A 71,054-nucleotide genomic window follows, 5' to 3' on the forward strand; every position below is an offset into this window, starting at 1 on the left:
TTTTTTTTTTTTTTTTTTTAAGTGGGGAATAATATTAAGAAGTACAAAAGGCCCAGACAGTATTTATTGTTGTTCCAAGCCGTAGCCGGTCACAACCGTACCAAAGCCAGCACAACAAAGCACGCAGCGCACAAATAAAATGAGACACAAACAAAGGTAATAAAAGAGACAAGTATCTGTTTCAAAAGCCCAGGAAGAGCAGCAGGAGTGTAACTACTTCATGTTCCAGCTAATATAGCTGTCTGGAGTGATGCTCCGAAAGCTATACCAGGGAACACTTTATGGGTTTCCCTTGGAGAGCTCTTGTAAATATTTGCCTGCAATGGCTGAGGAGCACTGCTGACGTTGGGGAGCTGGTGATCTGTTTCGTTTGCCAGCTGGGCTACAAAGCCAACAGTCTGGGTTGCCTGAATAGCGTACCCCACACTGCAGTCTGTAGCCATGGACACGTCAGCACCCAGACCCCCCAAAGCAGCACCCAACCTCCCCATATAGCACCCAACCCCCTGCGTGCAGCACCCAGATCCCAGCAGGTAGCACCCAAATCCCCCAGTGCAGCACCCAACCACCCCCCACGCAGCACCCAGACCCCACCAGGTAGCACCCAGACCCCCCACCCTGCCGGTGACGGAGGGAGGTGCTGCTGCTCATGTGCCCGTCTCAGTAGCTGCCCCAGCTCATCCGTGTTATGAGCCTGGAGCACTCAGCCACACCGGCTGGGGAGGGAACGTAGGTGCCGAGGGGGCAGCAGGGGGCCAAGGCAGCAGTGGGTCACCAAAAACACAGCCGGGTGCTGCAGCTTCAGCAAGCTGGTGGGAGGCAGGATCAGTCCTGCTGGCCCCAGAGGGCCCATAAATCATATAGATAAATCACAGCCAGTATATCTCAGGGGAGGACAAATGGGGCTCACTCGAACGTCAGCCCTTTCACCCCCTAGGTGGTGGTGCACCAGCACAGTCCCTCCATCATGGTGGTGAGCATCCCTCCCCTCCATCCGTGGGGCTCCCCGAGCTCCTGCCAGGGCCTCGAATCCCATTCAGCCTCCTCCTCTTACCAGCTCTTATTAATTCATGCTCCGACCCGAGGCCTCCCAGATGTCCTCACATCCCTTGCCAGCTCTCTAATCAAGTTGGCCACGTCTCCACTGCCGCTGGGGAAGAGGTATCAGATACAAGGGGGACGGAGCTGGCTCCCGGTGCCAGGGCCAAGCAGCGGGTATTGGATTTGTTGCCTCCTGACTCAGCCAAAGCAGGAGGAAGACTTCGTCTGCTTTGTGCTCACAGGTCTGTTTGCTTTCTGGGGGCAGGCATTCGATATTCTGCAATGGGTCAAGTAATTTTGTCAGGTTAACTGAGTGCAGGATAAATATACTCCCACATTTTTTTTTTTCTTCTCTATATGACATTCCCTGTGGATCCACTTGTCCAAAAAAAAAAAAAAATCCTGTCCCCACATTTTCAGTGCCTATGTTTGAATACTTCAGGGCACCTTTGCCAGCCCCCAGTGCTGAGGGCACTGCCCAGCTCTCCTGCACATCTCCAGCACCACCCCTACCTGCCCAGCCACCACTGCGATGCTCAGGGGGCTGCAGCTCCGGTCCCTGTGCCCACTGCAACCTCCCCTGGGGATGTCCCCACCACATGGCTCAGCCGCTGCCCTTTATTATGCCCTAAGGAGCCCACAGGTGAAGGACCACAAATCCTTCCTTTAAGGCTAGGGGAGCATCTGGCTGGCATCCCACTGTGCCAGGCTCTGCTCACACGTATTCTGCCCCAAAAGGCTTGATGGGACCAGAACCTGCCCAGGAACCAGAAAGCACCCTGATGAGGACCAACATCCTTCCTGCCACCGCTGCCACCTGGGCTGGGGACTGCCCAGGGCTTCCTTGGGACAGCAGCAGCTCATCCTTGGCACCGGGGCTGCTGGTCCCACCGGTTATCGGGGACAATATGTGTCCCTGCAATCTGAAGGCAAGAAGTCCTTGAACTTCCCATGTGATTCAAGGAAAGCCCAGGAGATTACCGAGATCAACAGAGGATTTGGATATGACAGGACCCTCCATCGCCTCCTCCCTCTCCTTTGGGATCGCGGACCCGCAGGCTTCTGTGGGCCTGTCCCCGTTAGCTATTGTTCCCATTCATTGTAGATGAAGGGGCTTTTGTTGTGGGAGCCCATGCGGGGTCATGTTGCCCCTTGGTTATCAATCTGCTTTGCTCTGCCCTGTCCCAAAGTCCGCTCGCTGCTACAATGGGATGTTTTCTTCGGGAGCAGCTCCCTGACAGGCAGCGGCTCCCTTTGCCTCCAGACCTTATAATCACTCCTTAAGCTGCGCTCGCCTCGGGCTCCCCAGTCCCTTTTCCACCACACTCCCAGTTTAACCCCTGATCCCATCTACGCTATGGGTCAGTGGGAAAGGGGAAAAAATACAGCCATGCCGGGGGGGCTGGCGTGGGCTGTGCATTCAGGAGGCATCCGGGCTTGAAGCCTTTTCCTGAGCCCTGCTGGTCGTACGGGAGCACCTGGAAATATCCAGGGCTGAGAGCCAGGTCTCCAGCTCCTGCTTGCCCAGGGGCAGAGGACCAGGCAGAGCTGAGGACTCGCAGGCAGAGGCTCTCCTGGCAGGCAGGTCTGCCTACTCGCTGTTCCGCAAGGGGACCCCAGGGGAATGGCATCCCAAACTGGGCAAGCTGCAGGAAGGAAACCTCGTTAACGGGCTGCTGCTGCTGGTGGAGGGAGATTCTGGCAGCAGCTGGGAGAAGAGCCCTGTTCACGCTCAGGGGTGGCACCAGAAACAACTCGTGCAGCAGGGCGTCCCTCGAGGCGGGGAGCAATACAATAATAAAGAGATAAAAGAAGAAAAGTACAGCCAAGCAGCGGAAGGAACGAGTGCAAACAGGACTGGAGGGGAGAAGCTGCCAGGACCATCCCTGTGCCAGAGCAAGCAGCAGCCCTGCCACCCGCTGGGACCGGGGCTCGCCTCTGCCACACGGCCGCCGGCGAGGGGACCACAGGCACCAGAGAGACACGCATGCATGGGATGGGGTGAACAGTGTTAAAATGGGTGGAAAGGTCGAGGGGTGAGAAATTTAAAGGAGAAGGAAAAAGGCCGCTGTAAAAATGTGAAGTCAGTTGTGTAAGAGGCTGAGTAAAATGAAAAGCACCTTTTGCTCCAAGCTTCTAAAAAAACCCCACTTTATGCCCCAGGGGGTTATTGTGGCAGGAGGGCCAAACAGATCAGGGTGGAAATTCTCAGAAGCGGATATGAAGACATCATCCGCTCAGTTTTTCTACCTTTACCAAACATCATTCAGCAAAGGGCCTTGGTACCAAGAGAAACTCATCCCAAACTAAGAACAAAACTGGTCTGCAAATAAACCTCCAAGTAGCCTCTTGTTTGCAGCTGTGCTAGCAGAGTCTGCAATGACATGGGGTACAGGGCAGGAAACTTCTTGATTTCTTCAGCTTGCCCTTCCCAGCAGGTAAGGCATCCTCCTTGTCGGAGAGCAGCTGCTGGAGCCCCTGGTGCCTTCGGCCCCAGCACACAGGAGCGATGAGTCAGGCTCTGAAACAAATCGCAAGATTGCCTTAAATACTGTACAGCTCTTTTAAATACAGATATATTTGGCTTATTGCTTTCTAGACACTAAAACTTTTAAATAGACTCTGGTCCTCTTTTCCCTAGGCAACTGGTGATTTTTTAAAGGAAAGCTGAGATTCTCACCCATATTTCCAGGACAATGCAGGAGAAAAGCAGCAGGCACCATGAGTCCCGCACCACAGCCCCAGCCTCGTGGCAGACACGGCGCTCCCACACATCTCCCTTCTTGTTTCCTCTGCTGGAAATGACCATTTATTCAAACTGAAAATGGAGCATTGTTCTAAGTGTCCAGAAAGGAGCATCATAATAAGCAGCAGGAAGAAGTCAGAGCACTTTCCATTGATCGCATTCTTTCTGCAGGGCCCGCTCCAAAGCCCATTGATGTCAGCGAAGTCTTTTCATTGACTTCAATGAGCTTGGGATCACAGCCCCGACTTATAAAGGCATTTAGGTTCCTAATGAGGTAAGTAGTTGCCTAGAGGTATTAGGGGCCTAACCTGCTTATAGCCTTTTGTAAATCACACCAGGCATCTACTTACATGTTGAAGCACTGAAATACCTGAAACACTGCGGTATGGTGAGGGCTCCAGACACAGGGGTTGGAATTGGGCTCACGAACTTCAGATGAAGTGATCTGGCTGCCGTGCAGCTGGGGTGGGTATGGCTTTGGAAATCCATACATTCGAGATAAGTTTCTTTGCTTAGAGAGGAAAAATGTCATAAAATTGGGAGAAGATCTAATAGAATAATTCACTGCAAATAGCATTTGTTATTAATTTTGGCCTGTTTACTATTTGGAAACACATTTTTATTAGTCAGCCAGCTCTGCAGATGGCTGATTATTATTCATTGCAATTTTTTTCCTCTTTTCATTGAATAATTTGTAGATACACCAGCTTTGCTTCCAAGTGGTTGAAGTTTAATTCCTTAGCTAGGTCCACACCAAACAGAGGGGAAAAAAAAAGATCTAAGTCAAGTGTTTCATGTGCAAGTTTGTTTAAAAAGTCTATAATCTATGACAAACATTTCAAATTAAAAGGCCATTCCCACAGGCAATGAAATAACGAAGCCCTTAGAAGCAGGCAGCCGAGGCACGGAGCTGATAGCTCCTCGTACGTGTTACGTGCTCTCGGAGGACAGCAAGAAGAGGAGAAAACTCGGAGAGCAGCCTCCCGATGGGGCTGTGGAAATTTCCTCCAGGTCCTGCGGCCAGACTGCGGGCAGTTTGCTGATGTGAGCGGGGAAAAATCAGAGTTTGGGTCCGGTGCTGGGCTGCCGGCGGTCCCGAGGGAGTTTTACACCCCTGGCAGGCTGCCGGGGGCTTCTCCGGGCACAGCGAAGATCTGTGTGCGCCAGGGCGGGTGCAGGAGCCGGGAAAATCGGGAATTTGGGCTGGGTCGGGAGCAGCCCGAGCACCTGGACGGACAGACGGACGGAGGGACGGATGGACAGCCTGACTCCATCCCACTGCTGCCGAGCGGGGCTGGCGGTGACCCGGGGGGGGGGGGGGGGGTGGGAAGGAAGGGGGGACACTCCCGGGGCTGGCGGTGACATGGGTGGCGAGGACACGGGGGGACCCATCCGGCGTTGCCCCTTCCCCGCGCCTACCCCACCCGGCCCAGCCCGGCTCGGCTCGGCTCGGCTCGCTTCTGCCCGTCCCTCCGGGGGGGCGTTTCCCGGTCCCTCCCCCTCCGTGCCATTGGCCTCGGCTCCCTCCCGTCCCTTCCCCTCCCCGCTCCCGGCTCGGCCGAACTTTGCCGCGGCCGGCACCGCACGTGGGGGCCCCGCTCCGAGACCCCCACTCCGGCAGCGCTTCCCCGGCCGGCTCCGGGAGCGGCGGCGGCACCAGCAGCAGCAGCATCCCCCCACCCCCCTTCCTTCCTCCTCCTCTTCCTCTCCCCCCCCCAGCGGGGGATGCCCCCCTTGAAGCGGCTCCGCGGCGAGCCCCGGGGGGCAGCGGGGATGCTGCGGGGCTCGACCCCCCCCCGCTGTCGCTGTCGCCGCTGCTGAGCGCTGCGGGGCGGCGGCGGAGCATGGCCAGGGCGCCCGGCCGCCGCCCGGGGGGAGCATGGCCGGGAGCTCGGCGACAGCCCCCGCCGCCGAGCCGCTGCCCCGCAGCATCTTCAAGAAGTTCCTGGTGATGCTCTGCTCCCTCCTCATGTCCCTCTACGTCTTCTACTGCCTGGCCGACCGCTGCCAGACCCTGCCCGGACCCATCATCGCAGCCGGCGCCGCCTCGGAGGAGGAGGAAGGGGGCGGCGGGGGGTACCTGGGGGGCTCTGCCGAGCTGCCCCCCTGGCAGGCGGCTGCGGCGAGGAGGAAGCGGCTGCTGCAGCGGCTCAAGCAGCAGCAGCGGCGGCGGCGGCAGGAGGCGGCGGGGGCTGGCCCGGAGATGATGCCCGGAGCCGGGAGGAGCCGCCCGGGGCGCTCCGGCGGCGGCGGGGGCAGCGCTGCGGGGACCCCCGGCACCCTGACATCGCTGCTGGGGGAAGGCAGCAAGCGGCTGCCGCAGGCCGTCATCATCGGCGTGAAGAAGGGGGGGACGCGGGCGCTGCTGGAGTTCCTGCGGGTGCACCCCGACGTGCGCGCCGTCGGCGCCGAGCCCCATTTCTTCGACCGCAACTACGAGCGGGGCCTCGCCTGGTACAGGTACGGCACGGCACGGCACGGGACGGGGCTGGCAGCCGTGCCGCGGGGCCGGGCCGGGCCATGCCCGAGCCAGCACTGCCCCCCGCTGGCCGCCGAGCCTCCCGGCCCCTTCCCCCAGCCCCGACCCCAAGCCTTTCCCCGCTTCCCCCAGCCCCGCATCCCCCCGGAGCCCGCTTCTCCCCCCCACCCAGATCCTGCTCCCTGCTCGCCGCCACCCCGGTCCCCAAACCCCCAGTCCCCCCTCTCCCCCCGATCCCCAGCCCCCAGTGTTGCTCCTGCCTGGGGATGCTCCCCTCGCCCCGGGGATGTGAGGGGGATGCTGGGGGCTGGGACAAAAGCCCCAAACCTCGGGTCTGTGGATTTGTGAAACCCGCTGGTCGCCTGAGTCCCAGCCGAGCCGCCCCTTGCACAGCATCCTATTGCCGCCTCTTGCCACCCGCAGCCTGCGGACACAGCCCCTAAAAGCACCTTTCCCATATTTCCCAGGCAAATGTTGCGGCAGCCCTGTTATGGGTAACCAAAGCTGCCAGTGCCAGGAGCACAGTCCCTGTGTTCACCTGCCTTAAAAAAAAAAAAAAAAAAAAAAAGTAGCTGGGGTTCTTCTTCTTTCAATTAATCAGTGTTTGGTTAAACCAAAGAAAGGTGTCCCTTTTAAAAGAAAGCAAACGGCAAGGCCAAGGGGCAGCATTGTCATTATTGGTGTTCAGATGTTTTCCTCGCGTGTTTTAAAGTTAAGAGGAGCATATGCTGGTAGATCCCTGCAGAAAGGATTGCTTAGGGCACGGGAGAAGCTGCTCTTGTGCATAGTGAGTGTATGTTTGTGGCTTTCGTGAATGCACAAGCAAAAAGGGGAGGATTTGGGGTACCCCTGGAGCTCGTTTTGCTTTCAAGTTAAGCCCCACTATTAGCAGAGAAGAGAGGCTGATTTTGGCTCAGCTTGTGGTGACAGTACTGAAATGTGGAGTAGGATAGTACTGACAGTCCGAGTGTTTATGTAAAGTCTTAACACGTGGAAGCGATGAGCCTCCTTGTGTATCCGCCGGTGTCAGGAACGCGCCGGGTTTCTGCAGGCAGCAGAGTGTGGGTTCTCTGAGAGGAAAGATTTCCTTTTGTGTGGGCTGGAGCTGTCTACAGAATTATATTTTTAGTGCGCACTTATCCAATTTCCACATGCTGACCCTGTATCAGAGAGGAAATGTTTTAAAGGAATCTGAAAACCTCAAGAACTTTAATCAAGCCTTGACTTTGAAAAATAAACGCATGGCATTGGGGTGGCATCTACTGAAATTTATGGTGGATATGCAGAGAAGCTCATTTATTGAGGATGCTCTCGAAGCCCCAGGGAGCAGGCAGGGGTGGGATAGCCCCGATCGGGTCAGGAATCGGTGCCTGGGCGAGGAGAGCAGATCTAGACAGAGGAGGAGCCACGGGCATTTAACGCATAGTGCGGTCCTCAGCACAGGGGATTTAATTTTCCAGAGGTTTGGTCTTGATCTTGCAGCTCTTACTCATTGGAGGTGCTGCCCTGCAGGCTGTTTGTGTAATCATTATGTTTTAGCATTTGGTACATGAGTGCTCCCATTAATTGCTGCAGTTTGTTTGTGCTGGTATTTGATGTACTGAATTTCACCATTTTTTTATTAGCCCTGTGGAGGCTGAGGTACAGTGAATTCTTTGTATGGGATTATTCCTTTGAGACCTAATCTTGCCAGCTTTGCTTGTATGAGTAATCTTTGCTAACGCACACAGTCCCGTCGTGATGGCAGAGCTGCGGTGTCAGCCCGCCTGTAACCAGTGACCAGCCTGTTGTAAATACTCCAAAAAAAAAAAAAAACTACCTCTCTCTCTCTCCATGGGTTTTTTGTAATCTTTGATGAGGGTTCAGTGCCGGGGAAATCACCAGATGTTTGCCAGGGGTCCTGATTTCTTATCTTTGGCATCAGAGTCTTAGGTTTCACGTGCCTTTCTGTTTCCCAGCAGTCAGACTAAACAGCATCATTACAAGGTATAAACACTTGGGTTTGCTTTCAGCGCCTGCAGGAAGCCGGCACGGCCGGCAAGCACCCTGTCGAAGGGAACAAAATGCTCCTGGCTGTTTGCAGTGACACAGGTTGCTAGTTGGCTGGTCGCTCTGGTTGACACTGAGCAGTCGGGACGGGGACCCCAGGCTTGGTCGCAGGTCCCTGAGGAGCACGGGGCTGGGCTGTCACAGGGATGCCACCTGCAGACATCGAGGCCATGGCTATGGGATCTTGGGCATGAAGGGGACCGCGGTTCCTCCTGGAAACAAAAGAGCATCCCCAGTGCCAGCTGTGGGATGCCGTGCGTGGTGCGGGATGACCGGGGCGATGAGCCAGGGCTGCAGCAGCAGCACGGTGTTGCCGAAGCACCACTTAGATGGCGGTGTCTGGAGGTGGATGGAGGTGGGAGCTTGGCTCGGGGGGAGTCCCGGGGTGCCCCAGTGCACAAAAGCAATGGACAGTGCTGTCCGTTAATCAAGTGGAATAATCACTCGCCTTTTCGCTGGCATTGTGTCTGGGCAGGAAGGCAGCTGTCCTACAGAGATGCTGATTCAAAAAAAAACAATCTGAGTGATTTAATTTGGTAAGTGTGACACCTCTGTGCTCGTGTGTGGGTTGAATATCAAGGGAAGCTGTGCGCCAAAAGCAGCTTTCTCTGTTTCGGGGTTGTGAGTCTCCTATTTGTACGGGGACAAAAGGAGGGAGGGGGCAGCCCACAATGCTCTCATTGACTTCCCAGCACTAAAATCGCTGCTTCAGCCCTGAACAAGGCTATTGAGCTCCCAGAGTTCAATAGCAGGTGAGCATGTGTTTTAACAGTGTTCAGCTGCCATCCCCCACCCCATGTACGGCTGTATACAGCCTGGGGACAACTCCAGAATGGGGTCTAATCCAGTCAAGTGGGAAAAAAAAAAAAAAAGGCTGGAATAAAAACAAAATCTGTGTTTGTGGGTGATATTGCAAGTCTGGCTGGTTCCCTCTGATCCTTTGTTAGTCTCGTGCTGATTGAGCTGCCTGTTGGAATGTCATTAGACTGTCAGTCACCCCAGGAACATTTATTTCATATGTTTTAATCTCCCTGCCTCTGCAGCACCAGTGCCAATTCCACCAGAGCAAAGCCAAGCTAATGTCATTAGATTACACCTGATCCAGGGGGAGATGAAAGGTGCTTCAAAGTTACCCCGTCAGGTTGGGAGTTTAAGCATTGCTCCTCCCTGGTGCTCCCAGAGCTGGGGAGTTCTCTGTCTCCTAATTAATGTCCTCTTGGGATTTTTCTCCAAGGCTTTTTTTTTTCCTTCATTTTTTTTAGTCTAGGCAACCAGCGATGCTTCTGAGTCAAAGGGAACAGAGAATGTCTCAGAAGAGGTCTGGGATGGAGAACAAGGAGGTTTGTTTGAGAGCAGGGGGAGCAGCTGTTTGCAGCTGCATCCCACCTTCTGGTGCACTTTCCCAGCCTCAAGTCACAGTGAAATTGGAGCCCAGGGGACAGAGGAGTTGGACCACTCCTGCAGTGGTGGATGGCCTGGAGGTCCAGGGGGCTTTGTGGTCCCCGTAATTCAGCAGCACCATCAGGGAGTGCTTTGTATTCCTGGAAGTGAGCAGGGGTGCATGGACGTGGGGGACAGGAGGGCATGGATGGTGGCAGAGGAGACTTTGGGGAGCAAGTACAGTTCATGAACGGCAGAGCAGCCATTAGGAGAAAGGACCTTGATGCAAATATCTGTGGGAGGGAGCTGCTGTAGCAATAGTCACCTTGGAGTGATCTTATCACCCAGCCTTGCAGCCTCTGCAAGGAGCACCAGGTCTTTGGTGGGGCATTCAGAATGTGCCCTGCCCAGGACGTGGCTCGTGCCATTCAACACTGAGTTTGAGTTGTTTTGGTTTTCTGCTCCCTGGTAGGTGCACGCCTGCTTGTAAGCAGTTCTGGTTGAGCAACTTCTGCTCCTTGTCCTGAGAACATCGCGTCTCCCAAACACATCTGAATTTCTAATAGTGTTGGGCGCAGCCTGCAGCAGTTTCTCCGAAAATTGAAGCCTTGGACAACCACATGCTAAAGATGATCAAGGTCCTTGTTTATTTATTAACTGTGTAATCAGATATCTTGTACTGAGTTCATTGTGCCAGGTGCTGTATAAAAAAGGAACAAAAGATGGTCTTGGCCCCAAAGCAGAGATAATTCAGTGTAAACAACAGGTGGAGATAGGCTGAGACAGGCGCAAAGACAGCGTTGGTCTCCTGGCCAAAGAGTTGTTATAAAAGGACTGTAACTGGTTCTGATGCTCACGTGCTTCACTGCTGCCTCTGGGAGGGGATCTGGACTCAGATACTCCAGGACATTTTGGTAAAGGTTTGAAATAGTTTGAAGGTTGCACTCTATGGCTTGGCTGATGTCTTGGTGTGCCTCAGTTTGCCCATCTGTAAAATGGAAGGGATGTCATTGGCTTGTGCTGCAGGGTTGTGTGTCTGTGATACCTCTTTCCAGAGATAAGGTGGCATTTGGGCTCTGAGCTTCTTGTGCTATTCTGTTGGTAAAACACCACCCCAAGCAGATGAAGCCCACCAGCCCTGCTGGCAGAGGTCCTGAAGCCTGAACACAGCCACATTTAGCTGGCCAAACACAGCACAGAGTGTGACAGCCCCTGGCTGGACCGAGAGGAGCTGGGAGCTGCCAGTGAATCTGGCCCTGAGAGCACGCTCTTGGGTCACAACCACCCCGTGCAGCAACACGGGCTCAGGGACATGGCTGGAAAGGTGTCCTGGGGGTGCTGGTCCGCAGCCCACAGGCCAGCAACATGCCCAGGTGGCCAAGAAGGCCAGCGCCACCCCGGCTGGCCTCAGGGCCAGCAGAGCAGGGAAGGGCTTGTGCCCTCGTGCACAGCACCGGTGAGCCTGCACTTCCAGCACCACGTTCTGATTTGGGCCCCTCAGCGCCAGAAGGGCACTGAGCTGCTCAGGCCTGGGCAGAGGAGAGTGGCGCAGCCATGAAGGGGCTGGCAGAGAGGAGCTGGGGGGGAGCCACTGGGGGAACTGGGGCGGTTCGGTCTGGAGAGGAGGAGGCTGAGGGCAGGCCTCACAGGCCTCAGGAGGCAAGTGACGGGATGCAAGGGCACGGCCTCAAGTTGTACCAGGGGTGGGTTACATCGGATGTCAGGGAGAATTTCTTCATGGACAGAGTGGGCAAGCACTGGAAGGGGCTGCCCAGGGAGGCGGTGGGGTCCCCATTGCTGGAGGTATTTACAAGACGTGTAGTGCTGGGATGCCATAGGTCAGGCTGATGGTTGGGCTTGATGACCTCGAAGGCCTTTTCCAACCTAGGTGGTACCATGGCTCTGAGGTGATGAGAGCACCAGGGAGGCAGCTACAGAGGGACCTTTCCCTGTCACAAGCGGCTTTAAGTGGCTATGTCCCCACTAATCTCATGGTTTAGGAGCCTTAGGACAGCCTCTGCTCACCGACCCCTCGCAGCAAGGCGGAGTGCCATCTAGTGTACATGCCTGATGGCACCGTCTGGACATGGCATCCCAGTGACATCAAAGTGCAAAGAGTTGGGGCTGGGCTCTTTCCCCTCTTATTACTTAAATAAACCCAAAAGTGTTGTTATTTTTGGAGGTGCTTTTAGGTGTTTTGCATCCATATGTATTACTTTTGTTTTCTGGTCGGGAAGAAGTTCATTTCCAGGGTCTGTGTCCATTCCTGTTGATGGGGTGAGTTCCCCTGTTGGCGTACAGGGAGAAGTCAACCCCATTCCCATCAGCAAGCATCAAAATAAGTCATTAATGTTTTACTGGACTCTTTCCTCTGCAGATCCTATGGTCTACATGAGGAAGTTCAGAAGTCTGTAGGCCCTGTCCTCTTCCTCAGCACATCTTCACGCCCCGGTGTCTGGTTGCAGGAGGCTGGAGGGGGACGGCACTGTCCTCGTGCACCCCACAGCTCTGTCCAAGCCCTGGAGTGCTTGGGTCTCCTTGCAGCTGGGTCTCCCCCGGCCCTGCCCACTGGTGCTGAGCAATCTTGAAAATATGGCCTCGACTGTCCAAGATTTTGTCAGTTAAATTCATAGAGCCGTGCCTCGTGAAAAGCAGTGCGAGGCTCCAGCTGGCTGGGGCCAGAGCCCATTTATGGCAAAAACTGCAATGCTGTTCTGAGAAGCAGCGAATTCACCCTGCTTATAAATTGCGAGTCCTCCTTTGAGGTCAGATCCTGCAAATCCCAGCCCAGCAGGCAGCCCTGCCTCCTGCCATTGGCTCTGCTGCCTTTGGGGGCTCCTGGCAGTAATTAGGTCAGGTCTGGGGTGCGGGACCACTGCGCCGTCCCCACCAATGTGCCCGCTGACCGCAGCCCAGCTAGGATTTCACCCCGACCTTTTGAAGTCTCTATTAAGAGCAGTTGGGTCTGGGGAGGGGGAAGGGAGCTGGGTCCTTTCCAAAGAGTTCAGAGCAACGAACAAGTGATCAACAAACCTGAGAATAACCCCCCCGTGCTCCCTCCCTGACATCTGCATTAAGACTCCTGAGCTGCTAATTACGCTTTTCCCCTGGAGAGCATTGAGGTAACCCAAACTGCCTGCGCAGTGAAACAGAAGAGGCTGGCGAGGGGGAACAGGGGCCGTTGCTGTGGCCATAAATCTCTGCAAATTCTCATTACGCACAGGTATTAGGGAAGGGAAGCAGATTAGGTTGCAGTTAAAGTTACGTTCCTAGGGCTGGAGGATGTGGTTCTTACCCTCTTACAAAGCCCTGTTGGGTCAGTGGGGCTGCTCGTGCAGGGTCTGTAGGACCAGGGCCACCCCGGTGTCCTGGCTGCTGTCCCTGCACAGTCCCCTGCCCAGGAAGCTCAGGTTTTTGTGGTTTGGAGTAAAACACTCTCACCCCAAGCTGCACCCAGCTGAGCCCGTGTGATTCCCCAAGGGGTGCGTTAGCAGGACAGCGTCCGCAGAGAGAACAGAGACAGAGATGCTCGAGGAAGTGAATAATTCTCAGTGTTTCTTTCATCAAACATGATTCTGCAGGAGGAAATCTCTCAGCAGAAGTAATCACCACTGCCCTTCGTGCATGGCAAGCCCATCCTTCTCGCTTCCTGGAGGAGATTCATGACCTGCTCTTTCTGCTGCAACGCCATCTCTTGCGGAGATAAAGCTCCCCACTGGAACTCCCCTGGACTCGGGGCTGCTGCCTGCTTTCTCATGGGAGATGGAGGAGACACTGGGTGTAAAACCTCACATGGGTGTCATCCCCTCTAGGGAGCAGCTTCAGCTAGGTCCCACTGAGCCACCTCCTGGAGCAGTGTCCCCTGCCCTGACCGGTGGCTGGGAGCAGTCGTGTCCGCAGCCTTCCCCTGGGGAGAGACCTTTAGTTTCCAAGGCGCCTGCACTGTCTGAAGCTGCTCAGTTTTTATTATTATTTTTTCCTCTGGCAGGACATTTCTCTGCTGAAAATTTCAAAAAGTCAGGGTGATTTGTTCTGACATTTCCAGCTGGAAAAGGGCACCCTCCTGGATCCTATGCTTGCTGGGGGAGCCTTTTATGGGAAAATATCAAAACCAATTGTTTTGACTTCCGTGTTTATCTGATGGTCTATATGTGTGTGTGCATTCACACGCGCATCTTTGAGCTCTAAAATGTTGCATTTTGTCATTAACATTTCATTTTCACTTTCATGTTATTGTATTGTAACATTTAGCACCATAGATGAGCATCTTTCAACATTAGTGAAATGCCTTCGCACTGTCTGACCTGAGAAGTTTGGGAAGGCCTTTTCTGGGGAGAAATCCCCATGTTTCTGCTCAAGGTAAAACAAGCAAGGAGGTGCCTGGATTTTCCACTGCAGGGAAGCCCTGTGTCCTGACCCCTGCTGCACAGGATTAGCGAGAGAAGGTCCCTGCTTCGCATCTTGACAGGCTTTGGGGAGCTCCCTCAACCTGGCTGAGTGATGGTGAGCAAAGGCCAGGTCTGTCCCAAGCCTCGATTTCCCTGCCTGTGGAAGGGGCTAGCTCACAGAATACCAAGATCTTTGCTAAAGCTGCTCAGTTTCAGCACTGCAATTGCAATGTGCCATGATGCCACCTCGCCTGCTTTCTCTGGGCTCTGCCTCCCGCAGGGAGTCCACAGGAAGGGACTCAGAGAGAAGGGATTTAGTGGGATGTGCATGCCTGGGAGCCCCCAAAAGGGCCAAGAAGGGGAAAGGACTTCCCAGCCTGACTCAGATGCAGAGCACAGCTGTTAAATGAGTCTGACCAGCTCCAGCACCAGGGGTGTGGGCCCCATCCCTCCTGGTGGGATGTGGGCAGCAGCCCCATGTGAGCACCCAGCAAGCAAAGCCTTTGGGTGTGGATTTCAGGGGCTGTGCCTCTGCTTTTCATAGGATTCATCTGCTCATCGCTTCCTAATTACACGTGGGGTGCTCGGCCAAGCGATAGCAACCTGCTGCCTGCAGCTGATGCCCGGACGTGTCCCTGTTGCAGACCCCCATCCGTGCAGCCTGGTGACTCAAGATGGAGCCACGCAGCAGCCATTGGCCTCCCCTTGGCTGTGTTGGCCAAACCCAGCAGCACTGCAAAAGCCCACACCTGGCTGAAGGAGCCTGTGTGACCTGCTGAGCCCTGGCTGCTCCTAGGGGCTCTCCGGGACATCAGGGACAGTTGGGTAGAGGAGTCCGGACATCTTGAGGAGGTACAGGACAACAGGCTGCTCAGCTTCTTTGCTCCACAGCTAGTAGGAGCTTCACTTGCTCCCCCTTGCTCCAGGTGTAATTTAAACCCTACTATTCATCTTGTAGGGATTTGGCTTGGACTCTCCCCCAATGACAGCCAGCTGCGAGGGATGGAGGTGTTGAGGAGGTGACAGCCACCCTGTCCTCATGGGGGACCTGAGCAATGGGGCCCTGGAGCCCGTCAGAGGGATGGGGGCAGCAGGGGACATGCGGGGCTCCCAGCTGAGCTCCAAAGCCCTGGCGGCCTCAGGCAGAGCTGCCTGGGGACCCCCGGCCTCACGTCGGGGTTGGGTTTCCTCTGCAGAGGGTGTTTCTATAGGGATGCAGGGGAGAGGTGAGAGGGGCCACCATGTCATGCTTCACCTCAGGTTCCTTTCTCCCCTCCATCTGGATTCCCCTTGGCGTCTGTGCCTGGGATGCTGGTTCTCCCTGAAGGCACTGATCGTCTTGCTGGCTGAAGCTGCTGGGGACATGGCTCCTTCTCTTCCCCTCCAGCCCTGGGAGCTTCTACCAAATTCCCCATGGCCAGACCTGGATGAGTGCCCTGATGGGTCCCACTCTGCTCCTGGTCACCCTCACAGCCACCCTGCCCTGCCAGGAACCAGATGGAGCCTTCCCTTTCCTATACACATCCCTAGTACAAAGCCAGGTTTATCAGACTGGTGAGTTTTGCAGACTCACCGCAGTCTGTCTGTCAGTCTGTCTGTCTGCATCTCACTGTAGCTGATCCCATCATCCGCACACTGCAGCTCCTGTTTTCGGAGCGAGTCCTTCCAGCCTGAGTCCTGCACTGCTGACTTGGGCACAGCCCCCCTGCCGTGGATTTCCAGGAATGCCGTCCTGAACGTCTCCTGCTCAGCAAATCGTAGCCATCATATGTTTAGGGGAAAAATTGGATTTGCCTCGTAATCTAATCAATGTTAAATAACAGTAATTCTAACTCCACGGCTCTATGTTTAAAGTGCAGTTGGTCTCCGGGGATCATCGGAGTTATTTAATCTAATGAAATCACCATTACTGGCTAATGAGGGTGCACCACGGGGACGCCTTTCCCGTGAAAGAAAGCAATGGTTAAATAATTGGCAGCCAGGGCCGAGCATTCAGCAGGGGAAACTGGGCAGGGTGCAGCAAGATGAAGGGTTTACCTGGCAGGGACCTGGAGCTCTTTTGCTGCCTCTCTGACGTCCTCCCAAGGGCAAGTGTCATTTCTCGAGCTGTGTCATGGTGAGCAGGTCCCTCCTGTCCCCCTGGCAGCCCTGGGACACACTGGTGCCACTTTTTCCCTTTTTCTGGCCCAAGTAGGAGTTACCTTTTTTAACACCTCAATATATCCTCCTACATCGTGCTAACTCCAGCAGGTTGCTCTCCACATTGGCTTTCGCTGTCGTGGTCCAGACTGTTTGGCCATTTTAAAAATGTTTTCCCCAAAACTTGCCATACTTTTTCATTAAGTGGTGCTTCCTTATCTCCTCTTAGAGGGAGACAGGATGTGTTCAGGGCAGTTTCTGAGTGGCCCCATCAGTTTAGTCCCTGCAGCCCAGGCTGAGCTGCGTGCAGCCAGTGGCTCTCCTACGCACTGAACGTATCGTGTGCAGATAAATTGGAGTTAGGGCAGCAGCGGGCAGGGACTGTGCTGCTGTCAAATGTCAGCACGGCCGCATCCCGCGTAACCAGAGGAGTGTTCCTTCCCCATAGTGTGTGCTCTAATTTCCCATTATGATTTCTTTAATAAGACTGATACTTACTGTACATCGCTCATTTGCTGCTAAAATGGGAACCATTAAAGCAATAAGTGGCAATTACCTCCTGAGCGTGTGAACTGAGCGCAGTGCCTCCCCGAAGGAGAGGGCTGAACCCTGCCTTCTCGGAGCAAACACCCACAAGCTGCACAAAGCTGCAGGGCAGCTCATTCGGGACAGCTGCGGTGCCCACAGGAGGGTGCTCAGCAGCCTCCAGGTGCAGGATTGCACCCCATGTCTACTGGGAGCAGAAGCATCTGGCTTGTCGGCGGCAGCTGATGGAGACGAGGATGAGTTGTGGCTCTGCACGTGCCGCTGAGCTGGGACCAGGATGTGGTCCCCGTCCTCTGAGCAGCTCGTCCCCAGTGAGTGGCTTTTCCTTGCAATGCAGTTTCTGTACTGAAAGTTTTTAAAAAGAAAAAAATAAAGAGGGATATGTCTGGTAATTTAATCATGTTAAGTGCTCCTAAAATCCCATCTGTGCTGCACAATAGCATGCCGGAGGTCTCTGGAGGAGCGGGTGCTCCGGTAAGGATTTGGTGCAGAGATGCTGGGGCACGGGAGGGTTTTTGGAGCAGGGCTCCTGGGCGCTCTGGGCAGCCCCCAACCAGGCTGGCTGCGGTCATTACACACAGCCCTTCCACGCCTCCTTCCTTCCTCGCATGCTATCTGGTGTCATTAAGATATCAAGTTCATTTAGGTACATCCACATTGGCAGTTTAATTATGTCTGGGTACTACTCTGTATTTTATTCATGGACTATCTGGGGGCGGTTGTCAAACACAAGCCCAGGAGATAAAGGTTTGGTGGCTGCAGAATGCTAATGTCCTGCTGGCTCCCCTTTGACAAATACACATGCCAGTTATTACCAAACTGATTATTTCATTCATTAACACCACATACATCAGCTCCCTTCACCCGGTATTATTGTATACATTCATCTTTTCATAAACAATTACCTGACAAGGTTGGGAAAGGCAAGTACCGGGGAATTAATGCTCTGATGGGAATTTCCTGGCGTGGGTTCGTAACAAGGTGCGGGGGGTGTGTGGAGTGCCCCGTTAGCGTGATCGCTTCATTAATCAAATTAGGGACAATAGCACATCACATGTGCGCCCTGCCTCCCGACAATACCAGCCCCGCTCACATTGTGCTGGGGTGCAGCGGATGGGCTCCGTGTCCACGTCGCGGTGACGGGGACGTGAAATGAAAGCCAGGGGACCCGGTGGGAAGGCTTGGAAAGCATCCCCTGTGGCCGGACCATGGTGTGCAGTTCTCATCTGCCCTTTTCTTTTTATCGGTGCTGTTACTGTCCCGAGGGACATTTGCATGAGAACCGTTCTCTGTTTGTTGTTTGTGCCTGCTTTCCGGGTTGCTTTCCTGCTGCAACCCTCCAGGACAACATGAGCAGTGGTGCTGTAATGAACAAGGCACCATGAACCATCTGGGGAACAAAATTCCCAGGTCTTCTTTCTACATTTTTTTGCTGTAAAATGCTAGTGATGGAGAAAAAATGTACAGGGAGACATTAGCAGTGAAATATAACCAAACCCATGAAATGAGTGGTTCCTGCAGCTTCTTTGGAGAGAGCAGAGAAACCCAACAGAGAAGAATAGCAACCCTGGAGGTACTCAAAAGGTGTGTAGAGGCAGTGGTTAGGGACATGTGTCAGTGGTAGGCTTGGCAGTGCTTGGTTAGAGGTTGGACCTGATGATCTTAGAGGTCTTTTCCCACCTAAGTGATTCCGTGCTTCCATGAGTCTGACTCTGCCATCACTTGCCCGGCTGGAAGTGGCTCTGCCGCAGGTTGTGTCCCTGAGCTCTGCGTCCAGCATTAGCCACAGTGAATCAGAGCTGGAGCACTCGAACACAGCCCATGCAGTTTCAGTGTGTCGTTGGGCCCATATTTATTTCTTTAAATGCATCGGACCCTCAGCTGTGTCCACCAGAAAGCTCGTTCTCACTGCTACTTAGGAGGAGCAGCTGCAGGAGGCCACCAAGCCAGCCCAAATCAATTCAGCTTTTCACTCGGGCAGACATGCCTGGGAAGCAGTGCTTCATGGGTCGCACTCCTGCACTGCTCCAGCACAGGATTTGCAGGCTAAATAAAGGATCCGAGTGAGATTTAAGTGCCTAACTCCCCTAGCCCCCTTTGAAAAAAGAAGCACTGGGATAACTAAGAAGCTTTTGTGAAAAGCATTAATCCTCCTTGCTATCTCCGTGCATCTCTTTGATCATGCTTCAAAACCTTCATCTCCAGGGGTCCTGGCTGGACTTTCTGAAGTGGCTGCAGAGCAGACGAAGGGCTGCAGGGTCCCTGCACGGTGCTGGGAAGGAGGTGGCTCCTTCTGAGCAGCCTCTGAGCGTCCCTGCAGGACGAGGGCTGCGGGTGCCTGTGGGAGCTGACCTGACACCTCCAGCCCGGTTCAGTTCGGTGCTGAGCAGGGAAGAGGAGACTTTAATGACCTCTATCGGAATGAGTCAAGTTGGTGCATAAAACCCAGGTCACTAGTTGGTTTTATTTTCATCCGTTCATAGTTCGTCAATGCCCATTATTATTACTATTATTACTATGATTACTATTATTACTATTACTGTTATTTGTTTTACATTAACATTACATTTACATTGCCTCTCAGAAACCTTGGTGTCAGGCTGATGCCCAAGTGGTATCTTCCACATCCCTTCTCTTCCCCTGTGGGGGATGTGGAGGGAGCCTGGGGCGAACGCCTGGACCCACCTCGGGTGGGCTCCAGCTCTGCCTCTTCCCCCACTTGCTGCACAATGCGCTCATGAAATGTAGATCTGCAATCAGCTGAACATTCCTGAAATATGTCAGATGGCTTTATTTGATACCGGGTGAGACAGTGATGCATTCCCTGGGAGGAGGTGGAATAGCTGAGCATAGAAAAGAGCTCTTAATGCACGACCTTTTGAGCTGTGGCTAAAATCCCTTAATAGACTGTGGGGCTGAAGGAGGCCAGGGTGAGATTGCTCTGCACGGTTTCTCCAGCACTGGCCCCTGCCTTGCCCAGAACTTGCAAATCAGGCTACGAGGAATCTTTTTAAGCTTTCTATTTTCTGGAGACTTTTGTCCTCTTTGCACTTGACTGCTTTGCTCCAGGAATGAAAGTAGGCAGCCCTTTCCTAGCCATTAAAGTTTCATTTAGCAAAAGGACAAAGAATTGGCACGGGAAGGATGAAGAATGACTGCAAGGGTAAACTTGTGTGACTCCATATATTTTAGATCATAGCCTGAGGTCAGTCTCTCTATTTTATAATACAGATAAAGGATTTTTTGGCCTTGCAGCAGGAGGAAGTGTGTGGTGATATATAAAGTCACTTCTCAGCATAATTTAAGAAACAACCTCTGTTCTCAAAAGCAGGGGTCCTTTCAGGTGTCTGGCTCTCTCATAAAGCTCACACACAAATATACCTGCAGTGTCTCCAGCAGTAACGAGCACATCGCAGTACAGTCCAAAACCAAATCATCGCTATCGAGTTGCCTAGGACTCCACCCTAGCATCTTGGGGGATGCTTTTACCTCCATGACAGCGCGCCTCATCCCCCGTTACACTGCTGCCACTGGGAGCCAAACAGCCCAGAACCTTGCTGCTGTGCCCCGCGGAGTCCCTGCAGCACAGGGGACAGCCTTGTCCCTGCTCCAAGAGCCCCCAAGGGCCCTCAGCCCCCATCCTCTTCCCATTTCAGGTATTATCAATGCATCTAAGGCTTCGGCCGCTCTAGTGCAGCTGCTTGAGTTCGGGCACTCACCGGGTGCTGATTTTGGTCTGTGAAACATGAAGGGACTCCCCCTCCCAAGGGAAGGAGGAGGGAGAACACCTCTTTTTTTTCCCAAATCACCCCTGTTCAGTGATTTTCCACATCCCTCCAATTTGCAGACATCATTTCATCCTCCTTCACGTTGCCTGCAGCTTCCCAAGCGCAGCCACACTCCTGAAACCAGTTCCTTGACACAGCTCCTCTCCTATCCAAGGGATTCCCAGGGATGCTCTGCAGACCCGCAGCACCCGATCCCACCAGCCTCACTGCACCGACCCTGCAGGCTTATTTTCAAACGCTATCTGTAACGCACGGCGATGTTTTCTGGGCCATTTCGTTCCCATGAAGAATGCATGCGCTGCTGTGAGCGTGCATGTCTGAAGTGTGTTTGTGTCGAAGAAAAATGAGGCAGACATGGAAAACAAGCAAATCGCATTATATATTGCAGGCAATAATGTAGCTCCCAGGGGACAGAGATAATGCAGCGAAAGACAAAGGAACAATAGACTTTGCTGGCCTGAGTGCTCGCTTGATTGTGGCTTTGCTGGAATTATCCCCGACTTCCTCGGTGCCAGCCTCGGGGCTGCTCGGGGACCAGGACACGGTGTGGGGCTGCGCGTGGCGTGGTTTGAGAGCCACCATCCTACTTACTGCTCCTCACGGGACCATCTTGCTCTGTGCAGGAGTCCCGCAGCATGGATATGGATTATGGCAAAGCTGGCTGTGCCGTCGGCAGCAGGGGTGCCCTGGGTTTGAGGTGTTTGAGATCCCCAAAGTTCGCTCTGCAGAGGCCACCACTGCTTTGAGATGTGCTTCAGACTTACCTCTCTTTTCCTTTCCTTCTTTCTTTCCTTCTTTTCTCCTGTTCTCCTTCTTCTTTCTTGTTCCCTTCTTCCTTCCTTATTTTTCCTTTTCCCTCATCTTCTTCCTTTTCTTCTTTCTTTTCCCTTCTTTCTTTCTCTCTCTCTCTCCCCTCTGCTTTTCCTTTCTGTCTGCCTGTCTGTCTTTCCATCTTTTTTAGACCTCAGAAAATTCCAGGAAGGCATCAGTTGTCTTTAACACCCAAAGGAAAAATCGAAGGGAAAGGTTCAATTACTCACATGAAAAATGAGTCTCCTAACCGAGGTCTATCCATTTGCTAGTTGTGCTTGTTTTAAAACTGAATTATAGAGACTGCACATTTTTCTGGAGACAAATGCATTAATTTTTCTCAAAACAGACAAGAGGGAAGCAGAGGGAAAATAAGATAATAAGAGTTTCCACAGTGATTTATAAGCCTTTGTGAAAAATAATGGGGGAGGCTGCAGCGTGCGCCGGTGGCCGGGGGGAAGGGGCGGTGGTGGCAGGGACGACTACAAGGGAAACTGCCAGAAGTCCGAGCGAGGTGTTGGTTTTAGATGATATGAGATCGCTTTACGTCTCTAGCCGGCTTGAAAAATCTCTCCTTCTCTCCCTCTGTACACACACATGAAATATATGCCATATGATGCACTTAAAATCAGCCCGAGCGATACTGTTTATACAGGAAAGGATTGTGTTTCTTGCCGACCTCTCCCCAGCCCTCCCTCTTCTGCCGAAGGATAAACTGGGACCTTCAGCAAACAAAGTGGAGGCTGCGATTTTTAGCAGATTTGCTCTTGCATGTATTTATACAGGGCAGGCGAGCCCTTCCCCAGGGCCGGCTGCTTGTGCTCTCGGGCAGAGAGCAGTGGGGTTGAGTTTATTTTTTTTTGTTATCTGCTCACTTTATTTTGATTTACATACTAAAAGAGATATTTTTATGATAGCGAATAGCAAATTGGGTTTCTTTATTGCTCGTGAGAGCTGTTTTACAAAATTGGACTATTTATGTAGTTTGCTGACTGCAGTGTAGTTCCAGTTTTAGTGTCTAACCGTAGTGAATAAAAGGAATTACAGCGAATCGTGTTTTTTAAAAACTGCCAGCTATTCTGAAATACAATGCAACCAGTAGCTTCTTCCTGAAAAGACGCTGGGGTCATCAGCAGCTCCCAGGAAATCTTGCAGCTTGACCAAGTAAAGGTTTTTGGGGTGAGCTGAAAACCCTGCAAGGGCTGGAAGCGGTTTCAGGCAGCGCTTTCCTATGGGCGTAATTCCTGGGAAACCCGTCTGGGAGGCCAGCAGCTACCACAGCTGTAGTGCCCGTGCCTGTGTCTCCCTCCAATTACTTACAGGAAGGACTCAATGAATTTATTCCCCATTGGTTTCTGAGTAGAAAATCCCGCGGTGTTCACAGGGATATGAGAACAGAGGGGCTGAAAGCGATGCTTGAAAGCAAAACCCAAATCTCTTCCAGGGCAGATGGCTAATTGCATGGTTCCGTTTATTTGCCCAATGCAAATCACATCCCGCTCAAACATCACTACGGGGAGCCAGGTTCCTGTTTGTTTTGCTAAACCAGGGCTGAGATTTTGCTGCATCCTCTGCGGTGTGCAGGTGAGGCTGCCCCGCAGCTGGGGGCTCGGTGGTGCCCAGCACGGCATCACTGTGTCCCCAGGGCTGGGGGCAGCTGGGGCTGGGATGGGGATGGGCCACCAACACCACCATGGTTTGTAGGATCCAACCTCTGTGTTCATGAGGGCAGGCCTGCCAAGGTGCCATAAACAGCCGCGTCCCCTTCTCCCAACCATGAATCAGGCAGCACTGTGTTGGTGGGTCCAGCCCCCCTGGCCACACCACTCCCCTCTGTCCTCAGACCAGGAGGGCATTTCTTGGGGTGCCCAACTTCCTGATCAGCCCTAATTGAAGCCTAAAGAGATTTTTCAGATTCCCAGGTTTTCGAAGGCGAAATTTGCATATTAATAAGAAGCTGTTCAGACTGATTGGCTTAATGTGTTTGGGGTAAGTATAATTAAATGTCAAGGGAAATATATCATGGGGTAATGAAGCTGAAGCTAATTTATCAAAAAATGAGACCTAGAGAGGGAGACATTCCCAACAATAAACAGTTCCTTATCCTTCCCCTTTAGGTGATGCACTTGAGGCGTATGGTCCTGGCAATCTGTACAGGAGCTGCTTATTGCTTTGGGCTGCAGGGGCCAGGCTGAGCCCACCAGGAGGGCTCACCAGCACTGACGAGGAAAGGTGCTGCTCTGGACCCCTGGGGAGATGCTGGGGGGCTTTGCATGATGCACAGGGTGCTTGGGAGTGTCAGTGTGCAGCATGTCAGGGGTGCTCTTAGGGAAGAACAGCCATGAGGTTTTGTTGTACAAGGCTCAACTTTGCTATTGGCTCACTTAGGCTTTTTTTCCATTCTTTTTTTTCCTCATCCCTCTGTATTTTTACTCAGTAAGCTTTTCAGAGCACGTGCTATCTCCTGCTCTGTTTACACACGAGGCTCCTAAAGATCAGCTCCTATAGACACAGCTTTACTATGAACAAAAAAAGTGGCCTGCCTTCAGAATGGCAAGGCAGGCCCCCAAACGGGGCATTTTACCATCAGATTGGAGGGCGAGGCACAGGCTGACGTCCATGTGGGTCCCTACAGAGGCTGTGACCCTTCTGCATCGCAAGGTGTGGTGGGAGGAGGCGTGGAGCTCCCTTCCCACGGCGCAAGAGGCACGCACCTTGCAGTAAGCCTCTTGCTTTAGGTGAGGGCTGGGTTCATGGGATTCACTGTCAGCCACGCACTGCCTCCGTTGCCATTGTCTCAGTGGGAAAAATCCTCCTTCGGTGTCATCTGGGGCAATCAGCAGGTTGCACAATCATAGAAGCAGAGAGCAGAACCGGTGTCAGCCTTCATCAAGGCACCACACTTAAGAGTAAAACCAGCACTAAAAAGCCACCAGAACCAGCTGCCACAAGGCTGGATTTAGCCAAGCGAATCCATCCGGGAAGTAAGGAACCATGTCTCGGTTGGGAGCTGCACTAGAAACTTTAGGACAGCACGGGAGTCCCTGCCTTGCTCCTCTGCGGGGATGCTGGTGCTGTGCGGGTTCAGCGAGCAGCTCGTGCCTGCAGTTCCATTCCCTGGCTGCTGCTGCTGTTAAGCTCATGCCAGGAATGTGGGGCTGGGGAGGCTATGGGAAGGTGGAGAAGTGCATTTGGGTCACTGCCAGGGGTGCTGGGTGCTGGGTGCTGGTGTGGTGAGGTCGGGCAGGGTCTGGGCTCCCCAGCACAGGGTGTCTCAAACCCGCCCGCTGCCTGCAGGCAGTGCCTGGAGGGGTGCTGAGCAGGGGCAAGGGGCTCAGGGGGAGGCCATGGGGAGGCCACCGCTGGGCTCCTCTGCTGTAGGGTGGCTAAGGCAGGACGTGGCGAAGCCAATGGGGAGAGGCTGCCTCAGCTGGTGCCTGCTGGTGTTGCCATCCCCATAAAGGCTGGCAATGTGGGGCAGGGGTCTGTGGCCGAGGGCTGGGGGGCTTGGTCATGGAGCTCGGTCATCCATATCTGCTGGGCGGGCGGATCGCAGATGGGATTTACCGGGCAGGACCCCCGCAGCCCTCGTTAATGGGTGCAGAAATGTGCCAGGGGACAGAAGATGACAAACAGCCCCGGTGCAAGCCCAGCTGGGCAGCCCGGAGCATGGCTGTGCCACCTGGGGTGGCCTCGGCTTGGACGAGGTCCTTGTTCCAGCCGAGACCGATGCCCTGCAGGGCCAATGGCACCAGGGGGTTCCTGCCTGTCGGTGGCACTTCGGCACCGCTGGGCTGCGGGAGGTGCCCAGGTGTGTCCCAGTTGTGTCCCAGCACGGCCACGTCTCGGGAGCCCCTTGGCATGGGTCCTTCTCCCAGACAGGTGCTGGGCACCAGGATGCTGGCATTGCCCCTCGGCACCACTTGAGAGGGGTTCTGGCCATCACTAATTAATCAGTGCAATTAGGCAGAGGGCTTGTGTGCTGTAATTAGGATCAGTGTGTGCCCCGGGGGGCAGTGACAGCACTGGGGGGCACCGTGCTGCTGAGCACAGAGCCCTCTGTGTGCAGCTGCTCCCTGCCCCTCCGCAGCCCCCGTGCCCCCCGTTAGCGTGTGCCTGCAGCTGGGCGCAGCGACCCCACGCTTGGAGCCCACTGCAGCTCCAGTCCTTGGCCAAGTATCGCTCCTGCTCCTGCTCTTCCTGAGTGAGTTCACGGCCCCAGAGTCAGGAAGGAGCACGTGCACCCACGGCGTTATCAGCCACGGGTTCTTGCAAACGAGCCGCTCGCTCTACGCCGCGCCTCTGATGGGTTTCCCAGCTCCCCTGAAGGGAAGCAGGCTTTTCCTGGCGCTCAGCTCGGCGCTGGGCTGTCACCCACGGACGCTGCAGTGACAGCTGAGTGCCCAGGTCCCTGCTTTGGGGGCAGTGAGATGCTTTCTGGAGAGATTTTCTTAAATGCTGAAGTGGTGGCAGGCCTGCGGAGCTGCCTGTGGTGCTCAGCATGCAGCAGGGGTGCAAACTAAGGAAACTGCTTTGTATAAAATAAATTAAAATTTATTAAAATTATTATAAATTAAAATAATATATACATATAATGTATTTTGTATATATAAGTTATTTAATATGTATTTTTCTTTACAAATAAAGCCGACCCCCTGGTGCAGTGCTTCGGGCACAGGCAGCAGTGCTGCTCCTTGCCACAGACAGCACTTTTAGCTCAGAGCCTCCCTGGACACCTCCAGCTCCAAAGTGGCATTTTCCTTATCCAGGCACTGAAGCAGCCCGGTGGGGTCTGGGGCAGAGACCCAGGGCTCCCCACGTCCCCCCAGGTTCCACATTAGGGTGCTGGTTTCACGCTGTGTCAGGCTGGTGTTGTTCTCCTAAACTGTTTTGCTGCAGTTTGCTATGGCAGGAGCTGTGATTCTGTGACAGGTAAACTGATGAAAACACCCTGCAGCCACAGCTAGTCTCTGTTTGAAAAATTGGGACAGTTGTTAAGTATTTGGTCCTCCAGGCATTAATGAGAAAAAGCAAAGGAGCAGCATGAGAAGGACTTGGCCATGGTGATGCCCACAGCCAGTGTCCGGGAGGTGCCCCAGCGGCAGCGGTTGTGCTCCAGTGCCTTGGAGTGGCTTCTGGAGACGTGAGAGCAGCGCTGGTTTTAGCCGAATTCGGCCACCCCTTGGGGCTGCCATGCCCGGAGGGATTTTGGGTTCCTCATCCACGAGGGGAAGGGAGAGGAGGGGAGGGCAGCGGCGCTGATCAGATGCCGCCTGACAGATGCAGCGTGGAAACAGATGCTGCCGGCTGCAGATGTAACGAGATACATAAACACCGAGGCTTGCTCAAACAAACGCCGGCACCGCCGCACGGATGAGCTCGGGAGCTGCCACCACCGCTGACTGTCAGCAAGCACCACGCGGTCTGAGCCGCAGAGGGAGCATCTCACCCGGGCAGGAAGCTGAGCAACACCACACACCATGCTCCCTGCCTGCCCGTCCTGCTGCCACCCCCCATGCACAGGGCAGGGGGAAGGTGCCCGTGCCGTGCCCGGCCCCCAGGTCTGGTTTTGGGGGACGTAGAAGTGCAGAGGAAGTGGGAACCTTGGGGCCTTTTCATCTAAGTACAGGTCAGCACTACCAGGCACTGGCTTTATGCGTTGATATCCCCTCCGGAATATTGGGGAGAATAAATCTGTGCCCTGGGAGGTCCCCTTTTGACACTGCTGGCAGCTGGGGCTGGGGTTTTGTCCTACAGAGCAATGCCTGGCTTCCCTTGTTCCTTAGGGATGCTGCTGATTATTTACCAAACTCCTTTCAGCTTTTCTTAGGGATGCCTCTGATTATTTACCAAACTCTTTTCGGCTTCTTCACTCCCACAGTTTTTTCTGGGTATCTCTTTTGCATTACCAGATTCCTGGAGTGGGTCTTTCCATGTATTGACTTCCCCTGACATCTAAAGGAAGACCAAGCAGGAGGCTCCCATAACTCAGCCATGCCCTCACTGCCCATCAAAGCCACGTCAGAGCTTTGCTAGAGCTGTCAGACCAAACAGGAAGGCCAGGGAGCCTCCTTGCTTTAGGCGCTGTTTTTTCATTTATTTATACGTGCACACTACTGTTACGTTGTCACTCCTGCCAGAGCATCTTTCTTTTCAATCTCCTGTAGGGGCTGCAATGGCACCCCTGGGAGCGTGGGCCCGAGGGTGGGGGAAGACAATCGCGTGCGATCACAGGGTTGGGTTTTTTTTTAGAAATTTCTGCTGCAGAAATGCTTAACGTGCTTTGGAAGAGGAAGGGAAATGGGATGGGAAGGAGGAGGAAGCAAGCGGCTGGTGGCTGCGGTAGCACAGGAAGGAGTGTGCACCACTCTGGGGCATGAGGCTGCATCGAGCTCACCATGCCTCAGTTTCCCCACCCTCCTAGTCCGATGGCTTTGGGCCAGAGCAGGCTCTGTTCTTCCCCCGGGGCTGTCGGCTGTGCTACAGCCACACACATCCATGTCACCGCGGTGTCTGGCCCCATCCTGGCATCAGGAATTGTGGCGGAATTTCTGTGCGGAGGTGAGAGGTGAAATCGGCCCCTTAGGGTGATCTTCCCTCCCTGATCTGTTCTCGTAGCCCTGCCACAGCATCCTTACCAGCCTCTTAACACTTGGCATGGAACCGGCAGCGCACAAGTGAGAGGCAGAGATTTGCATCAGGGACTGATGAGCGCCAGTGCCCAGATCGGGCGCTGCCTGGCTTTTCGGGTGCTTGGCTTTTCAGGTCCTTGGCTTTTTGGGCACTCCAAAACCCACCCAAACTGTGGCCGTTCAATCAGGAGCACACCCAGCCTGTGGAGGCTTGAAGCTGGACATGGTGCCAAGCAGGGCAAAGTGTTACAATGGGCTGGGGAAGGGACCAGGGCTGTGGCACGATGCAATGGGGTCAGGGTGCTCGTTCTGCCCCTTCTCTCTCCAAGCAGGGCTCAGCAGCGCACAGCATGGGTTTGGGATGGCCACGCATCAAGAGTGTGCACAGAAACCTCCCAGGGCTCCTCGGAAGCCCTAAAAACTGCTGGGGGGCTTCTCTTTCCCCTCCCCAGTTTCTTTGCCTGCACCCACTGATTGGAGCAGTAGCTTAGGCCAGTGCAAGGTGGAAAATGCACCTGGAGGCTGGAGCCAGGTGCCCCTGCCCAGATGCAGGGGGTGAGCGATGCCCGCACATCCTCTGTGTCTCACCGCCCGCTTCAACCTGCAGGCTGTGCAATGCAGAGCCTGAGCTGCACTCACCAGAGGTTTCACGGTTTCGGTCATGTAAGGATGGAGCCTGATGCGGTGCTTTGGTTTCCTGACGTAAAGCAGTGCTTTATTCCCCAGAACTGGGCTCCTGCAGTGACTTGAGATCAGGTGCTGGCTCCAAGGACTCTGATCTCTGTGTCTGGGGTCAAGCCAACACCCCACTTGGAAACACCCCTGGGACATGTATGAAGCCAAGATTTTGGACCATTATACAGTCAATAAAGATATATAAAACCATAATAAACACGACATCAAAGGTTGGTTCCCGCACCAGGAGTGCTTGAGGGCTGGGGACCAGTTACTGGGATGTCCTGACGTGACCCCAGCATGAAGGTGCTGATGTGAAGGCCTCGCAGCACAGGGACTGCACCAGCAGGAAACCCAACCCAGTGCCTGGTGCACTGCTGGGACCAGTAACCACTGGTGCTCAGCCCTGTGCAGCATCACCAACATCGTGCCTGTGCCTCTCCCTCCCCAACCGGGTGCTGCAGCAGATGCAAGGGAAAAATCCCCAATCCCCAAAGGGAAGGGGACATCCCTGTCCCATGGAGACCTTTGGGGTGGGGAAGGGGCTGCAGCCCCAGCGCTGCCTCCTGCTTTGGTGGGACACGGCCACGGCCACCTTGGGCAGCGCTGCTGGGGCACAGCACGGCCCTGTAAAGGGCCAACCGTGAATACGCACGCAAATCCCAAATGCTCCCTTTGAGGAGAGTCTTCCTCTCCTATTAAGTAATTAAATAAAGCCCCGAGCTCTACTAAAATTAAAATAACAGAATCCATTTATTCTGGCAGGGCCCACTGGTGGCTGCTCTTGCCAAAAACATTTTTGTGGTTCTTGTCTTTTCAAGTGGCTCTTTTGCAATAAAACCCAGATGCCATTAGTCCAGGGAGGCCTCCAGGCAACTGTTTACGTCCATGAAAGATGCCCTTTGTAATTAATTAATCTCATGAACGCTGTGGCAGCACATTCCCGGTGTCTCCTGGCATGTCCCTGCCCGCCGACCTGGCAGCGGAGGTGCGGGCTCGTTCCTGCGCTGAAGGAAGCCTTTGTGCTGCGGCCTCCCCACAGAAGGGGTTAACCTCCTCCTTGGGGAGACGCAGCGGAGATTTCAACACTTACCAAAACACACACAGAGCTCGGGTGCCTTCCCGCTGCCGCTGCAAGGGCTCCTTGCTCCACGGCACAGCACGTGCAAGAGGCTGGGGATGGAGCTGGGGACCGGGCACCCCAGGGATCCCTCCCCACGGATGTCCATTCCAGTTTTAGTCCCATTTTGGAGACGGTGTGTTGTTGTAGGGGCCACCAGGCCAAACCTTACCAAATCCAGGGTAAGGTGGACGTGGCCCTGTTCAGGAAGGGCGGTTGTGGCACTGTCCTAGTGCCCAGCAGCAGGGAGGAGGCGAATTTCAGCACTGGGCAATGCTCTGGTAGCTCCTCATGGTACAGCAGATACAGCTGGAATGGAGGGAGAGACACAATCTTCTCATTAACTTAATTCCCATTAAAATGTAGCTCAAAATCCAGATGCTTTCCCTTTTGCCTCAGGTTGCTACAGTCCCTTGGCTGCCCCAAACACCTTCTCCCTGTGCTCTCCCCACTGAGCCACTGCTGCCCCCCTGCGCCCAGGGCCGTGGGGACGCACGCTGCCCCTCGCTGCAAACCGGGGGCTGGTGCAGGTGCTTGGTGGGCCCAGAAGCCCACGAATGGCCTCACTAAGCCTGACCACAGCCGGCCAGCCCAGTACCTTCGCCCAGGTGGCAGACAGTATAAAAAAGGCAGTAATTTGCAGGGGTCCTTCTGCCATCTCCACCATGCTGAGCGTGACCAGGGCTGGGGACACCCACCCCAAGGCTGCAGTGACCATGGGACTCTCACATTCCGGCGCCACCAATTGATTTCATCCACCAGAAATGTGGCCAGGCTGTCTCAGAACCATTTACACTCTGGTCTTTGCAATATTGGATGATGTTAAATCCCACCACAGAACTATGTCTCCTTAGCAAAGGTCTCCCCGGTGCCGGTTCTGAATCCATCCACATCCCTATTGCCCAAAGTGCCTGCCTTTATGTCTTCGGGTCTTTTTCCCCCCAGAAACCCTCAGCAGCAAACAGCAAAGGTTTGGCTTCCCTAGGACCACGTCTCTACTCAGCCTCTCCGTAACACGGCTTCGAACAGAAAGAATTGCTCTAGGAAGGGTCGGTCCTCGCTGCCTCATTTGTAACAGAACGACTCAGCCTGGGGTTTGGTTGTTATTGGTGCTTTTAGCAATTGCTGCCTTTGCATTGTTGCTTTTTTGATAGATGAGTTTAATTTTGCTGGCATATTGCACAGGTTTGCAAACCAGACGTTGCTGCCCGAGATGGTCCCAGGCGTCGCAGTCACAGAGAGGGGTCAGGGTGAGGGGGACATGGGGACCTGCTCCGGGGGACACGGGGCCACAGCTGCCATCAGAACTGCTGGTGGCATGGCCGTGCCACCTCCAGTCCCCTGTGAGGGACTGGGAGGGGACGCGCTGCGGACAGGAGAAGTGCTGGGAGGTGGGATGGGTTTGTGCAACCGAGGAGCCACTGGCACTTTGCAGATATTGGCTCCCATTTTGGGATGATAACAGGGTGAGGCAAATCTGAGGGATCTGCCATGGTGTGTCCATGCAGCAGGCAAGGAGCAGCACAGAGACGAGATGGCGCATCCAGGAGGAGCCGATGAGAGGCGGCTCAGGTGGCTCCTACACCTTTCAGGCTTGCCTTGTTGAACACGGGTTATCCTGTGGCCAAATCTTGCAGTCCTTCACCAAATCACACCCAATGCCTGGCTCAGAAGAGCTTTGAATTCTCAAGGGGCCCCTGGCCTGAGCCCACCCTGAGAGCTGCCCAGCTCAGCCTGCCATGTAGGGTTTCTTTGGGTGGAAGAAGGAAATTGCTGAGGTCAGGGGGCTGGTATTGCACATTTTTACATGACATCAGCTTGCTGCCACCTTGAAAATACCAAAAGATGGAGTCTTACACCCTTCCCCTTGAAAAATTCCTCATGCCCTGCAGGAAGGAAGAGTTGTTACTCAAGAAATTCTCTGTTATTCTGGGGAATTTAAGCCAATGTGCAGGAAACCCCAGCGTGGGCAGGCAGGAATTTAAAGGGGTAGGATGTTAGGATTGTGGAGTTTTGCTCTGTTATGCCAGTGTCAGGGCAAGAAGAGAGGTGGGATTCATCTCAAGAAGCCCCTTAGAGGTCTTAAATAGGCAGAATTAGGTCTAATTAGTTGTTTGCTTAGATGCTTTGCTGAGTTAGAGTATTATGGGCCTCCTGAATACGTGTGCTAGGAGGGAAGCCAGCTGGGCTGGGGGTGTGAGGCATGGGGACATCCCGGCCATGGCACCTGGGACCCCCCAGAACCTGAAAACCTGCACCTGGGACCCCCCAGAGCCTGCACCCAGATGCGTTCGGCACTAATGTGTCCCTCTGCCCCCCTCTCTCAGGGACCTCATGCCCAGGACCCTGGAGGGGCAGATCACCATGGAGAAGACCCCCAGCTACTTCGTCACCAAGGAGGCCCCGGCCCGCATCTCCTCCATGTCCAAGGGCACGAAGCTCATCGTGGTGGTGCGGGACCCCGTGACCAGAGCCATCTCGGACTACACCCAGACGCTCTCCAAGAAGCCCGATATCCCCACCTTTGAGAGCCTGACCTTCAAAAACAGGACTACGGGCCTGATCGACACCTCGTGGAGCGCCATCCAGATCGGCATCTACGCCAAGCACCTGGAGAACTGGCTCCTCTACTTCCCCATCGGGCAGATCCTCTTTGTCAGCGGGGAGAGGCTGATCAGCGACCCCGCGGGGGAGCTGGGCAGGGTCCAGGACTTTCTGGGCCTCAAGAGGATCATCACCGACAAACACTTCTACTTCAACAAAACCAAGGGCTTCCCCTGCCTGAAGAAGGCGGAGGGCAGCAGCAAACCCCACTGCCTGGGGAAAACGAAAGGCAGGACCCACCCCGACATCGACCAGGAGGTGGTGCAGAGGCTGCGGGACTTCTACCGGCCTTTCAACATGAAGTTCTACCAGATGACGGGGCAGGACTTCGGCTGGGACTGAGGCTGAAAAAAAATAATTTAAGAAAAGGAAAATATAATATAATATATATTTTTTTTACATATCAGTAGAAAGGGGGAAAATACAGAAAAAAAATAATAGTTGTGCTGAAACATGTTTCCTTCTGATTTTTTTTTTCTTTTGACACTGCCTTGGTTTCTTTCTTCTCCCAGAGGGGTGGTGATGTGTCCCACCACAGAAAGAGGCTGTGAACTGCAACCTGGTCCTGTTGACATCCCTGAGGCTTGGTTGCTTCCTTCAGGGGGCCCGAGGATTTGCACTGGCTCTGTAAAAAAAAAAAACAAAAAATATTCAGGTGTAGAATTTTTCGATGTCTTCAGGTCCACCCTCAGAGGTGGGCGGGGTGCATGCAGGAGCTCAGAGCTGTACTGGCACATCAGCCACATTTTGGCTTGCAAACACCATTTTAGACCAGACCTTGTCACGCTTGACAATGAAAAAAACGGCAATGTAATATTTAATTTGGTTTTCAAAACCTTACCTTAGGATATTTTTTATTGTATGAAACCTTTGAGAATTTTTCATTTATCCAAATTTTGTTTGACTGTTGCCCCTCCACTAAATCAAGCTCTTTTCATCAACCAAACTTATTTTTCATCTTATAGAAGCCAAAACCAATGTTCCTTCGGTTTGTTTTGACAAAAATATTTGGTCACCAAAAGTGTAATAAAACTAATGATTCTTTTAACTTTCCGATGCAAACTGCCAGGTAGTCAAAAGACCTCATTCACGGGAGCTGGCTCCAAACCTGCGCTCCCCATCCCCAGGAACGTGCACCCCTCACACCAGGCTGACCACAGAGCGCTTCTTCCAGTGGGGCCCATCTGAAGGGAGCTGGGTGATGGGCAGGGAAGGGTCCACACTGAGACGAACGTGGTACATCTCTCTGGGAGGTGATGGGAGACCCGCTATCCCACCACTCGTACACAGGAAACAAGTTTACCGTGTCTGGTGGATGATATTTAAGCCATAATGAAGAATGCGCTGGGTTGGGTCAGTCTGAAAAGACAAATGGTGGGGAAAGGGTTGTTTGGGAAAAAAATGAACAAAAATCACATCCAGAAGGGGGGGAGAATGAGGAGAAGTAGATGGAAGGTTAATTGTCCTTTCCTAAAGGAGAACCGAGGGGGAAGCAGGAACAAGAGCACAGGCTGTGCAGGGCTTTAAAAACTGTCAGGCAAAACAAATCTTCTGTTTGGCATAACCAGGAGCTTTAAATTCCTTTCTTTGATCATTATCACCTCTTTTTTGGCCAGCAGAAACGGCTCAGAGACAAAAATCTATTAGTGAAGCAGGATCTTGTATTACCGCGGGCTCCTTATCTGCTGGCTCTTTATCTTCAGCATTTGCTGCACTAGAGGAGCACCTAATTATTGCTTGGTGCTGCGTAACACAATTATGTTCCCTCATTTGAGTTTAACTTTAAAAAGCCACTGATGGGGTAGAGCAGACTAAGTGGGGATCAGCTGGTAAATCTGGTGAGGAAGAAGCCTGGGGTCCCTGCCCACTGGCTGTTGGCACACCAGGCAACATCTTAATGCAATCACAGCACAGATTTCAAGGAGTCCAAGGAGTATTGTAGGATAACCAGGGCTAAGACACAGACCATGTATCAGAAAATGCCATTCAACCCAAAAGAGTCATTTCCACCTTGGCCATCCACCTTGATGGGTTAGGAAAACAACTGAGGACCAGGACAACCTCGTGGCACCCACTGCCACCGCATGTGATGTGCCACAGCCCATCCTGGCTGTCTGGAGCCTTCCCTTCCCTCCCATCCCTCTGCTCCTGAGGACGCGGAGTCCTGGGACAACCACTGTACTGTCCCTGAGGCACAAAACCTCCCACCATCCCTTCCCACCTTTCGCCACCCCTTCCCACCATCGTCAGCCAAGGCACAAAGCCAGAGGCTTTCCAAGCTGAACAGAAGTGTCAAGCAGGTAGCTCCTGTGGTGTTTCAAGGAGACGTGGGGTGGGCTAAACTGCACAGGCTTTTGACAAGTATAAATATCACTTGAGTATGATTTAAAAAAAATCAATATAATTATATTGCCACTGTCTCTCCTATGGTCACACTTAGACTAGTATAAAGCTGCTTTATAGCACTAGAGATTGTTCTTCCCATATTGAACTAGCTCTAGCGATATGAAGTACCTTCCGACAAATGAGATTCTGCAACTGCCACCAAATCACTGCCATTAAACCCAGATAGTTTCGGTGTGTACACAGGCCCAACTATCACATGTGCCTTTAAAACACTGCCCAGCACACTGAACTCAACTCCATGGGCACACTTTCCCAAAAACGCTCAGATGCTTTACTTCCATTAATTTCTGAGGCTTTGACTCCCTCAATGCACACCTAGTAAAACTATTTGGGGATCAGAGGCTGTAACTGATTTTTTTGATCTGGGCCATAAGTATTTTTTGAAAATCCCTCCACGTATGAACAATGGCTTTTAAAAAGAGGTCATGCAATCAAATCCCTTTGAACTCTAATAACATTTAAGCCTCTAAACTCTTTAGGCTTATTTTAAAATCCAGCCATGAAGTTTAGATTATTTTAACCTAAGAAGAATTGGAAGTAAACTGTCAAAACCTGCAACCCTCCTAGGCCCACAGAATCGAGCATCTTATTAGGAGGAGAAAGCAAAAGCAGCTATAAATAAAAATGAAAGTGACCTATAGTGTGCTTTAAAAAAAAAAAAAAGGCAGAAAAATCAATACTTTAGTGATAAGAAACTAATCAGGTATACTGAAGTCCTTCTGGTTTCAATAATCCAGTGTGCCATTAGGCACTGATAAAGCTTATGCTTATTATACACCACGTAACATTTGGATTTTTAGAACATTTGTTTTAAAAGAAAAAAAAAAAACATAAAACACCCTGAATGTTTCAGACAACTTGGGTTTTCCTTTGCTGGTGCAGTTTGGCAGGATGCATCCCAGCCTCTGCTGTGGCTCCTGGTGCTGGGATTTTGGGAAGGGCGAGGACGGGCTGTGGCCACATCGCAGCGAGCTGTGTTCATGTTGCGAACATCATCGACTCCCACCAGAAAGCTGCCACCTGAGAATTTATACAGCTAAAAGGAACATAAAGGCCAATATGCCATGGAGATCAGCGAAGGAGGCTCCTCCAAGTGGTATTTGGGGTGGGCTTTGGGGTGCAAAGCCCAATGGCCAGTGCATTTGGCGATGCCAACCTGCACTTAGTGGTCTTGACGCTCTTCCTTCTTAGCCTCCTCGGTTCTCTCGCGCACACACACTAGCAGATACAATGTTAGGTCTCCAGATCTGGGGAAAAAAAATGCCCACTTTCTTAACCATTAAAAAAATTCTTGTTCATATATAACAGTTTCTGGGTTTTCTCTCCTCCCTTCCCTCTGCTCTGTGATACTGTCATCTTTCTCCCTTTGGTGCTATTTCAGTATGAAACAGACTGATTTTAATTTAATTTAAGAATGAAAAAGCACACATTTAATAAAGTTTACGGGTACTGAGAGGCTGTGCTCTCTTTTTGCTGGCAGCAGCAACCTGGAAAGAGCGGGGAGGTTTGTGAAAAGAGGGGAAAACATAGAATTAGCCACTCACATCAGGTTCAGTTTGCAAAACCGATCGAGCTGGGGGGGGGGTTCTGCCTGGCTTGAACTCCCCAGCTCGGCTCCCGGCCTTGTTGGCATGGTTTCCCCAGCCTTATCTTCCACTTCAGGCTTCTCCAGGTCTTACTACTGCCTTGAGACAGCCAAACACCTTGAGAAGTCAGGTCCTCGCAGCTCTCCCCGCTATTCCCCCTTAGCCCTGCCATGTCCATGGCACTTTGGCACCGGCTTTGCCGAATTCCTGCTCCCCCCGACCGCGCCGAGGAGTGGCCCCGGCTCACGCCGCGCGAACCCCGAGGTGGAAGCAATGCACCAAGAAATACACACGGCACGGCAGCCCCCGTAGATCAGGTTTTCTGTGTGGTCAAGTAAAGCGATATTCTATTTACTTTTTTAGATGTATAAACAGATTAAGTCCCAGGGAAAATACGCTCCCAAACTTCATAATATTTTATTAAACCGACGAAGTTTAATATAATCTTTTGGCTTCCAGAGAAAAATGTTCCATTTCTTTTCTGAGCACCTTTGATTTTATTTTCTTTTAATTACTGTTATCCGGAGTTAACAATGTGGGTTTTGCACTCCACCCAGCCAGGACTATTCAGATTAGAAGTGGGGAATTTTGCTGAAATACAGAAATATCTATGTGGTGGTAAGGAGTCAACGACGCCGGGGTGGAAAACTCTGGGAAAGCCAATGTGTAGAACGAATTCCCCTTAGCCAGGCAATAACAAGGCTGCATTCCTCCATCCACAGCATTTATTACCTAAGACATTGGCCAGCAACGTTCTTGAAAAAAAAAAAAATCAGACCTCCTTCATCTTAGTGCCTGTCCTCACTGCTGCACGGCGGCTGGAGCACGGCTCCTGCTTGCTCCATCGTGCAGGCAGCACGGCTCGCTGCTCCGTGGGGAAAACGCTCCTTAAGTCAGCTCTGACGCTGTGCTACAGCTCAGCATCACTTGCTGCGACCACCCTTGGGTGCGCCACCCAGCTGGGTGCTCAGCCCGGGACCTTCGAGGAGCCCGACAAGCGAGCAGCACCCTATGGACGGGATGAAGGTGCTGGAAGCCAAGCAGAGCTTTCAGAAAAGACTCAGTACCTGCCTTTCAGCATCGTTAAATACTAATAATAATGGTAATAATCATCTGATGGTTCTTGGGACAACTGGATGATTTCTGGAGGGCGAAGTCCTTGCTCAGAGCATTACCTGAGGTCATTCGCACAGCAGAGAAACTTTAAAAGCAGCTTATCAGCCACAAGTACGTGTTCCCGTGCCAAACTTCCTTGCTATTTCCTCTCTACAGCAGTCGCAGGCCCTAATTCGTCGGCCTCGTTAGAAGAACGAAGCAAGTTATCCAAGAAATACATTTGATGTCACTGAAGAGCTGCCCCACGGCTACGTATGGGCCCCTCCAAACCTCCTGTCCCTGCCCAGAAGCCCAGGCTGGTGTTACGGCTACTGATATTTTGTCTGGAAGCTTAAAACCTGCAACCAGAGCACTCCTGTTGGTGGAAGGGCCTTCTTCACAGACACCCAGCACTTGGCCTCTGTGGTTTCCTCCATCAGCACCCGGTAACGGCCGTGTTTTAGACAGGATTAGCCCTGCTCGGTCACAGTTTCTTCAGCTCATTCCTTTTGTTCTTTCCTCAACAGCTGTGATTTAGGGCATGTGAGCAACATCTGAAGGAAATGACTGAAAGGTATTGGCTGGGGAGCACTTACCTCCCCGCGTACGGGGCTTATGGAGCAGAATCAATACATTTGCTACACTGCTCGCTGCCAGAGACCCCCCTACGGCGGGGCACAGAAGGGAAGGCAGCTGAGTAAAACAATTCTCCCAAGAAGGACAAGTTTAGGAGCACAGAGGAGCAGGGCTGGATGCACCGTATTGACTGGGCAGACGCAGTCACTGAGCTAATTCCTGGCCTCTCTGCACGTCCCAGGGGTCCCAGGGCGGCCAGCTTCAAGGTGTGCACCGGTGTTTGTGCTTTTACCACGCTGCATTTCACCTCCCAAGCAAAAGGAGGCTTGTTCAGCACTCAGAGGGGAGATAAGGGAGGCAGCCACAGGTTTATAATGCTCTCAGTGCCTACAACAAATGCTGCGGGGCACTTATCGCTGATGGCACCCCCGGGACGGGCCGTGTCCGTCTGGCTGTGGTCTGGGGACACTTCGCAGCACTCCTCCGCCTCCCAGCCAGGCTGTAGCTGAGCTAATGGCACGCAGCCCCCAGGGTCATTTCCTCCAGACGTGGCCTCCTGCACAGGGCTGGCTGGCGAAGGGCACGGCTCCGTGAACAGCTCCTGTCTGCCTGCTCCAGTCCAAGCGCCATCAGCACAGTGACCCCTCCAAGGCTGGAGCAACCTTTGAGCGCGTCAGGCTCCACTCCCAGACAGACCAGCTGCCACCTGCAGGAGGGGGTGACTGCTATTTGAGCCGTCTGCTTGCATAGCACAGACCAGCCGATGAATTTCGGGGTGCTCTGCCGTCAGCATCCCTGCCTCTGCTCCCCGGGGGCCACAGCAGCATGCGGGGCTGGGGGCTGTGAGTGCCAGCCCCCCGCAATGGGAACAGCCTCCACCCGTGATGGGGACCACATCACCAGTTCAGCAGCATCCCGCTATTTGCTGGAATTCCAGATGTTTTCTACACTTTTTGTTTTTGTTTGTTTCTTTTTTAAACAACTACTTTGACCAAAAGAGCATTTCAGCTAAGCTCAGCGAGGTTGCCCCAAGTGAAGCCACAGCCAAGGATCCCCAGACATGCCTCTCACCGCCTGCCACAGGTATTACAGACGAGAGAACCAAGAGCATCACCAAGACATGATTAAACAAACAAACAAACAAACAAAACAAAAAAAAACATACTTTGGTTCCATTTAATTCAAAACCAGTGTTGGTCTGAGGCCCAAGTGCTCCACTTTACACACTGAGAAGATTCATGCTTAAATAAAGAAATTACTCATGTGGCTACCCATGCGAGCTGCTGGCACGGCTGGCTCGCTCAGGACATGGCCAAGTCAGCCCGGGTAAATGGGATCTCTCTGATGTAGCTCTCCACGAGCAAGAGGTGCCACATGAGCTCAACCTGGCCCTGGCTGGCACGAGCCACATCTTCCTGAGCAGATCCTGGTGTTAGGGGGGTCTGGAGGATGCTGCTGGAATAGCGAGACTGAGCATCTGCATCACCGCATCTGTCAGCAGGACCAAAACCACACGTCCGGGCTTTCACTGCCTCAGAGGAGGTTACGGCAGGGAGGACAGCAGGAGCCAGCCCTGCCAACACGATGGGATGCTGCAGGGACTCTGACACAGCTCGGGGCTCGTCCTGCTCTGACATCCCATTTCGTACCAGCTTTCCGAAAGGGAAAACTGTCATGTGCTTCCACTTTTCGAGGAGCTGAGCTGTCCTTTGGATACCAGCTGCCAGCATAAATATACATCAGAAACAGGTTTTGAGTTCCTGAAGAATGTCTGAAAATTGTAAACACTTTTCAAGGCATATGGGGATAAACAGTCAGAATCTCAATATTGTTTATAGCTTAAAAAAAAACAACAGTCGCTTGAGTTCAGTCAAGCCAAGCATTTTGGATAGATAATTTTTAAACATTTGGTTTCAATTCTCCCAAACCTTCAGCAAAGAAGCAGCCCCATTCATGCAATACTTAACTTACAATTCAAAGTATTATGGACTAGAAAGATGGATGTTTCTATTTCAAAAAATAAATGGTCTCACATATTGGACAATCTTGGAACATCCTTTCAGAAAATAAAAGAACAACAAAACAAAAAAACCACTCGGCTGGGAAATTTATCCAGGCTGATCTTCTCCTGCTTAAACTTTAAGTTATGTTGAATTACTTGTTTGTTTTTGTTAACAAAACTAAGAATACTCTGTCAGAAAATCCTGAGCAGTGCCATTTGTCAGCCTGAGCGCAGAAGCTTTCTTTCTTGGCCTCCTCTGATCCCCAGAGTGCATTAAAGCATCCGTCCCTGACACCGGCCCTGCTCCCAGTGCAGATGCTTTGCAACTGGATGGAGTGGGAAACAGAGCTCTTTAATTTCCTCTTTGCATTAGAGTTCATTAGGAAAAATCCAGAGTCACCCTCACTGAACAAATGCCTGCATTCGCGTTTCTTCTGTGAATGTTCAAAGCATATTTTCCTGTAGTTTTCTTGTCCCTTTTTTGTCTTTTTTTTCCTAGGGGATGGAGACCCCACCTGCACCATTGGTGCTGGACTCCCTCTCTGTTTACAATTAATTCCTGATACAATTTCTTTTTACTTCTCTCACTCTCTCCACTGGACAGCTCACAGGGCCGTAATTTGCTAGTCCTGCTGTCAGGGAATTCTCTGTTTATGCAATTTGTTTATGCTGTTATGGTGCTGGTGGTTACTCAGACAAGGCACGTGGCGATACGCCCGTTCCCAGGCTGGAGAACAAATGTCTTAAGGAGCAAAAGGGACAAAACAGTTCCAAGCATACTTTACTGAGTGCACTTTGGATGACTGGCTGTCCCTTCTAAAATTCATCAGGTCTGGGGCACGTGCTCATTTCTTTAACCAGCATTTATTGCTAGCAGTTTGCAATCACTACATCCTACTTTTTGATTATATTCATGAAAACAGTCGCAGATCTGGGCTTTTAAACACTATTTAGTCATCTCCGTAACCAGCCCTGAGAACAGCCACCAAAGGTCAGGATAAATCTTGCAAAGTAAGGCCGGGAAGAGGAAGAGCACCCGTAAGAAATAAATGCCAAGCCACACAGCAGCCAGGTACAAGCTTTCAACTGCTTGCCTCAAATCCACGCGTGACGCCCCCGGCTGTGTTCACCCGGTGGCAGCCGCCTGCTGTTACCAGCAGCGTCACGAGAGCGGAATGCAGAGACCGTGCCCAGACTGAAGCCAAGCCCTGTATGAGCCCCTCTGCGGCACAAAGAGGGGATTCTGCACTTTTCTTCCTGAATACCCCAGAAGAGGACAGAATTGGGCACCCTCGGTGCTGCAGCGCACCCAGTGGGCACGTTGCCGCCGGCCAGGCGCTGTGCTCCATGCCTGCAGAGACACGGGCACGCGCCTGCCCGTGCGTTGGTGCAAGAATCTGGAGCATCTGGAGCTTTGGACACCTGAGAGCTACTGCTCTGAAATACAGGGGAGGCGAGAGGATGAAAAGGACTCCCAGCTGTTGCACTTGACTTGGTATCAGGCTCGCTGCTACCTGTGTGGCCCTGGCAGAGCGCGGGGGCTTCTCGGAGGCAGGCTCCCGTGCTCCTGCTGGATCCGTCCGGAGATACAGAGCTGGCTGCTGGTCGGGGAGGAGAAGCCAAGCTGCAGCTTTCCCCTCCCAGCCCGTGGGCTGTGCTCCAGTATCTCTGCTGAGAGGGGGAAAGGGCTTTTTATTAGCTGAATGAAATAAAGACTGAAGGAATGGAAGGGAAGGTTCAAGGAGCTGCAGGTGGGGAGACACCAAAAAACTGGAGCGCGGCAGCTGTTCCTACAGGGCTTGCTCTTGTCGCTGTGCTGTCAGTCCTTCACAGCCCGGCTGTCTGCTCCATCCCCAGCTCGGCCTTGGAGCAGCACAGATCCCCCAGCCCAGCCCCCCCCACCCCCCCAGCACCCCCAGGCACCGCAAGCAGCAGCCATCACACCCCGCATGTCGCCGCTCGGAGCTGCCCGCGCCCCCTGCTCGGTTAAAAAACCGGCCAGCTCCGTCAGATGTGGGTTTGGGGGATTTCCACAACTGAGTTCAAATGACTGAGCTTCAGAGCATAAGGATTGCTCTGTACCTCTTTAATCCCTGCTTCAATTTATCAGCATAAAAACTATCGGTTTCCTTTGGTCGCTTCCAGTTGGAAACTCCTTTCCCAAGCTCTCCTTCCTTCCCAGCACCCCCGCACCCATCTCCAACCAGAAACGACATCGAGCCCCCCCCAGCCATCCATGCACAGAAGACGTAGCTCCATCCTCAGGCTTAGATTTAGGCACTTTGCACCACGGGCAATTGGAAACAGAGACACTCAATCATCCTCCTTTTCTTTTTATACTGCATCCCACAAGCACTGAAACAGAGCCAAGTTTGGGAGGTATTGGTAGTTCGGTGGACAGCTGATCTTTGTAAAGCGATATGCAAGCGAGCTCAGAAGGATATCATATTCCAAGGCAACTGAAGCATATTTCTGTTTTTACATCAAATTTTCTGCTACCTTTTGGCAGCAGGCTCGCTGTACATACGGTCTTGTTTGAAGATTGGTGCGCTCAGCACCCTGGTGCTTGAGTTTGGTGCTGCAGAATTTCTTCAAGTCTGCAAGGGTTTGCACGCCTCTGCTGACACACTCAGAGAGCAGGGCCAATATTTACCACCCTGATGTTTATCTCTACCTGCATCAAATCTCAAATGCCTTCTCCAAGCCCAGGAGCTCCTGGACGTCTCCTGGTTTCTCGGCTTTGCCTGCTCTAAGACTTTGCACCACTAGCCAGGGACTGGACTGAAATCAAGTTTCTCCACCTCTAGTGATTACATGCCAGAAGTGGGAATCCGATGGAGTTAAGCAGTTTGCTTTTTGAACCATCCCCCAGATGTTTTGTAGGCTTTCCAAACCATTTGTAGTTGTCCCAGGGCTTTTGATACCTTGAGTGCAAACAAGTATGACTGGAAGGACTCTCCCCAACTTCAGTTGGTGCCCCATGGGACATCTGTGGCTGAGCTAAGCTCCTTCTGGAGGCAGTGCCCCCCAAAGGGAATGCACCTGACACATCTGAAGTCTCTCATTTCCCCAGATAGCCAGTTGTATGTGCCCAGACACAGCAATTTTTTTTTATAGGCATCCAAAGGCATCATCTTTCCTCCCTCGACTTTGTGTGGGAGTTAAGTCACCGACTGGGCTTGCTGCACAAGGCATCCAAAATTTAGGCTGGCTCCCGTCTGTGATGTCCTAGGCAGCTCCACACCTTGAGACGCAGGCTGAAAAACTGGAGGAACATTCAGAGAAGACCCATGAGAATGGCTGAAGTCCTGGAAAACCCTGGAAATCCTGCCACGGGTGGAGGAGCCAAGCAAAATCTATCTGGCTTAGCAGCAACCTTTCCTCAGTCTGTAAGCAAGGAGAGCCAAGACCTACAGGATCTGAGCTTGGGTCAGAGCCTTCAGTCACTCACGTAGGTGCTTAGCTTGGACGTCTAAGGCTGGATTTAATCTTCCTCTGATGAAGGTCGGCCAGCTGTACTATGGAGTATGAATTAATTCTTCAATTTCTGCCCCACAGATCTAAGATTGAATGGTTGTAAATAAGTTTACCCTGCAAAAACCACCACAGGGGTGCTGAGAAAGTAATTCCTGCCCATGGGCCCTCAGACTGCAAGACAGGCAGTTAAATAAAAGGGGTAAATAGAGCTTTTTGAAAAGAGAAATCTCAGAAAAATCAGCCCTCTCCTCTAAAACTGTGGCATCGTTTTACAAAGCAGGGATTCCTGCATGGGATAATTAAAGACAGACATTTCAGTAAGGAACAACTCGGTGGGTAATGAGATAATGGGGGGGAGGAAGGGGATCCCCACGCAACCATCATGGGTACGCCAGCCCAAATACTGTCCCACTGTTTTCATACCCAGCTGCATCCATCTCCTCCCCACCTTCCCTTCATCTTTTTCAGGCCAAGGATCTACAGCAACCAGATTACAGCCGTGACCCCCCCAGTGCTACTACCATGGAAACCTTCAGGTGCACAGGGTGCTCAGTTGCTCCCTAGGAGCAGGATACGAGCAGCTGGGCTTCTCAGAGGTCTGGTGGGAGCAGGGAAGGCAGGACCACGAGCTGCTACTGACTCTGAAAAGGAAGGACCAGGGGACGTGTGTCTCCCTGGAAGGATTTCCAGTTCCACAGCAGGCTTTCAAGAATATTGACCAGCACAGCCCAAGAAGCAAAATGTCTGTTTGTGGATAATAATCTCAGACAGATGCCTCTTGCATGCAAACAGCCAGTGCCTCCGAGACAGAAGGCTCTAAATAAATAATCAACAAGTCCTAGAGCTGAATGCACAGTTGCTATTTGCATCATAAATAAATGAGGAGGCTTTTATTTACTCATTCTGGCGGCAGAGCACATCACAGGAGCTCCTCAGAGCTCATACGCCAGCGCTTGCCGTTGCTTCAGCTCAGCCACTCGGCTCCCACCAGCTGCTGGCTCCTGCTCTGCTCCTTGGGCTACGCACGGCTCACCGGCAGGAAGGGAGAACAAACGAGAGGGCTCCATCATCACAGAGCACTCAGATCCCTGCTTAGCGTGGTGCTGGCGAGGCGGGGAGGAGACGGAGCCGGTGCCTGGAGATGTGCTGAGCCACCACAGCCCTGCTAGCTGGGAAGGTTGGAAGCGCCATCACACCGGGAAGGTCTCCTCATCCACCAGGATGGGAGCAGTTGCACAAGAAACCTTGGCCCTTTTTGCTGCTGAAGCTGTAGGATGCTGTTTTCCACCAGGATGCCATTGCACAGTTTGAAGAGAAAGCCATGATCTAGGTGGTACTTTGAGAAGGAGCAACACAAAGGAAAATCAGATTTTTTTGATCAGGAAAAGCGGTCCTACAGTGGTGGAGAAAGGCTGGTCAGTGGCCCAAAACTCCACAAAATGTTTCAAAAAGGAAAGAAAAAGAAAAGAAAAGCTCTACAAAAGAAAAAAAACATATATATATATATATATATATATCACACTGGGAAAACTCAATTTTGCAAGACACCCCACTGCAGAAGACACCTCCTCAATACCCCCTTTCTCCCCACAAATTCCTCTCGGGAATGCAGTGAACCAGCAGCTGTTTTTTCTGCGAGGCAAATGGCAAATCCCCCATCCGCAGCCACTGCACAGGATCAAATCTGCCCCTGGACCAACAGCCACAGTGAGACTGCACAGACCTTGCTAAGGGGCAGGAGCTTGGGTGCTGAGAACCAGCATTTGGGGTGTTCTCCACAAAAGCCATATAGAGCCAGAAAGAATAGAAAAGCTGCCGTTTATTTCTCCTAATACTCATAAAACGGGGAAAACAGCAATGTGCCATTTCCAAGGAGAAAAGCCACCTTTTCACCTTTTCAGCCACAAAATATATCCCTGGAGATGCAGCAGGCTGGGGTCTGGCTCAGTTTTATTTAGGTATGTATCAAGTGTTATTGATCCGTTTGCTTCAAGCAAACCAGTGAGTGGTGAAATTTTTTTTTCCCCTGCTCTTTACGTCCTGAAAATTGCAGTTTTTCCTCTTTGGGTTTGGGGATGACAAACGGCAGAGCTCGCGGAGGCTCGGAGCTCACACGCACCCCGACCCTATCCATCAGCAGCAGTGGCACACACAGCCTGAAGCTCTCTGTGGCTTATTAATAAAACACAAACGGGTCCAAGGAGGTCCCACCCCGGACACCACGGTTGCTCCTTGCCTTGCTGGCAGCACAAAGAGGCAAACGTGGGCAAGAGAAACAATGGTGTTGGCCCGGGACCTGACTTCAAGTCTTGTAGGTATCCGAAATGCAAGGTGCCCTTCCCCATAAGGCACCGTCCTGCAGCCCCTCATTCATCTTTGGTGGCAGGAGGTGGCCAGTGCAGGGCAAATACAACACAACACCGTGGGGCTTTGCAACACAACGTGGGAAGCCCAAACCAGAGCCTTTAGGAACAATTTCTCTCCAAATGAGATTGTTATCTCATCCCATCTCAAGCCCAGCTGCCTATTCACAGTTATTTTATCACTCACCTGATAGCCAAAATGCTCTTCTATATTTGAACAGTTCATCATAGGATTTATATTTCTAATATATCTATGAGAAAAGCCCAGCTTTGTGCACTGACCCTACTGCAATGGGCTTCTCTCCTGCCTCCACACTGGGGTATCTCCATCCACAGGGCCCCAGTGAGAGAAGCCCATCACAAGCTACAGATTTGGGCAATTTGGTGCCAGGATTTATCCCTCTTTCCTAAACGAATGTAAGCTGCTCCAGCACTCATCAGGCTGGCACCAAGCTACTAATACTGTTCAAAATTAGGGCTGGTAGAAAAATGTGTCATAAAATTTATTTTGCAAAGGAAAAGTAATTTTTAGGGTGTTTTTTTTTTTTTTATTAAAAAAAGTATTTCCTCTCCCTGCACCACCACTCCATCCTCCCGCACCCCACTGAAATCATGTCTCATCTTGCACAGGAAATTTTGATTTTTCATCGGAAAAAAAAAAAAGCCAAACAACCCTAAGTGAATTATTTTGGCATGAGGCCGATACGTTCCAGCTCCAACACACTGCCACAACACCTCCAGCATGAAGGACCCCAACCAGGGAATGGCAGCAGGAGCACAGCTGCCCTGAGGATGTACGGCAGCACAGCCAAAGCAAACTGGTTGGGTTTTCCAGTAAAATACGCCACTTTCCAGCTCAAAAAAAGATTGCTTTACCTCTTGGCACATGCACGTTGGCGTATAGCCTCCACCCTATAGAAGCAGGGTAGGTTTCCTATAGGGCCTGGTAGGTTCTTTGCTGCCAGGGAGGAGTAGGGGGAGGAAGCCACAAATCATAGTTAAGACAAGATGCTGACTGGGGTCCTGCCTCCAACACCATGACTTTTAAACCCCCCAAAACCTTACCTCGATGTGGCTCCTGCTGACCAAGAGGGCGGTGGGGTCCCACAGGGAAGCAGCATGCAACCAGGGGTTACAACCTGTACCCACACCCAGGGCATGGCACAAGCAAAGGTTGCTCAGGCAGGAGGAACTCTGGCTTGATGTCCCCCAGGTTCCAAGATTTGGCAGCTTTATCCTATTTTTCCTATTTTTAGTACAGCTGGGCTTTGTGCAGCTTCCCAGCTTGTAACAGAATCGAGAAGAAGCAAACCTTCACCTGGAGGTGACACCTCCCATGGATGGCGATGGGTGATGTGCTTCCACCTGAAAGATTAAAGTTTGGTGGTCCTATAAACAACCGTAACGAAGCTCCGATAATGGGAAATGTCAGGAAACTTAATAACAACAGAGATTAGCGCCCTGCTTATAACACATTGTTGCTGCACTCAGCCAGCTTTTTATATAGTATGTCGACAGCTACATACAAGCTGTGAATAGTTTTCTATCTCCTCTGGCCTATTTGAGTCTCGAGTAACTCGCCTGACTTCCCTAGAGCTGTTTTGGATTTACACTGGCTCTGCTGAAATCAGAATTGAGCAGACAGAGCAGACTGAGGCGAGCCAGCCCCACCGCGCAGAAACCAGAGGCGCTGTATTGCTTTACACAACCGGAGGATCTAGGAAACGCGCTTTGGATCCCTGTCTCTCCTTGGCACACATCGGCAGCCCTGTTCCAGCTCGAGCAGAGCTGTGCTGATTTACTGTGCTGGGGGATAGGGGCTTCTGCCCCACTTCTGATCCCAGTAAGAACGAGCCTTCCAGTTTCAACAAGAGGATGGAAGGCAAGCACACTGCCGGTGAGGGGGTCTGAGAAGAGGCAGCCCTGCTAATGGACATCCCACAAGCCCCCAGACCCTCACCTGCTCCTGATGCTGGCTGGTGCCAACAAGATGCTTACTGCATCACCGCCTGCATTGCTGCCCCCTCTGCCCACCTTCCCAGTGCCCTGCTCCGCTCCGGAGCTGAGCTGTCCCCACCAGACATGTCATTCCCTTAGGGCTCCTCAGGCCATTTCTTAAATCTCTGCTAGCGGATGGGGTTTTGTCAGGAATGTCCTCTTAAATTCCTCCCTTGTCTCCAGATAATCTTCTACAGTGTTTAGGGCTGCTCTTCTACATACGATAGCCCTAAAAAATAAACAAAGAAATGAAAGAAATTCCCTTCCTAAAAAATAAACAATGTGATTAATTATTCTGAAAAAGGCTGTTTATAGTTTGGACTTCATAAAAGAGAATGCCTGATTTAATACACTATCTGAGAATGTGCTGTTTTTCATTTCAGCACAATCAGGACCTAAATCTGTGTCTCCCTCTCCTTCATCTGAGCTGGAAATGGTTTTATATTCCATCTTGCTTTAAATTATACACATCGAGTTTATAATGGGACACGGTCTATTTTGTTGCCAAAACCTGCTCTGTAAGATCATCTATTAAACTGTATTTATTTTTTATGACAAACAAGAAAAATGACAAAACAGCTACCGAGCTTCTGCTAATGAGGACCAAATGCCTCCTCAGGCACTGCTCCTATCGCAGGCGGCCGCGCCAGAGCTGAGTTAACGTCCTTCCACCCACAGCGATGGTCAAAGGGACACACTGGGGCTTCGTCAGCCCCATACTGTCCCCAGGGACCACAGCTCTGTCTGTCTGCACTCGAGTACGAGCTTTGGGGTCAGGAGTTTTCTCCCGCAGGGATGCAAGCAAGGAAACACAGCCCCAGCAGCCGGGGAGAAATGTTACTGGGAACTGAAATGCTACTTGAGTCCTGATTCTGCTTTCCCCCCCCCCAGAAAAAAAAGAAATTGGACAAAACTTGTCCCGTAGAGGCATGCTGAGCCCATCGCAGCCGCAGCTTGCTGGGTGACGGCTGGGCAGGGGGAAGGGGCCTGAGCCCCCAACAGGCCCAATGAACAGATTTTGGCAAACGCCTCCTGCTAAAAGCCTACCACGGTTGGGTGAAGTTAAACCACGGCCCATCTGTGTCTCATGACACCCTTCCGCCAGATCTAGTGGTCTGAATGCCCCATCTGGACACAACAACAGCAGAATCACATCCAACCTGCAGGAGTGTCAGGAACCAGTGTCATGGGGTAGCCACGGAGGCAGAGCTGCACTGGGCACATCCCGCCTCCGTTTTTCCTCCTGGAAGAGTTACAGAGTTTGAACAAATCCCAGAGGATTGCTGCATGTTGACAAGGCCGTTGGGATGTTCTATGAAAGCTGTGGTCTGGTTTCCTCCCCCCCCTTGGTTGTGTTTAGGAGTCCCCCGACGAGCCTGAGCCTCTCGGGGCTGCAGCCTGGGATGGTAACGACAGCGGGGAGCCCAAGGGAGCGAGGAGCAGGGCTCTGCGGCAACACATCAAAACTGCAGGATCTGGGGCCTGATTACAGTTCTGCAGCTTCCCCAGAGGCTGCCAGAGCAGGATAGGGAGGACCAGGAGGTCTTGGCTCCTTCTCTTCCTGCCCTCAGCCTTTGGGTGGCCAACGAGGGAGCCGCAGGTGAACACAAGGGTGGCTCCATCCCACGGGATCCTCGGTGCTGGCTCTCACCCGGCCACCCACGAGCCTGGCTCTGAAACCATCAGGGCAGACCCACATGCAGTTGTTTCTCATGTCCACAATTTATTTCTGGAGACGAGGGCAACAAAAAGACCCTCCAGTGACCAGTACAAAGAGGCCTCCATTCACATGGGGTACATTTTGTGTGCCTCAAGTTTTTGGACATTGAAGGAAAAACCCAACACCATACAGACAGCGGGAGACCTCTGGGAGGAATCCCCTCAGCCTGATTTCCTCCGCTCTGCCAGACACTGAAAGAGTCCCAGGACTTCCCTCGTGAGCGTTGACTTTGGATGTTTCCCTCAGGCCGATGACTGCTTATTATGGCACGGAGCGCTCGTCCTGCCTGGCTGCTTGCCACCACTGCGGTGGTGGCCACACTCCACAGCACTTCGGGATCCCCCGTTAGACAGGAGCACGCCTGCCCACGTTTCCTTGGCAGGGAAGTGGGACATGACACGAGCTCTGTGGCTAAAATTCACCATGAACCTAAGGCTATTTCAGTTTTAAGGACAGCTCCACATATATTACAGTGTTAATGCAGAAAATCCTTCCCCTGCCATCCTATTTACTTCTTTTTGCCATGCCAGTTGCTAGTGAGCACAGCAGCGAGTTTTAATACTAGACATGGCAACCCATCCCATTAAAATAAATTCCTTATGTATCATATGAATAGCTAGACACATGAATAATTTAACCATGGTTTAATCAGCATTAACCTAATGCTTTAATCAAGACCAACTATGTCATCTTTCCTTAAAAGAATTACAGACCAAGGCTCTGGCTCTGGTTTCACAGCACAGGAAGAACACACGTATCCTCAGAAAAGTTTTAAGCAAATTAATCATGCATTGCTCCGTGGCACCAGTGAGGCAAGGACTGGAGCGTGTTAGCCATCCCTTCTGCTTCACCCGAAAAGTTTTCTGTGTGCTTTCTGCTGGAACCACAGAGCCAGCTGGATGCAGTGGAAAGGGGATCACAGAAGCAGCACCCGTGCCAGCCCATCCTGTGCTGGGTGGGCGTGTGACCAGGTGCAGGAGGCAGCAAAACCCCAGCCGTGGTGCTCTCCCCCGGTGAGGCAGACACAGGAGGGACCATCCAGGAGCACCTGCTGGCCCCAGGAGGGATCACAGCCCCAGGTTCCTCTCCCCAGAGCCCAGCTCAGCACCGAGCCTGCAGGGTGATGACCCCTGATGGGCCAGGCAATGCCTGGCTGAGGTGCTGCTGCGGCGGCCCACAGCCCCATTTTGGGATGCACAAGGGTCCCGTCACTAACAGGGTGTCGTTTCTAACCTACGGCAAGACACCTGGTCTGGGACAACACTGCTGAAGCTGCACTAATTTGGGTTTCCATTTTCAAAGAACTAAAATTCGCCACAGAAAATACTGATGAGAGCAGTGTCTTCTACCTTTGTGCCTTCAACATCTGCTGTGCAAAATGCGGGGTACATGCTGCGTATTTCCAACTCCAACAGTAACAGAGAAAGCAGCTTGGACATCCAGCCCTCCGCAACAAGCATCAGCTTCTTCAGTATCTGCATTTATCAGCTGATGAGATCTCTGAAGGAGAAGATCGTTAGTTACAAGCTCAAACGCAACAGCAGCCAGTCCAATCTTCCCTCTCTGGACCTTTTGAGATGTTTTCTAAAGTACTCGTGAAGCCCAGATCTCACTCTGCCCATGTCTTCTAATTTATTAATTGTTTTAAAGGGAGCTTGTGGTTGCTACTTCAGTCGGAAATCACTGCAAGCTCTCAGTCTGCACTGCTGGCTCGGAGCTGCAAGATTTCTCCTCTCCAAAATTCGCAGTGACACTGTTTTTATTCCAAGCAGTTCGGGCATCCTCCAGCCCAACGGGTTCATTATCTCCAGCTTTCTTTAAAAGGTCAAGAAATGCTCTCTGCCTGGCAGATGGACGAGTGCAGGAGTCGTGAAGTCTCAGGATTTGTAACACAACAGGGTTATTAAATGGCAAACTCTATCCTGAGCAGAGGCAACACGAAAAGTTTGTCTATAGTTTTTAAATGAAAAAAAAATGGGACATTCTGAGAAAATTATTTTTTCCATTTTCTTAAAAATTTCAAAAAGTAAAAGAAGTTGGATGTTAAACAAATAACTCTCTTCCCCAAAGAACTATTTCTCATTCTTCTGGTGTTTGTGTTCCAACCTGTTGCACCCGGGCCCTTCTGCCCCTTTTTAAAACTTTTTTCCTTCCCTACTGACATTACTGGAAGAAGGAAGGGGAGGAAAAAAAAGGGGGCAGGGGGGAAGAATTCCCTCTCCTCCCCCAGACACACCACCCATTCAGCAGCTCTTCAGGCACTGCCCTTGTGCTAAACCAAGAAATCCAGAGCTCATAAGCATCAGATATGACTTCAGTATCTACAGGCAGCAGTTCCTGGTGTACCAAGTGAGCAGTGCTGGGGCTACAGTTTTAGGGCTGGGAGGGCACGTGTCAGCACCCACACCCCCGTCTCAGCTGGGTGCCAGGACGCACAGGCAGGTGTGAGAGCGTGGGACTGAAAACTCCAAGCACCACCTCCATCCCCGGAGTGCTCCGCTACTGCCTCTTGCTGACCTTTGAGCTGGAAGAGCTCAAATGAAGACAAATGCAGCAAGCACTTCACAATAACGATCCCCACAACAGAAAACCTCTGGGAGTTGGCAGTGCTGGTGCAAAACATGGATCCGATCGGCGTGAAATCGTGCTGCTTGCCTGCAGCCACGCTCCCTGGCTGGCACGCAACAACAGCCGTGCCTGATCAGCTCCGACTTCAACGTGAGCAGGGATGCTCAGGAGCTGCTCCCACCCAGCCCCGAGTCCTCGCTACCCTTTGCATCCCCACAGCTCTCCATGGAGCTTTAGCACAGTAATCCTGAATGCCAGCCCCAAATTCCCAGCCAGGCAGGACTCGGAGTGTTACAGACCTTTACGGAGCCCAGACTGAGATACCACTTAAGCACAGACTTTATCAGCTCCAGCATCTGCCTGCATCAAGCATCCTTTACAAAACCCTTCAAGTTCCTGCTTTTAGCAAACACTTTTTTTTTTTTCTGTGCCGTAATTATCTGCCGGAGCTGCAGAAGTGGCAGGTAATGTGTCGCAGCAGCACAACCAACCTATTTTTGGAGTCATAAAAGAAACCACGAGGGAAAGAGGAGTGCAGGGGAGGTTGTGGGCTGGAGGGAGGGGAGCAGCGGGGAGATGCTCTCTGGGGTGATGCTCCCTGCTCCACTCCTCTGCTACTCCCCACAGCAGAGGAACCAGCAGGTCCAGAGCCGCTGCTTCACCTGCCACTGAAGCAGCTCAAGGGACGCAGGCAGTGGTGGCAGATCCAAAAATGCTGCCACCAGGCAGAGCTCAAGAGATAGGAAAGGAACAGCTGCCTGCAGCCGGGTGAAGCGGCTTTGCACCAGCAGAGGACGTGGCCCTTCTGTCCCCTGGGGCAGAGCCCTCTGAGAATGCCCCAGGCTGGCTCTGCAGCCCTGCCCTGCCCTGCAGTCCACACTTGTGTCACTCCCCGAAAGGCAGCCGAACCCATAAAACAAACCATTGTACCTTTAAGGCGCTGCTCCAGAAAGAAAAGGCCTTTCATAGCACTGAATAGCATCTCTTTTACTCCACGCACCATCTGTTTGCCAAGATGAAGAGCTCTGGGCTGGTGGAGGCTTAGTCATTCGGACAAGAATAGGTCCCACTGTACTTACACTTCCCAGCTCCCAAAATAAAAACCACGGCAAGTCATTGACTTTGCTTACCCTGTGGGGATCATGCAGAGCTGGGAACACCTCAGCTGTTCCCTCCTCCTAATGCAGAACCAAAAGAGGAACACAGCACTGGGACCCCCGTGGTCCCTACAAGAAGCCTTAGCTTTTTCTTTTTCTTTTCCTTTTCCTTTTCCTTTTCCTTTTCCTTTTTCTTTTTCTTTTCCTTTTTCTTTTCGGCGAGGGGCAGAATTGCTGCTTTAGAGCATCCCTACAGTCACACCTGGCAAGTGTGTCACATGAAGCCCTACCTCGTCCCACTCTGCTGGGAAAAATACATGAGGGATCCCAACGGCCAAGACAGACCTGTACCAGCAGGTCCCTCCATGCTCCAGTGCCCATGGGGCAGCTCCATGTGCCCAAACTTCAGCAGCAGACTTCCCACTTCCCTTCTTCCCAGCTATCTCAGGAGAGAACTTTAAACACCTGCATGCTCAGGGCCACCTCCCCATGGTCAGAGCAAGCCGGGTGTCTGGGCAGCTCTGAGACTCACTTCACTACACCAAGTTTTGTCCCTCCCAAAGCCCAACCAGCTGCAAAAAGGAGGCAGCAGGCATGGGGATGCAATTCATTTCAGGCTTTCCCCGAAGATCCCCTTGGGGCAGCTCCTTTGGGACACCCAGAGCGTACAGCCCCCTTTGCAGCTTCAGATGTCCATGAGTCAGACGTTCATCTATCTGCACCCCAGCAGAAATCTGGTGTCAGTCCTTCATCAACACTAAAAAGCCACAGACTCCAGTTACTTGGTGCTATGCCCCAGGACGCACAGCACCACTGCTGGGGCACTCCCAGGGATTAGTTTATAGGCAGCTGAAACACACGCTTGGGAGCAGATGTCCCTGTGGCCCCAGCATCCCTGAGACCCCATATTTTCTCTTGCATTTGCTCTCCGGGTACCCTGACTTCCACACGGTGCCCAGCAAATGCCAGGCTGCTCCTGCACCATAAACACTCTGGCTCGGACAGGGATTTGGCCTTTCATCCCCAACCTGAAAACAAATCTGCTCAGGATGGGGTCTGTGCCCATCAGAAGGGGATGCCTCGCCCCACGGGGAGCAGGGGCTGGGACGAGCTCCAGGGAGCAGCCCACCTTGCTGGGATTTCCCCGCTTCTTTCACTCATGGCCTAACCTTTGCAGCATTTAAATACCATCTTCTGGCTCCCCCTCCCTTTCTTTTTGTCACCTGCAAATTTAGATTAACAAGAAGGTTTGACGAAGTGCTACTGTATATGTTAATAAACCCATTAGTGTCGGCCCGCCTGACATATAACCTGCAGAGCCTACAATGTTTACTAATATGATTGTCAAAGCAGAGGAACATTACTTTTTAATGACATTTCATATCACTTCAGTTGAAGTAATATCCTGGGACATGATAATCAGAAAGCCATTCTGCCACAGAACTACGTGCTGAACAGAGGCTGGTGCATGAAAAATACTCATTTTGTCAGAATTAAAACCTTTGTGTTTGCTTCATAAGTTGTAAGCGCACTTGTGGAGAAACATGTTGTGAAATATTTATTGGAAGCAGCTCGGTTTCAGGTAAATGGGGCTTCAAAATGAAATGTTGGAAAAGGTTATTGCTACGTTCGCTGTGCCTTTCGCATGCAATACATCGACGGACAATTTATATGTATGATATGCTTAACAAACCAACAAGATTTTAGATCTTCTCCTTAAAGAAAATTTCCAAAGTGGTACAAGTGGTCATTACCAGCCCAGCTGAATTTACTGCTGCCTTCAGAGCAGGGGAAAGGCTGCGAGACTGAATGAAATGGAGTTTGATTTTATGCTTCAGGTGCAGGAGCCTGGTATGAAGCCAGCAGTGGCACCGTGGCTGCAGAGGCAGCAGTGCTGCCCCTGTGAGTGGCTCCATCCCTGACACGTCCCCTGCGGCCCCCGAGCTGCACCGGGGGCATTAACGAAAACAAAGAAATCGTCCCGGGTCCTTTAAGCAGATAAAGAAATAAATAATGAAATATTTTCTCCTTTTTTTGAAATAAAGATCCAAGGGGATCCCTCCATCAATCTGGTCAGAACAAGCTTTCTGACAGAAACAAGCAATTGATTCAGTTTGAGTCTCCCATCGGATGGGGGACAGAGCTGATTAAAGCTGTGCATGCACTATTAATAGGAGCAGGATGCCTTGCTGTCATTATTATTAATTATGCTGCTGTGATTACTATCTGTTCATCCATCCACCCATCCTCCCTGCTATAATCCCAGCACTGGCCAAGTACGTATGAATACAAATTCTTACTCTCTTTTTGCTCCCAGTTTTCTGGGGTGTGGGGTATGGGGAACTCCTTGATTTATATGATTTCTTATTTGTATGTTTGAGAGTGAGTGTGTCCATGCGTGAGAAAGTGAGCGAGTGGGTGGTGGGAGCTGCGTGGGTGCGACGTGTGTATGAGCGTTGGTTTGTGAAAAAAGCACAAAGGGAGAGTTAAAACCAAAGGGGGAGCCTTGGCGTTTCATGTCAAGCCCACCAGACTCCAGCACCCTCCTCATTTCCGCAGGTCCCTCGGGGGAGGCCTGACCCCAGGAGCCCCCTCTCCTATGCTCACCAGCTCGTCCCTACCTGGAGGCCAGGTTCTCCTGAACTCTCAGCCACTGTCCCCATGATAGGCAGAAATTTTCCTTCCCCAAATAATTAGACTGTGATAAGAAGAAACAAATGGGCCCTCAGAGCAGTGAGGGCCGCAATAAGAGATGAATTATTAGTCCAAGATGGAAATCTCTTTTGATAAATGACTGGCCCCAAGCAAGGAAGGATTCAGCAAAACACAACCACGTCCTTGTTGTGACACAGGGACGGGGAAGGAACAAACCTCGTAAGGCGCAACAAAGCCCCCGCGCTACCGCCTTGACCAATTGATTAATCAAGTGTATCCCACAGTGTCAATACGCTTCCTTCTTTGCATTAGTTACAGCATCTAAATGTGGAGGACAGCAATGACACATACGGCTGAGGGCCTGTGTCAAACCCAGAGCTGAGCCGTCCCTCACAAACTTTGCCATGGAGTGCATCAGGAAAGCGTGAGGAGCACAGCCTGCAGAGACGTCCCAAGGAACAGCATCAACCGACCCAGAGAGCACTTCAAAACTAACACAAGCCACACAGAGCCCCAGTGGCCTGGGAATGAAAAAAGAAAAGCAGAAAGATCCAGGTTTCGCTGTTTTTCCCCTCCTGCAAGGAGCCGGCTCAGCAGGGTGGGGTGATGATGCCTCGTACTCCAAGTGAAAGGACTGCCATTTATTAATGCTGGCCCTGTTCCTGATTTTTTTAAAGTCTAGTTCAGAGAGGGAAAAAAAAACCTATTGGCGTCACTGAAAATAAACTTGACAGTGAGGCACTGGGCAAGCCATTGAAAGCAGCAGGCTTTAACATCACAGCTTCTCCTGGACTTTGATGTTCAGAAGGGGTGCTGCCTGTGTGCTGCCAACGCAGAGGAGTTAAGCACATGTAACTCCAGGTAAGGTACAAGGAGACCTTACCGAGACCCCTGCGGATTAGTTCTCAGCCACATGCAACAAGGCTGATGGAGCTTCTAGGTCCCTGTAGCCTGGAATGCAGTTCTCCCTGAGGACAGGTAATTCGAGCCTCTGGTACTGCTATTTTCAGTGGGATATTTAAGTAGAAACGGTTAGTAGGAACACACACACATATAGCACATATGCTATGTATACATATATATATATATACTTTAAAAAAAATCTGACAGAAATGGCTCAAGCTGGGATTGCTAAATGTATTTCTCTCTTTGTCCTCCCCCAGAAACCACTACCAAAACATACCTCTCCATCTAATGAGATTAGCAAGGTACCATGCTAGATCTTTATTAGTTAAAGCTGACCATAGTGCAAAACTTGGCCTGAATCGTAAATGAGCTGACTGCCAGATTGAGGAGTGCAGCCAGCAAGTAGATTTATTCCAAATGGGTCTGTGCTGTTTGCCTTGGGGATATGCTTCCTTCTCCTTAACTCCCTGAAAACTGGTAGCCAAGTTTCAGCTCTCCATGTTCCCCGAAGCCAGAGGTACCGCTGCTTCCCGCTCACGCCGGCCTGACGTAAGCTTAATCCCACTGACCTTGGTGTTTTACTTGAATACAAGGTAAGAGAGAAACAAACCTATATCCTCTGGTGGCTCACAGGATTTAGCACCGAGGACATTTATATGTGGCAGTTCCTGCCTCCTCCACTTCACTTGACTGGCAGCTTGAAGAGGCCAACACACTAAATATTAATAGGGGAGCCTTGGATGGTGCTATCAGAAAAGCTTGTTTACAGCATCTTCTGCACTCAGACAAGTTACTTTGCCCCCCAACATTTTTCTTTTGTAAACGAAGGAACAAGTGAGAAAGATAATTTCTGTTATGAACTGAATGATGCTAGCCTACCCCCACATGCAGTGGTCAATAGGAAATCTTCCCTGAGATCTGCACATTCCTTTCCCAGGTCACGCCCAGAACCTCCTTTTAAAGGTCTCCGAAGGACCAGCACATGCCTTGAGGGAAGGAACAGAGGCCAAAACATGGCCATGTATGAGCGTTTCACTGCAAACAACTTTCTTGCTTTGGAGGAGAAATGGGAAGCATACGCCGAACAGATCTGGTTTCCATCAGCCCGTTATTTATAGCACTGGTTTCACACCATGGGTTATACACACACGTGCTTGTTCTCTCAGACTCTCGCAGCGCTCTGCCGCACTTCCTTCTTACCTGAGCAATGAACCCATGTTTCACCCTGCTACAATCGGGCTGTCTGTGTCTCAGTCGTGCATTCACTAAATGTGCTCCGCAGAGCTGTCCATGAAATGGGAGTTTGCAAGCCGAGTATCTCCAAAACGCCCTTCTGAGCCTCAGGCTAAGGTAGAGAAGACAGACTAGTTCATCAACGGAACACAAGGGAGAGATCTAGAGCCTTTGATTCACAGGCCCCAAAGAGCAAACAACCTCTCTACAGCTGGATCAATTGCAAACACCTTCGGCACAGCAAAAAATATGGTCTCATGAAATACCAAGTTGCTCTGCTTAGCTGCTGCACTCCGATGGCTGCCTGATGGCAAAGACTCAATGTGAAGTCCCACTTTGACCAACTCACCAGAGACTGCACCAGAGACCTCCCAAGTTAGCATCCTGTAGCAAACAGCAGGGCTCTCTAGCTGGGCCTGAAACAAGCTCCTACCCAGCACAGTTCCCAAGGAAATCTGCAGCCCATCCACTTGCTGATTACTCGGAGAGAGCAGCGTGGGGGTGGTAGGTCCCATCTGGTGTGCCTGGAGTCCTCCAGCGTCGTCCTAAGTAGTGAGCTTAAACAATGGTTGTTTGGTCTCTGCTGTTGATTGAATGAGATTTGTTGTCCATAATAAAACTCCTGGCACATGATCAGTCACTGTATATAAACCCAAATTACACTAAGAAAAGCCAGGATACTGTCAAACAGCTCTAAACCATCAGTAAAACAGAGGCCGACTCCAGTCACAGCTCTGAAGAGCCACGAGTGTACTGGCGTTGTTCTTCAGTGTCCCCTCGGGCAGACTCATGGGCAGAGGAGACCAAGGGCGATGGCTCTCCTTGAGAGTTCCCTGCCAACGTCTACAGCACAACACAAGGATGGGGGCAATTTCTCAGATGCCCAGGACCAAACAACAGAAGATGACACCACACGCTGTCTCTGAGGCTGTAACAATCACCATCAACAACCTACCCCTGCTAGATTTAACTGGCCAGCAGGACATGGGTACATGTGATGAGTGTGGCACCTTTGCCCAAACACACGAAAGTAAAACAGATGGTAGACTGGATGGTCTTCTTTGGAAGATGTCAGCTTTCCCAGCTGCCCTCCAGTAGGACCTCACAGCCATACCAGGGGCTCCACAGCTGATGCAATGGGTGGCAGAAGAGGCACACTACTTCCAGAGGCATCCTTTGGGCAATTGCAGCTCCATGAGTGCTGACTTAGTCACCAGAAAACCACATAAACACTTTGCCTAAGCAAAATGCCCTCAGGAGACCAAGTGACAAGTCTGGTCTACTGCTAAACCTATAGGTGGTTCAAGTTAGGTGAGATGGATGTCGCACCCTGCTTCTGGAGTTCAAGGGCTTGATCCAGGTGTCTAAATGCAGGCACCTGCACCCAGTGCCACCGCAGATGTGGCAGCAGGTCTGCCAGTTCCACACAAGTGTCTCAGATGGCACAATGTGCTTATCAGGGAACTGAATGGTACTTGAGTAGGAATTAAGAAGGGAACTGCAATTACAGTTTGAAGGCTATGGGGTAGAAAGGGGCTGCTCACACGGAGCTATTTAAGGTGCTTAATAAGTTAGCTTATAGAAGAGGAAGAAGCAACTTATTAACAATAAAGAACACCTACTAAAGAGGAGATCTCTACAGCAGAACTCTTTTTAATCTAACAGACAACAGCAACAGCATATCAAGCTCTAATGGCTGGAAGCCAAAATTAGACAAATTTGAACTGCAAGGAAGGTGCCAGTTTGTAATTGAAAGAGTAATGAGCCATTGGAATTACTCACCCCGGGCTGTGATGGATTCTCCACCATCTGAAACCTTTAAATCCAGAGTGGATGCTATTCTACAAAGTGCCACATTGCAGGCACACATTTCCGTATTTGGGAATTATTGGTAAAGGCTTTCCAGCTTGCATGAGTTGTTTGTGCTCTAAAAAATAAACAAAAGAAATGTTATGCTGCCCAGCTAGAGATGGAGAAGGGAGGCAGAGTGAATTCAAGCAGACAGCCCGTGGTAGAACAAAGCCACAAAACTCAGGTCTCTAACGTGCTACCATGTGCCGCCACTGTCCAGCCACTCTCAGCAAGAAAACCCAGAGTTAGGAGGCCAGGTCATAGACCAGAGCTAGGGAAGGACTTTATCAGCCAAGCACTCCCTGAGAACACAACGAATCCCAAGCTGCTCCTTAAAAGAAGTCTGGGAAGAACAGGACATCCAAGTGTAGCAGTTTTGCCAAGCCGCCTGCATTTCCAGCGAGAGCTCGCCCCAGAGACAGTCTGCCAGGCTCAGCTCTCCCCATGCCTTTGTCCAACACCGCTCAGAGCCCTCGAGCACACACCCCGTCCTACGGATGGGTGCTCTGCAGGTGACTCGCTCTGCTCTACTCTTCCAAAGGAGCAATCCCAATTCTTGCATACCATATAGGACAAAGTACGTGTGAGAGGTGTGTTTTCATCGTGTTTCCAGCAGGCAGGCAAGAGGGAAAACCACAGGGGAAATGGTCATCTGCCAAGACACCTCTGTGCTGGACCCATCGTACAGGAATGCCTGCTGCCAGTCATCGTGAATGAGCAATAAACACCCAGGCTCAGATACTCTCTCATTGAGAAAGTCTGTTTTACTGACTTTAAGGCTATGTAATAAAAATTAGCAGGAAGGGCAAACGGAGGTAAAAGAGCTGAAGGCTAGACTGGCTAACTGCTGGGCCCTGGGAAAGAGGTAAGTCCCAGAACTGGGTGAATAAATGATTTCTTTGCTTCTCTGATGAATAATTTCAGGTTGCCCTCGCAAAAAGACACAGGGATCAATTCACCCCGCGTGAAAGAAAAACAAGTTTTATAGTTGCTTAGATATCAAGTAAAGTATTTCACCAGATTTGTCTAGTTTCATTTTAGGGACATGAAAAAGGCTTTTGAGAAATTAATGTAGGTAAATTTCTAAGACACCTGTTTTGAAATAACCAAGAGAAGTGTGCCAGCTTGGAAATGACAAAATGAAACCTTTTGACTTAAAAATGTTAGAGATAGTCTTTCTTGGCTGAAAAGATGTAGTAAATTTGTGGATAGGTTTTATAAAACCCCCGCAGATGCATCGGTAGGATTTCATGTAGACCATAACCAGGAAGGACTCTGCAACACGCCAGCTTGGAACAGCCCAAACAGAGAAACTCTGTTCCTCCTCCTCCTCCCAGTCCTTGCCTGCAAACACATCACTACACTTAACACACAAAACACCATTCATTATAGTCAGAACACAGGCGCACGAAGTTAGCTCTTACACCAAGGTTGGGATCAAAATGTAACAAAAATCTTAAAAAGCAAAGATGAAATATTAAGCCTTCCGAAAGCTGAAATAGAAAGAAATGTTACTGTTTCTCAAGCAAACGTGAAAACCTGTGAAAGTAACTTTAGCTTTATTCATTGGAGTTTATTCAGTCACACCCAGTGAAGGTGCTCCAGATTTACACATAGTAGAGAGGCTCAGAGCAAAATTCAGCCCTTAACGGCAATGCTTCAGGTTCACACCAACACTGTGTACCCAACTGCCTGCCCTCAAAGTATGCGGCACTGCTTGACATTCAGCCTTGTTCTGCCTTGTATTAAGGTCAGCAAGCCTTTGTTCTAGAGCTGCTTTATCTGAGGTTTGTACGGGGCTCCTGAAAATCTAAATAGCTCCTAGAAATGCTCCATGATGTCAGTGCAAGTTATCTGGAAGATATGGCTGCAAGTGAACAGCATCTTTCTGATTCAGAAGCCACCCAAAATGTCCAGACGTTGGTTGAGAAAATACATAGATAGGGCACAGATGTTTCCCCAGCTAGAATTATCCAGGCTGTTCTGGACATAAATCATATATGAGGGATTGTTATTACATCAATAGCTTTTTTCAGGTCAGAACCTAACCACAAAGAGACTGAATCAACCCATGCAAAGGCTCACAGGATGTCAATATGCAACAGCAAAATCAAACCAGATCCGGCCAAGCCCAGCCCAGCAGCTTGCCCTTCCTTGTTAAGGTCAATGGAAAATTTCATCAGGTGACACAGGGAAGAATAAATTGGCTGGATGAGCCTCAGAAGGGGAACGTAGAGGCCAAACTGTAGGGAGAATCGGCTGTCTGCAAGCCTGGTTGAACGGATGCCTGAACGAACTGTCTCAGAGCATTTTCCTTGGACTGAGTGAAGCCCTACAAAATGCAGTGTGTGGCCCTTTACATGGGGGGCAGATGGGCCCCACCAGTTCACGGGCTGAGCAGGGACTTCCCACATCTCACTACGGTGCTCTGGTGTTCCTGCAGTGTACATGCAGCACCCGCAGCCAAATTAACTAAAAGCCTGTGCTGCACCCTGGCCTGGGCCATCAGGAGAAGCTGTGGTTTTCATTAGTAGAACAAGGACTTCCAAAGGACCTTCTGCTTTTTTTTTTTTTATTCCACTCTACAAAAGCAGTTGGTTTCATGAGCACTTGCAAGAAATCAGAGACCCTGGATCTTTTTTTGCAAGGCTTATTTTGGCTTCTTTGTTAAGAAGAGCAGCAAGACAGCTAAGAACTGCCTCCTAAATAGGAACGATTTGTAATTCAGACAGGCATAAAAAAAATCAGGAGGTAATAATCACTGGTTTGTTCAGCCTTCCTTCTCCTAGATGTCAGGTTCACTGTTCTCCAAACCAGCTGCCCCCAGGTTTGGATGGGCTCAGGCTGAAGGCACGCAGCCACAGATGCCCCTTCCCTTTGAGCAGCGAGTACGACACTGACTGAACCACAGGAAAAGTGGGACGGATGAGAACTTCTTCCTTCACAATGGGAAATACAGCAGGCAGGATACCGAGAGGGTGGTCCGCCTGTTAATTCAGGAGACAGAATTCAAACTGAAAGCTCCATGTGGTGCAAATTAGCAGAAACTAATTCTAATCCGTCCCACACTGGCACAGAGGCACGTCAGCCTCGCTTAAAATTGCACCTCCCTTCAGATCTGGGCTGCCCCTGTTCTACGTGAAGAGAAAAAAAGGACGGAGAGAGGCGGCACCGCAATCTGCGTGCAGATGGTCTGTATTATTGAACCTCTGTGGAGTATCAGCCACTTGCCCCGGTGCCCCATGATAAATCACAGTCTCCTTCAATGTTTGCGGTGAAGAGCAATGCTCTCCGGGGCTCTGATTGGGTTGAAAGTCTGACTAGTTAAGGAGATGTAAATACTGAGCTCCTATCAGCCCGTAATTGTCATCATCATCCTGTTTAGGAAACTACTCACATCTTTGAGCAGTTACTCCATGTCTCCTCCACCTCGGGAGAAGGTCTGGAGCCCATTTCCGGCAGCCGGCAGCGAGCTGCTTTTCTTTCCTTGACACAAACCAAGTTTGTCAGCTTGTGCATCCTTGGTTTCTGCTTGGTTTAAAGTTGCTGCGGGGTCCTTGGGAGCAGCTGGAAGCAGAGAGCTCACAACCCTCACCACAAAGGTGCCCATTCAGCAGGCACCAGTGCCCTGGGTGCTGCCCAACAAGAGCACCCCATGTGCCGCGGCCCTGGGGACAGCGTCCTCTGTCCCCACCTGGGAGGAGGGGAAGTGACACTTCCAGTGGCTCTCGTGGAAGGCAGAGCCAAAACGTGTGCGTTCGCTTTCCTCTGCAGACAGAAAACTGAAGAAACACCCAGCCGGGCCAAAATAAATACGTTTGGCATCTTTCCTGCGTCTGCGCCGGCACGTTCGTGGCGCTGAAACTGAAAACAGGCCTGAACCTTATTTACACTAAAGTCTCTTTCCATCACTTTGGCAGTAGGAAGGGGCTTAGTCTTGGTACATATTATATTTTCTTTTCAGCATGTGTAAATGAGGATCAAGCTTTCACGTTGCTTAAAATAGATGTAAATGACCCTTTATGCTGTCAGAATGGTGTCGAGAGGCCTTCCTGCAATAAAAAAATCAACCCCATTATGCTTTCATATCATGCTCCAATCATTTAGTTTTAGTTTCCCAAACTCGGGCAATTCCCCTCGACCTTGGCAATCTGTGTTGAGATTTTACACAGCTGGGACTAAATCCAGGGACAGGAGAAGGTGCATGAGCTCAGATAGAAACACATCGAATCCTTCAGCCGAAGCTGGATTTGAAGACCAGCCCATCCCCAATGGCCTCTTGGTAATCTCTGGTAGATTTATTCTTTCTATTAGTTGTTTTGGATGTATATTTTTTAAATCTTTGTATATTCCAGTCTCTTTTAGAAACCATGAAAAGGAGAACAAGGCAGAAAGAGAGAATAACAAGACATTCTGGGCTGCCATCAGGGTTTTCCTGCCTCGCAGATGGACTTGCCATGCCTCCTGCTCTGGCCCAGGCGAAGCCACCACCACGTATCCCTGCCCGAGTCCCTGGCTTTGCTCCATTGCCAGCTTGCTCTGTGCACATCAGAGGAGACCCTGATGAGAAAAGAACTGGCCTTCCTTGGGTCTGTACTATTAAATGCATTAACTTTCCTGGAAGTGATAGTCTGACCTGTGTGGTCAGTACTCAAACAGCTGTATGAGTTACCAGAGTGTTCGGTGACTCGGGTAAGCGATGTGATCCCCATTCCTTCTGGCTGATTCATGCAGAGGAGACCCATTAGCCATCGAGAGCTGCCCAAGGAGTAGACTTGGTCCAGACAACCTAGCAGTCTGGGGGAAGGTGGCTTTGGCAAATGCAGCCCATGTTCAAGTTCCTGACCAAAGAGTCTTCAGGTAGCTCAGTGATGCACAGAGCCCTGCTTCTCCACCTTCCTGTTGCTCTGTCGGGCAAGTAAATTACAACAGCCTTTAAAAGAAGGCGATATATTTCCACATTGCTGTCTTCTGCCAATGAGTAGGCTCTACAGCCAAGAAGGAGTTGGCTGTTACCTTGATTAATTACTGCCAGGGCTCCTTGCTGCCCGCTGCCTTCTCCCCTTTCAGCTCCTACTTGTGGTGCAGACTACTGAAAGAGAAGGGCTTTCATTCCACCTTCTGGACTGTTAAACCCAGATCTCATCCACACCACTGCAGACCAAAATAAGGTCTGCTCATAAACTGCACCATTTCTCTGGAGCCACCATTGCATGCAGAGACGTCCTGACAGGTCATCAATACCATCCGCCCATAGCAGCTGGAGCAAGTGATACCGAACCCAACTGCAAAATAGCTTAATGGAATATGCTGAAGCTGTGTCAGCCCATCCATCCACAGAACCACTCTGTGGGCACTGCCTTGCCCAGCACAGCAGCAAGGCCCCAGTATAACCCAGCCAAAGGGCAGAACATTTACAGTAACTATCATTTCCTTTCAGAAGAATGCACAAGGGATTGTCAACACTTTCTTACCCCCTCCTCTTCCTCTGCAAAATAACTCTCTCTCCAGCTTCGCCAGCTGACTGCTACTTCACGGCTTTTCTCCAGGAGCAATTGCAATTGGAAACACCCAGACAAATCTTATCCAAGAGTTTATGAGAAACAGCTCAGAGGCACCCTGAAAACTACAGCATGCTACCTAGAGTGCTGCAGATTATTATTACTTTTTTTAATCTCGGTATAGTTCTGGGTAAGGTTTTAATTGGGCATTGTATTTCAAAGCCAGGGAATAGGATCTATGCAAAGCACTGGATAGTTTCTGCATTAATTGACCATCAAATCCTTCCCCTTTGCATCTGCATTCTATTATTAGAGAATGTAAAGCAGTTTACAGAGCTTTTAACCTCTTCAAGCAAATACTCTGTGGAAGTTATGCTGCTGCAGGGACCATATTAGCTTTATAGACTTCGTTTCTAATCCAAGGAGAGGGGAAAATGGAGAAGAGACAGAGAAAATGAATGATTTTTGATGGTAAAAATTCAGCTGGTGTAAATCAGCACAACTCCATTAACTTTGGTAGAGTTATGCTGACTTATGCCAGTAAAACGTCACACAGTTGATCTGCAATGAGCTCCTCATTCCCAGAAGACCAAAATGGTACCAGACAAATCTTCACAGACCACTTATCAGCCTTCTCAACTGAATTCTTCCCTGCTGCATGGAAAAGCCCTGATCAGGTGCCAGAGAGCCATCTGGCAAACTGGCTACCGTGGCATACATGCACACCATGTGTTCAGTCACTTGGAGGAAAATCACCTTCTAGCAAGGCACTTGGATGTCCTCTGTGGCGACCAGCCTGTCCCCAGCGCTCCCATCTCAATGGGTCTCAAGAGGCAAAACCATGTTGCAGACTGGAAGCCTATACTGACTCCTGCAGCCTCTGCCTAAAGATGCTGGCTCTACTTTCTTCAGGGCCTCCTAGTTGGTTTCAAGCGTGCCTAGAGAAAATGTTATCAGTATAGCACACGTGGCATGCACATACAGTACTGACCCTTCTGAAAAGCTGCATTCTGCTAGCAGGGGCGCTTGGCACCTGCAAACCCGAATAACTGCTGCAGGAAGAGAAGGAAGCAAGCCCTGGTCCCACCCTAACCACAGCAGAAGAGAAAACAGGTAGCTGTGTGTTGTCCCCTTCAGGAGAGTGGTCTCTTCTGAGAGATGAAATCTATCCTTACAAATCCAGGCCGGACAGGCAGAGTTTGCTCTCCTAGCTCTGTGCAGCAGGATCAGAAAATCAGAAATCCCCCCACCCTATTTGCTGCCTTTGCCTGTTTTCTTCACATAATAGTTCCACCACCCCACAGCAGGTGGGATTCCCATTTTGCAAATCCCTACCCGATTTCCTTGCTTCACAGTAACCCAAAATGTCACCAGACGGATCCCAGGATAGTGATTATGAGCATGCACACAATGGTGTAAGAGCCGGTATAATTACCTTGTTCCTAAGCATTCGATAATGCTTCCAAGCATCTTGTGTTTAGCTACTTGGTAAGGTCCTGAATGTCTGGCTCTCAGGCACTATGGTTTTATTGCTACAGAATGAGCCAGGAACCATTCAAAAGCTTTAAAAGGTCTTTTTAAATAGTCAGAATGAATTTACAGTGTTGGCTGCCTGGCAAACGCAACAGGCATTTCAAGTGGAAAGGAACAGTTCTTCACGGCATCTGCTGTTGGCATTTAGGGCACCCCGATCACCAACAATTCCTCTGCTCCATCTCACGGCACCCTGCAGGCTGCTGGCTAGGCAAAGCCATGGGCAGCGACAGGCAGAGAAGAAAAGGTCCAGGTGAAAACAAAGCTTAGAGCTAGTTGGAAGATTTCATTACAATTCATCAGAAAATGATCAAGAGCTCCAAGTGCCACAGAAATGCCTTGGTTTCAGTCACCCCCCGGTGAAACAAAAGCTTGGGCTCCACCAGCAGAGCCTGCCCACACGTGTACCACCTGCCTCGCTGTGTGCCACCTCCCCTGGGGGCTCGTGGGGAACTCAGGCGCCCTTGGCTTTCCAGAAATCACGGGTTTTGTCAAACTACCCTGGGGTGGACTTCTAAATCGTGTTAGTGTCCTTGAGTGACACTGCTGAGGACACATGGCCAAGAAGGACCTTAAACAAGAGTACAATGCTGAAACAACCCCTCTGGTTCCGTGAGAGAAGGAAGGGGTTGGATTATTCCTGACTACTGCCAAATCACCTCAGAGGAGCTAACGGGCCTAATTCGGATTCCCTGGACACGACTAATCAGTTGTTCACGAGCCACATCTCCACATGAAAAACAAAACGCCACCACCTGATCATCAACCACGCTTTGCTGGTCTGGGGCGGAACAGGGGATGGCTTTCTGGTGGGCTGAAAAGCCCAAAATAACACCACTTACCTGTGACTGGGACAGGCCAGATGGACACAGGAGCAGGAGGTTCCTAGGCCTGGTTTATGGCTGGGATTGAAAAGCCGTCAGACAAGCAGCTGGAACAGCCACTGCGTGTGGCAAGATGAATGGGACTTCGTGCAGCTTTGGGTGCTAAAGGAAAGGGTTTCTCCAAATTCTCCTGCTCTACCTCTGCTAAGATGAAGCCTACAGCTCCCCTCACTGGTCCCATGCACTTCTCCCCCTGTACTGCATCTGCCAGCGCTTCTCCACCCAGGCCTGCAGGGTCACCTGTCCCAAGCCCAAAACAGGTCCCTTCCCTGTCACATGCCTGCACAACACCCCAGCCTTGTCAGTGTGGGCTCCCAGATCCTTCTGCACGACTGAGGCAAAGCAAAGAGCACTTATATGGGGAATCCTCCATTGCCTTCTACACCACTTGGCCCCTTTCTCTATGCGCAGGGCCTAACCTGCACCCTCCTCAGCAGGAGCCGGCTCCAACCTCCTTCTCAGGCTAGGTATTTACTCCCCTGGTGTGATATCGGTGTTTTGGGGCCTTTGTCTCCACATTCTGGGTTCAAGAAACTCCATCAAAATTGTATCTCAACTCCACCAACTAGTAAAGGCTGCTTAGGAAAAATGTATAAATATCAGAGCCAGCTCCTCTGTCCTTCCCTGGCACAGCTTCTAGAAAATGCAAGTTTCCTCAGGACACCGAAGGAAAGCAATTGGCAAAGAAGACGACAGTCAGGAAAACATTTTACAAAAGCCGAATAGGATAATTTAAAGGCATTATTATTAATGATGGCAATTACAGTGCTAGGAAGCTCAGTGGTTTTTCATATAGGACTGAGAAAGGAAAAGGAATAAAATCAAGCAATCTCTGTGAGAACATGAGACGAGCAGCAATGAGCTGTGGAAACCAAACAAGATCAGTCTCAAAACAACCAAGCCAAATCCTCTGCTTGAGTAAGCCAGTGTGGGTCCCCTGGAGTTCAGGGCTGGGGGAGAACCCAGGCTAACTCCCGCTGACCAGGGCAGAGGATATTAAAGCAGAGTTTTCCAAAGACCTTTCGGGAAGTAAGCTCAAACTCACTGCAACTAAATGAGCCAAGGAATTCCCCTGAGGCTGTGCAAGAATCTCTGCTCTGTTCGGCTGAGCCACCCTCCCCAGAGTCACCAAAATGGGTGTCACCCCCACATCACACCCCTCCAAACAGGTGTCACCCACACATCACACCCCTCCAAACGGGTGTCACCCCCACATCACACCCCTCCAAACAGGTGTCACCCACACATCACACCCCTCCGTGCACGTGTGCTTTCATACACACCAGCAGACCCACAGCCTGGGACGTTTCCTGAGGACCACGCAAAGGCCATCAAGCCAACCAGTCATTAATTCTCAGGAAGCACCCGCTGCCTCATTGGTAATTACTTAAACAAACTTCCCTTTCATGGTGCCTGAGCCAAGGCCTTTCTTTCTGACACGTCCTAGTAAAGTTTTATTTAAGGTAAGATAACACGAGGGTTACGCACAAGAGCTGGGCTGCACCTGACTAAACACTCGGCCCATCGGCGATGGCCGGATGGCTCGAGCAGGATTTCACCACCTCCCCTCTCCTCTCCTCTGCAGCCCCTTCCAGCTCGCAGCGTGTATGATTTCCCCTTATACATGCAGCATTTATCCTTCATGCAAATCTGTCTCATAAATCATTGCATCCCAGGTGCACCACAGAGTCATTTGCTAGCAAAATACTGTTCCAACCAAAGGACCCAACATACCACAGTGGTCTTTATGAGGGGGTAATAACCAGGATGGGGGAGACTTGGAAACCTGCCAGGCTCCAAAAACGATTCATCCTGCCTGACCTTAAATCTTGAATTCTGACTGTTGCAGATGGAGCCGTACTCACAGGCAGGAAGCGTCCATCACGGCCGTGCTCATATCCTCCCTGTGGCCGTGGCGACAGGGCCCCGGGGCCACATGAGAACCCCTCAGCTCATGTGAGAACCTGGGGGTTATGAGCTACCCCAAAATTAGCCAAAATGAGGGGTTCCAGAAACCCGAAGCATAATTCAGGACTTCACACCTCGTAAGTTTTGCTTTCTGTGACTTCACCAGAAGCTGCAGCCAGCATTTATCTCACTTGCATGGTTTTGAGGAAGATCTTGCTGGTCTCAGCAATTTAGATTTGTAGCAGCTGAGATCCTGCTCCCAGCATTAAGAATTTCTTAGATTTTAAGACTGTTGCTCTGTCAAACAATCGTTTTATCTCTCATACAAAATTCTACCCAGAGAACTGTTTGCTACAGCTAATCCAACAATAACCCAAGCACCTCCAGTTCTCAAGTGTTTCCACAGTATTTACTGTGCTCCCAAATAACTTATTCTTGTTTACTGATGTCAGGAATAAGATTTGTTAATTAGACCTCTGACCCTCTTCCATGTAGACCATTGAGATGCTTTAAAGTGGCTTGCAAGCGTAGGACTCATTTTTCAGAGGGCAGCATTAAGTTACCAAAGGAAAGATCCATTTAAGTCGAAAGTCTAATAGCTTTGTTGTGGCAAGAGATAGTCTCAGGACATCAAAGAGTCAAGGGAGGAATATTGTACTCAGCTGAGAAAATGGACAAGCAATCAGACACAAAAGCCTTTCTACAGCTCTGACAAAGAAACAATAATCTCAAGCTCCTGAAGAGTTTAGCTTAAGCCAAAGGAATATAAAAAGAAGAAACAAAATGCAGAATTAAGATTTCCAGTCTATTGATATTAACTACAGTAATGAGCTGACATGCAACAGCATAAAAATTCTTAAAGTTCAAATTAAAAAAAAATAAACTAGAAAGCCACACAGGCCAGGAGTTTTCAGTAACATCCTAGAAATGGACATTTTAGACAATTTAGCCTGCACCACAGGTCCTCAAGGCTTTATCCATATTCAGCACAGCTAGTACTAGCTGTCAGGGACCAGCAGCAGGCTTCAGGAGCCCAGAGGAGCTCCCGGTGGGTCTCTTGCCCGACAGCACCGCCCTTGGGTGTTCCCAACTCTGTGGACAGAGAGGTGGTTGAACAGGATTGATTGGGAGAAGGGACAAATGGCAAAGTGGGACTGCTCAAACAGAAGCACGTACAAACTGCTTTACTAGCAAGCAACCCTCCAGCATACAGCTGAAGGACGGGGACACCTCCTCCTCCTCCGAAGCATCTTGTGGTTGGCATGTGCCACCAGACAGGAGGATTTCCATTCCTTAGA

General features: G+C 51.2%; 1 protein-coding gene across 1 annotated transcript; it reads left to right on the forward strand.

The window, feature by feature from the left end:
• Positions 1 to 5,666: 5,666 nt before the first annotated feature.
• Positions 5,667 to 32,739, forward strand: HS3ST3A1 (heparan sulfate-glucosamine 3-sulfotransferase 3A1). The gene is made up of 2 exons (XM_035561921.1): positions 5,667 to 6,247; positions 32,121 to 32,739. Exons 1-2 carry the CDS (start codon positions 5,667 to 5,669, stop codon positions 32,737 to 32,739), a joined length of 1,200 nt encoding a protein of 399 aa, XP_035417814.1.
• The last annotated feature ends 38,315 nt before the right edge of the window (positions 32,740 to 71,054 follow it).

The sequence above is a fragment of the Cygnus atratus genome, chromosome 18, assembly GCF_013377495.2.
Source record: "Cygnus atratus isolate AKBS03 ecotype Queensland, Australia chromosome 18, CAtr_DNAZoo_HiC_assembly, whole genome shotgun sequence".
NCBI lineage: Eukaryota > Metazoa > Chordata > Aves > Anseriformes > Anatidae > Cygnus > Cygnus atratus.

Excerpts from the sequence above, each read along its gene's own strand:
- HS3ST3A1 (XM_035561921.1), top strand. The coding sequence starts at position 5,667 with ATGGCCGGGAGCTCGGCGACAGCCCCCGCCGCCGAGCCGCTGCCCCGC. Across the intron at positions 6,248-32,120 it reads CGGGGCCTCGCCTGGTACAG|GGACCTCATGCCCAGGACCC; the intron begins GTACGGCACGGC and ends CCCCTCTCTCAG.